Source organism: Gallinula chloropus (assembly GCF_964237585.1).
Source record: "Gallinula chloropus genome assembly, chromosome: 3".
Taxonomy (NCBI): Eukaryota; Metazoa; Chordata; class Aves; order Gruiformes; family Rallidae; genus Gallinula; species Gallinula chloropus.
In genome coordinates, this window is record NC_140087.1 from 54,714,899 (window position 1) to 54,786,987 (window position 72,089).

At 45.1% G+C, this 72,089-nt stretch overlaps 2 protein-coding genes across 2 annotated transcripts; one reads left to right on the forward strand and one right to left on the reverse strand.

Moving 5' to 3' along the window:
- Window positions 1–19,617: 19,617 nt before the first annotated feature.
- On the reverse strand, window positions 19,618–33,567 carry SUPT7L (SPT7 like, STAGA complex subunit gamma; the record flags this gene model as incomplete). The annotated part of the gene is made up of 4 exons (XM_084261294.1): window positions 19,618–20,380; window positions 23,865–24,102; window positions 25,995–26,319; window positions 33,155–33,567. The coding sequence occupies 4 exons, from the start codon at window positions 33,565–33,567 to the stop codon at window positions 20,118–20,120; spliced, it is 1,239 nt and encodes a 412-aa protein (XP_084117420.1). The 3' UTR covers window positions 19,618–20,117.
- An 802-nt stretch (window positions 33,568–34,369) lies between these two features.
- Window positions 34,370–51,605, forward strand: SLC4A1AP (solute carrier family 4 member 1 adaptor protein; the record flags this gene model as incomplete). The annotated part of the gene is made up of 14 exons (XM_084262002.1): window positions 34,370–34,903; window positions 35,714–35,900; window positions 36,404–36,526; window positions 37,345–37,405; window positions 38,275–38,414; window positions 38,543–38,703; window positions 39,895–39,964; window positions 43,366–43,555; window positions 44,370–44,481; window positions 45,032–45,269; window positions 46,592–46,666; window positions 47,732–47,802; window positions 49,993–50,065; window positions 51,235–51,605. The coding sequence occupies 14 exons, from the start codon at window positions 34,370–34,372 to the stop codon at window positions 51,282–51,284; spliced, it is 2,085 nt and encodes a 694-aa protein (XP_084118128.1). The 3' UTR covers window positions 51,285–51,605.
- Window positions 51,606–72,089: the final 20,484 nt, after the last annotated feature.

Sequence of the window (72,089 nt, forward strand, 5' to 3'; positions counted from 1 at the left end):
CAGAGAAAAAAAAAAGCAGCTTAGCTTGCAGCAAGGTATGATGACAGATGTGAAAGTTCAGGTCAAAGAACGACATTGTAGCTGCACCTTTGAGAAGTGGGATCTCTTTCCAGGGCCTGGAGGCAGGAAAATGCTTCAGAGAGAGACATAGTACCTGTTTCTGCTGGCCTAACAGCCCAGTACAGCACCTTTCACTCCCAAGAGCAGTAGTACACATGAGGCAGGAGAGAGACCTGTGGTTATTTATCGTTTTAAAATGAACTGGGCATATTGATTATTTTTCCCCTTTTCTTTCTGAAAACACGATTAAGTTGGTATAACAAACAGCTCCACTAATGGACTGTGTCAGTAACTGATATCCATCCTGAGCTGCAATGAACTGCATCCTTCTCTGCTTGTTTCACCCTGGTGTTCCCTGTGTCAGCAGTGATCCACATACTGACTTGTGAAATCCTTCCAGAGACTTACTGCACAGGGCTCTCCTCTCAAAGTGGGTGTCACCACATACTTCCCACTCCCTCCCTTACCCCCCAGCTCCCCCCCAAAAGGGCTGCAGTGCATGCAATGAGATGCAGTTCCTCAATCTGGCACTGACTCCTCATCCCATTCAAACAGTGCAGGGCCGCCAATCATCCACCCAGAGAGCCAAGAGAGTGTTTCACGTCCATTTGGAACCTTTTTGCTGGGTAGGTGATGGGTCTCTCCTGCTACCTCTCTTATTCAAACACAGAAAACATGTTGGGAATGGAAGATGCCTCTCACAAAGGTAAATCAGGAAGAGGAAAACCAAGGACGCCCAGCTACTCACCAGTGCCCCAGCCACTGGCTGTCTGGGACCCATCCCAGAAAACACCCTGCTTTCTGAATGCAGAGTGAGCTTGAATTGAGTGGGAATGTCCTTGAAAAACTCCCACAGGCAAGGAGGATCACTCTCCTTCCTGCTGTCAAATTCAGGCACCACCTGGAGTATTGTGTCCAGTTCTGGGCTCCTTGGTATAAAAAGGACAGGGATCTCCTGGAGAGAGTCCAGAGAAGGGCCACGAAGATGATTAAGAGCCTGGAGCATCTTCCCTATGAGGAAAGGCTGAGTAAGTTGGGACTGTTCAGCCTTGAGAAGAGAAAACTAAGGGGGGACCTAATTAAAGTCTATAATTATCTTAAGCAGGGGATGCAGGGGGAATCAGCCAGCCCCTTTTCAGTGGTCTGTGGGGATAGGACAAGGGGCAATGGCTGCAAGTTGGAGCACAGGAAGTTCTGCACCAACATGCGGAAAAACTTTTTCACAGTGAGGGTGACAGAGCCCTGGGACAGGCTGCCCAGGGAGGTGGTGGAGTCTCCTTCACTGGAGATATTCAAGACCCGTCTGGACACCTATCTGAGTGATATGTCCTAGGGAGCTGCTTTGGCAGGGGGGTTGGACCCGATGATCTCTTGAGGTCCCTTCCAACCCCTACAATTCTATGATTCTATGATTCCCAGGTTTCCATCAAACATCATGGTGCTGTGACTTCAAGCCTGCTTTGCAGGGTAGCACCTGTTGGGCTCCTGACAGACCACAGGATTCCATCTGTGTTTACAACCAGCAGGTCTGAGCAGTGGTCAAGCAACAACAGCACCAGTGTGGGCTGGCTTTGCACAGGGGGACACACCGTGCAGCTGCCAGAAAGTCTTCTGCTGGTCTGAAACATGAGTTCAGTGGAACTGGCCACGTCCATAAACTGAGCCACAAACTAGATGTGCCTAAAATTCAGCACATGATTTGAAGCACCATTGAATCAAGGGGCCTGTAAGACATGGCGGGGACCCCAGATGAAAACATCTGTGCTGTTTTCAGGGACGGAAGCACCTTGTGCAGGGAAATGAGCACCAGGCTGAGCTGGTGAGGCTGAGGACATCAGCCATCTCCCTGAAAGGATCACAGAGAGTGCCCTTGCACATAAATAACAGAAGCACACAACCCAGGACTTCCTGCCTCTGTCAGACAGCCCTCTGTAAAACTCGTGAGAAATACAGCAGCCACATGGTAATAAACAACAGGCTTACATTTGTCACTTCATTGAATCCAAAGCAACAAGTATAAAACACAGTACACCTTTCTCCAGCACACAGTGTCTCCCACGTCGCCTGCGGGCCAGGCTCAGTCCCACCATGGCCCCTGAAGGAAGGAAGGTATAGCACACACAGAGGTATATACCCACCAGCCCTTACACAAGGACCAGGCACAGTGAATTCACCACCTGCCCACAGAGGAAACTACTGAGCAAAGGATTAAACAGCCCAGCCCAACCCACCTCGGCCTATTTCTGTCTCCCACCTTCAGCGAGGACCACGAATGTGTGCTCAAAGGCAGAGGCTGGCCTATAAGCCTCCTCCTTACCTGTCTAATGAAGCAAAGCTGTGTCAGCTGTGGTGCAACACCGCCTTCTCATCACACCAACAGCTTGGATACTAGCAGAGCTACCAGTGTGAATAAAGCTATACTGGTACATAATGACTTTGCCAGAAAAGCTATTCGGTGTTTCTACATGGACAAAGCACTGTCAGGAAAGATGCACCTGTTGGTAACATTATGCTTTTCCAGGTATTTACCTAACAAATTATGTCAGGAAAAGCCAGTTATTCCAGAACTACAGCAAGGCTGCAGAACTCAACACCCCCATGTTACCGACCACTGTAGCTCTGCAAGCAAAACCCTACAAACGTAAATATTTGGCAAGGAAGGCACAGTTCTGGCTCCAGATTTACAACTGAAGTGATGCTCAAGACTTAGAAAGCATGGATACTTTTCCCAGCTTGCCAAAAGAACATTTCACCTACATGTCCCAGGCACTGGAAAAAGGTGAAAGGGTGTAATCATGCTTACTGGATTGAGTTACATGGCTAGTTTATCTTCTTTACATCAGGGCAGTATATCTCTCATGGAGACTGATCACCTCTGGATTATACTTGAGAACCTCCCACCTGTGTCTAATGTTGTTTTCATACACGTAATGTTTCGTGCTGTTATCTCTTTGATGCTACAGTTCCCCTCAGTGAAGTAGAATGGAGACAAAAAGTGTTTCGCAGGGAACTGGCTACCCACCTTGTAGGTGGGCAACAGGGTTCCAAAATCATGAGCTGCACTCTTTGAATCCAGCCAAAACAACTGTTACAGGATGCAGCTGGGTTTTTCCTCTTTCAATATCTTTGCTCCAAGGGCAAAAATAAGATGGGCTGAGAATCAGCCCACTTCCACTCACAGGCAGGGAGAAGTCCTCCATGAACTCCTAGCTTGAACAAAATCAAACCTGTTTTTCTTTCATCACATTTTTCAGAGAAAAGAGTTTGAATTCAATGACCATCTGGTTTAACCATGTAGTTGCAAATGCAACAAAATCAGATGAAGCAGAGAAATAGGACTTACAGTTATCTTTGAAAAATAAAATAATCCCAGGCTGTCCAAGAGTACCTTGAGACCAACAGCTGATTTCCTCTGCACTCAACACCTATTCCCCACACAACCATGACCCTGAAGGTCCCCGGTGCTGTCATACCCTATGAGGGGACCTGCGAGTCCCTCACCTGAGCCAGCTGTCCTCCAAAGGTCCTGCTGGGGAAGGAGAGAAGAGCAGTACTCTGGGGAAGAGGGGCATCAGCATGGACCAAGGCCAGGAAGGCAGGTATTCCTAGAAATGGGTCTGAAAAGTTCAGCTTTCAGTTTGAGCAAATATTTGTGCTGGTACCTAATCACAGATGCCTTTCTCAAGTGCTCTGTGATAATGCCTTCATTCATATTCCTCTGTACTGGCCTGTGTTTGTGGTTAAGAGCCTCCACAGACTCCTCTGCACATACCGCCAAAATGGGGTTACTTCATGCTCTGGCAGATAGATGGGATTGTACTGTGTATATTTACATTTTTAAAAAAGATATCGCTAATGCATTTCTGTAATGATAATAAAAAAAGTCTTTCTAGCCATTACAGTAATGGCTTTGAGCTAATTGCTTGCATTTGCACTCAAATATAGTTCTCCCCTCTCTGACTCATTTCCATTTTTATGGAAATCAGCTTGCTTGCTAGACTTTTAACTCACAGTTCTTGAGGACCAGCTGTTGACTGACTTCCTCACTCAGGTAGAAACTTACTCCACTGATTGCAGTAGGACCACTTATGGGGGAAGATGTTACTTGGTACAGGTAAAACTGCCAGAACCCAGCTTATAGTCCATAGGCTGTGCTGGGAGATGTGTGCTTTCAGAGCCTGAGGAGGTATGTCCTGAGGGATGCAGGCAGCCAGAGCAGCCTGCCCTAGAAATTAGCTTTCCTCCAGCACTGTTACCCCATGGCAATATTAGAAATTAGAAAATAAATAAGGGAACTCTTAGCAGCTCTCTCACATCACGAGCTGCTACAGAAAGACTTCACAATGTGGAAGTCCCTGTCCCCTCAGCCTCCTGGCTGATCCCTGGCACAAGGTGCCTGATAGCTAACTAATTTACACATTAACAGTCCATCCTTCTCCACATGGGTCTATGCTATGCTTGGCACAAGTCAAAAATTGGGACCAAGGTTGCTTTAAATTCCTTTGAATATCTTGTTGTTGGAAGCACAAGGAAAAACAAAGGACTATGAAACTGGAAACCTGCTTTGGCCAACATACAGATAACAGAGGCTATTCCACAAAAGGGAAGCCACAGTTCAACAGGATCCACAGCAACTGGCTGTCCTGCTTCAGTAACTACAGGATGACTTCTTTTCTCCTGGGCAAGAAAAATGTGACTAGGACATGCATTTGCAGTTACCTTCAAATGTTTACTGATGAACACAGTGATTGACTCTGGTAAAGGATTGTTGTGCTTTTCACAGGGAAGCACAAAGCTGTTCAGAAAGTGGCTGCTGCCTAAATGCTGCAGAGCTGCCTCTGTTTGGAGCACACTTGAACCAGCTCAGAAAAACAGAACCACAAGCAACAGACCCTGAACACATGGGAGGAGAACTCCAAGTCTGAAATGTGTTAGACACCAACCTGCAAAGGAGGGGAATGATATCACGCTGCCTCCCTGATGTTCCCATGCTCTTTTTCCTTGTGCAATCCGGCCATGCAGAATGAAAAGGTAGGAAGAGAAAGCTGCCTGAGAGAGGTCAGCATACTGTGATGGCGTCTTTTCTTCTCCAGGGTGATGCAGAGAATCATTAACACCTGCTGAGGAGCTGTGTTGCAGCTCTGCTGGGCCATTGTGAAGTTCTAGTAAACTAGCTGAGGAGGGGAGCTGCTCTGGAAATACACATTTGTGTTGCTGTCGGACTCAAGTTTGGGGTAGAGTTCCCTGAGATGAATGTCTATACTCAGGTGCGACTCTAGCCTGACTTTGGCCATGTCAGGAGAATTCCCCTAGGCACCTCTGCCAGGAGAACAGGGTCTGTTCTGGTCACCTTTCCGCTGAGCCGCTCAGCTGCTTAGGGTATCACCTGTATATTCCCTACACCCCACTTTGCACAGATCCATGTACTCGACATTGTCCCCCTTTCTTCCCATATGTTATGTACCAGTTTTTTTCTCCTTTTCAGTCATTCAAGACTTAGAAAAAGCTTTCCAGTCATTCTTCAGGCAAAGCATCTTTCTCCAGGAACTTTGTCCGAAGGATGCTCTGTCTGTTTCAATGCTGGATATAAATTATGCGACTGCACCCCTGAAAACTGAATCAAGTTACTTTATTACTGTGTCATACTGCCCTTCTTCCTCACTTGTGAACCAGCTAAGGGAAAAATTAAATGAGTACCGTATAGATCTGCATTTCCAACACAGAGCTTGTTGCTGTATGTCCCTAAATCTATCTGTCAGCTTCTATCACACATCAGGGCCCTGGCTGGAACAATGGCTACACCATTCTTAAATTAGCTTTCCTTGTTGGTGTTTAAATGAAAAGAGACATCTAATTTGTGAGTGAAAACGTTTGTCATTTCTTAGGGGGATCCAGACACACAAAATACAATTAACATCTCTGAAGATCGTTGCGCAGAGGTTCAGCAGCAGCTGACAGGGAAAATGAAATGAAAACAAATAAAATCAGTTGTTCTAATACCATAACTCGAGTGGCAAGTGTAATCTTCTCCTTTTATCTGAGGTTGGAATTGCTTTCCTGCAACAGCTTTCATTATGAAAATGCAGCACTTCTCCGCACCAGAATATTAAGACAACACATGCCCACAGGGGCCCAGATCATTTTAACGAGGAACAAACAATCCAGAATGCAGCTTTTATGTTTTTTCTGAGCTAACACCTGCTTTGCAGCAAATGAACAATGGTAATGATAAGCAAGACAACTCAGACATATCTGGGCTGTGATGTGCGTCGCCGGCATCTTTTTCTTCCTGCCAGCTAAAGAAGGGTCCACTGGCTGGTGTTGTTTTTAGGACTGCCAAAATCCTTGGCCACAGCCTGAGGACAAGGTCTGTGATCTTGTGGGATTGTCCTGAACTCCTCTGGAGATTATAAGAGCAGACAGGTTACTAAAGGCCCCCCAGTCTCTCAAGCATTTTATTGAGGGCTGGATGAATCTTTACCCCTATTTCACTACCGTGGCTCAGGACTCAGAGTCGCAGAGTGAATTAATGACCCAGGCAGAGGAGAAACCAGAAGGTTTGATCACTGTTTTGTGCAGCTCCTCCATGAGTCCCCAGCTGCATATTTCCTGCCTCACTCAAGTTGGGAGTAGGAAGAGATAGACAAAGGAGGAAGCTGCATACCTACCCATAGTTTTCTACAAGTATTTAATTTAGATACCTTTCCTAAGGCCTGGCTGAATGAAATCAGCACCCAGAAAAAAAGAAAAAAAACCCAAACAAACCCACAAACAAAACAAAACAAACAAAACCAACCAAAAAAACCTCCCAAACTCCTTGTGAATTTACTAATTCTTAAACCCTTTTTTTTTTTTATTCTCTGAATGAGCGATGGTATCAGCAATGAGGTATCTGCAATGGCTGTGAAAGTTATGTGCCAGAGCTCCTGAAAGTGAAATCTCCCATCCAGACCAGATTTGATATCTTGAGGCTGGACCCTGCCAAGATTCATACTGTGGCATTTCCCACCTTCCTGGGAAGACCCTGTATTTCTTGGAGAGCAGCTGCCATGTGCTGTCCCAGCTCCAGCTGGTGAAGGCACCACGAGGCCTGACTAGCACGGCCAACCTGGATCCTGTGCAATGCCTCCTGCAGAGATACATGGCACCCTTGGGGGAGAGGAAAGCCACCTGGGTGGAAGTGACCCCAGGGCTAGTCCAGACTGTGAGCTGAGCCATGCTGTTCTGTGCAGCAGCTTAAGAATAGTGAAGTATAACCTAGTGATTGTGAATCAAGTGACATGACTGCTAGTGAAAATGTTGTATATAATAAATATCTTTAATTCAAACAGGGATTTGCCAGATAATGACATCCTGGCCCTTGCTGGAAAAACCACAAGTACTACCTTTGAGAAGCATATCATCTGCCTTCAGTTACGTGTCATCATCTTTTCTTCCAAACTGTTCTGCATGTCTTGTCCTTGGTTTGCTTCTGTCCATTTTTTTTCACTACAGATGGAATGATGGAAGAGAGAATATGCTTATTAAATTTGCTAGGAATAAGCTTCAAAAGACTGCACGTACCATGGAGGACAAGGTCGGGATTCAGACTGACCTTGGACAGGCTGTAGAAATGGTCTGAGGAAGGAACAGGTTAGAGAAGACCTACGCACAAGATTTTACACTGTTGAATAGCAAGCAGCACAAAACCAGGATGGAAAGGTATGGGTCAGGTAGGAGTCTTACAGAAAATGAGCTACAGACCCTATGATACCTTAATGTGCAGCAAGAAACATACAGGGTGCTCATTAGATAAAATACTTTTTTTAAACTAAGGAAAGCAGCTTGGCCACAGAGATTGCCTCTGAGAGTCTCCCATCTGTGGAGTCTCCCATCACTTGAGCTTCAAGGAGGTATTTGGAGAAAAGTCAGTCAGGAATGATGTGTGTACCAGTGGTCCTGGATGAAACAAGTTATTTGACTACAGAACCTTCTACACTTCTTCCAGCTCTGTATTTCTATGGAGCTATGAGCTAGATCTGGTGCAGCGGCTCTGTTGTTGCACAGGGTATTCCAACTTGGCCACAGGAGAGAGAGGATGACCCAGTTCATCCAAGACCTAGAGATGGCCAGCTGCTTGAGATTTGGGATGGCCAGGGGAACAGTTAACCTTGTAATCATGACAGAATAATTACTGTAGCACAAGCCTGGTGAATTTGCCAGTAGCATCTGCAGAGAATCTAAGACAAACTTGACCTAAGGATTGTTTTTCCTCTAGTTCAGGATTGAATCACAGTTTCTGGAATGGCCAGTGAGATGACTGTCATCACTTAGGTAGTGACTTGCACAGGATTCGCAATGCTGCAAAGACCAGACACTTGGAAAGAGTTCAATATTCAGAGGAAACTCATGTAACAGAGCAGCCAGTCTGTGATCTAACTCTCCACATGTTCAGTCCCTAGAGGGACTTACAGACTTCCTACCTTCAGCTCAGGTTACAAAGGGGGTCATGCTTTTAAGCTCTGAAGTTCCCCAGTTCAGTCCCTGGTGTTAGCCAGCAGAGCAGTCATCCCAATCACATCGCTGCTATGTTATTTTTGCTCTGTGGACGCAAAGAGGATTAAAGTCTTGGGAGCTGCCAATCCAGACTCTTTTGGTAGCAGTCCGCTCATCTATGCAAACAAAACCTGCAAAGCTGGAAGGAGACTGACACATAAGATTTAGAGCCCAGTGTGAAATAGTGATGCTGGGTTTTTCTGGATAGTAAATCTATGTGCATGTCACCAGCAAACCAAGTGGAGACCTTAGAGAAAGAAGATGGAGGAGAGCAGAAAGGATGCTACCGTTGACCCACAGGCATTGAAAGGCAAAGGACAGGAAGACCCTCAGAGCCTAGAAACAACAAGATAAAGAGAGAACATAAACAGCTTCGGCTGAGAACAGGTTTTGAAAACACGTGAAATTATTTCTGTGCCATCTGGTTACTTGTTTCCCTTAGGGGCTCCACTATAGCTGGTGAGACAGCATTGAAATTGTCAGAGGACAAAGAGCACTGGTTTTCTGTTGGCAGGACTCTGGTTTTCCTCTTTCATTTGCCTTGGAAAGAAATCACCACACTTCCGTTCTCCACAGCCTCATCCATTTCTCCTTTCTCAGAAGATTTCGAGATGTTCCGGTTATATAAAATCAACAATGGAACCCAATTCAGATGTACGAACCACAGGTGTCAGCTCTGCCTCTCCCCTTCTCCCTCTCTCTTGTCCTTAGGAAGGTGAGAAGCTCATCGCTCCTTTTGGAAAAGGATAGAAACATTTATTTGCAAGACAAAAGATGTATTTTTACCTAGTCCTCAAAGCACTATTGCTCAAAAATGAAGATCTGTGTCAGGATGACACACTGAACATCTACATGTAAAACAGAATTTCTAGTACAATTAGGGATTTCTCAGAAGTGTCTTGAAAGAGAAATTTCTGTGAGAAGACTTACTCTTCCATGAGCTTTTGTTCAGCCTGCCAAAATCTTATCCGCCACAAGATATGGTACATCTGGAAGCATGATGCAGCTTAAACAAAGGGTGGTATTTTGCAAAAATGACTGACCTCACACCAACACTTACCTGCATTCCTGCTCTGCTCACATCCCGGTTTTGTCTCTCTTGTTTACCAGGGGCTGGAGCCCGCCCAGAGCACCAGCCTGCACACACAGGCATCCTGCAGCAGAAAAACAGGATTGAAAGCAAACAGAGACTCATTGCTAGTATGCTTTAACTTCTGTGTGGGCACACTCAGTCCTGACAGAAAATGGTGAGAGCAGCAGCCCTGGCTTTTGAAGGTCTGTCTGTAGCGAGACCAGGGAGCATAATGGGAAAGCAGAAGTTGTTATACATTCACAGGTTGTCCCAGTGCTGCTCTGTGGGGAAATGGGCCTTCAGCTTCCATTCAGACTTTTCATGCTCCTCTGAGGGTACTGCAAGGGAGCCAATTAGCACTAACGATGGCAGAGGTGATTTAGTGATATGGACACTTGTGTATAAGAAAATGACGGGTGCTGTCAGATCAGTGGAATAAAAAATCATTCCTGGAGCAGCCCGGTCATGCCAGTTAGCTAGAGGCATCAGGTGTCCAGAGAGATGAACTGCAGTTCCTGACCTAAATTTACACTGATGAGCACTTTTTTTTGAAAAAATTTTGCTCATTGCTCTGCTGTACTGCTCTTACCCAGCTAAACACCGAGGCACATACATAACTGAAGGCACAACCACACCCTGTTGTTCATATACTTAAAATTACAGACTTGAATTATCTGAACTGCTAAATGAAAGACCAGGAGCATTACATGGTTCTCTCAGGCACCCAACACTCTTCTGGTCACACAGACAAGATGCTGCCAGAATCATAGAATCAATCATAGAATCATAGGGGTTGGAAGGGACCTCGAGAGATCATCGGGTCCAACACCCCTGCCAAAGCAGCTCCCTAGGACATATTGCACAGATAGGCATCCAGATGGGTCTTGAATATCTCCAGAGATGGATACTCCACCATCTCCCTGGGCAGCCTATTCCAGTGCTCTTCCACCTTCACTGTGAAAAAGTAGCAGGGGAACCGCTCACAGTCCTTTGGGAACCATAAATGAGGTGACGGTAGCTGCACAGCCGCATACCGCTCTGTACATCTCTGCCTAGATAAGCACAAACACTAGCTACATCCATATTCCCAAATACAGACCCACACAGATTACCCCTCTCCATCTCTTCGGCCCTTCCTAGGTCACCTTGGGTCACTGCAATCTCGCAGATGCAGCAGGATTCAGGGCAGGGGAAGAGGGAGGAGTCAAGACTTGTCAGGTTTAACTTTTGCGGTTCCTAGAAGAATTTGTCTGACCTTCCTCTCTCCCCCACCATTCCTTTCACTTTTAGATCCTTCACTCCTCTATGAATTTTCAGTCAAGGCTTCAAGAGCTCACGCTTTCCCTCTGGGTGAGGCTGCTCACAGATTTCATGCGCAGACTGTCCCTATCTCTTCCATCTGCCTTCCCAAAAAGAAACTTCAGTTCTTTCACAGTACCAGGCGAGCACTCAGGGGCACAGCACACATCTACTTGCAGCATGACTCTGCAAAATTACCTCCGTGCCTTATTAAAGCACCCTAGAAACTCCCACAAACCCCAGAGGAGTCTACATCTGAGTTCTGAACCTACTTGAGAATCTGGAAGAACCCAGAGTCATGAAGAAACTTATAAAATAACCAGAATTTCTAAAATAAACAGAGTCTACATGGGAAGGGTCTGTGCCAGGCCAACAAGCAGTCTCTTCTCTGGCCTGCAACTGCAAGACCAGGCATCTTTAACTCCCACTTGCTTCAGGAGCACTCAGGAGGACCAGGTCAGTAGTCAGTACCTTTTCAAGGGGTGACCCTGCCTAATTTAGATGCCTCGTAAGACAGGCATCTTATAGAGTATCTTATTAGATGCCCTATCAAGAGAAAGAAGTGCAGTCATTCGCTGTGGGAGCACATTTTGCACCCAGCCCAGGCAGAGCACAGCTGCTCCAAACCCAGCGTGCAAACAGAATTGCAAGGCACGGAGAGACGAGGGAAAAGAACGAACGCCGAGAGCTGTAGGTCGCCCACCCATCTGTCGTGCAAAGCTGATTTTTTAAAGACTGGAAACAAGTGCAGGAAGGTCTCTGGGCTTTAGGCTAGAGGATTTGAATGCATGAAGGAGAGCGTCCTTTTATTCATTTAATTTCTCTGGTTTCTTTGAAGTCGTTGTGGAAGATTTGGGTACACTGTGAGGTAACTGCTTTGCTCACTCCTTTCCACAGAAAAACTCATTTAGTAGACAATCATTTCTATTTTATCCTACCTGCCTGTTTAAAAATTACTGTATTACAGGGCACCTGTAGTTAACAGGGCTGTGACATCTCAGCCTTACCAGATAAATGTAATTCAGACACCAAAATATAAATGCAAGCTTTGCTTTCAAGGTGACCATCAAAGAAGTTAGGAAGTGGTGTCCCTTTATTTAGAAAGCATGAGGAAGTCTCAGAAGATAGTTTTAGATACTGGATCTTTTTAGATTAAAATTGTTTCGTGTCATTTCCTTTGGGCATTAAGAGTTACCATCAATTGGCTTCCTTGCTTCTTTTCTTTACTAGAAAAATCCAGGACTGCTGTACAATAGAAGAGTTTATATCGACTCAAATAATGGCAAAATTATGGTATTACAAGAGTCAAGAGAATGACAGTGTGGGAAGACAGAAAGTGTTAAACTGGGCTGGTTACATTCATTTAAAGTCCATTCACTGGTGGGCATTGCAGATGAAAAAGAATGCTTTTGCTAAATGCTCCCTATCTGTGTCTTCAAAGGAGCTGCAGCAGCAGCAGCTGCGTCACGTTTACCAAGCACATTACATTTCCTCCAGCAAGATCAAGAATACCAAACCCAACACTGGCTGCTCCACGCTTGGAAAATGTAGCAGGGGGAAAAGGAAAAAGAAAAAACCCTGCTTTTTCTGTATGTTTGTTTGTTTGTTTATGTCAGCATTGACAAACACTGTCATTTTTCCAGCCTTTCTCAAAACACTCTGGAATAGAAACCCAGAAATGGTAAGCTGCTGTAATTCACAAACTCTTCCACAGTTACTTTTTGACAAATGCCAGAGCAGACAAAGCAGGGCATCTGCAGCACTGACACCACACCACCAGCTGCCTGATCTCCTACTGTGTGAGTCCTGCTTTTCCCCATCTTTCAGCCTGAAGACACTGGCAATGGAGGAGCTTTGTGCCAAAACTGGAATCCAGCTCACCTTCCACACTGGGCCATCAGTTTGTCCTGAAGCAGTGAGATAGAGCAGCTGAGGAGAGCCATCAGCATTTACACCAGAGACAAGAGGTTAATTTCTCACCAACTTCTACAACTTCTCAGAGGAATATGAAGTCATTAGCACTCTACACCACTAACAGCCCAGGTTATCTCAGCACATGACTTGATAATCCAGTTTCTCTACAATCCAGTGTCCCACCTCTCCCTTGCCTCCCAGTCAGATGGGCTCTGTGGGCAAGGGGACAGAGTAGCCCAGGGGACTGTGTAGAGCTCTTAACAGAAGTATAGAGGGTCACATCCCAAAGTCTCAACATTTAGGGAGCATCCTTCCTCCAAAGTATGTCCAAGTTCTGACTTCCTTTCTTCCACAAAAAAAAGGCTTTGGTTAAAACTAAGATAAATACCCTTACTAGTTTGGGGTTTTTTTTTCATTTGGAGAAAGAAAGTGTTTCCTAAATCTGCTTTGCAATCCAGGACATGCAATGACAGTGTGGTGTGAGCAACTCGGCAGTGGGGGCACAGAAGTGTCAGCAGGAGCTCAAGAGGAAAATGAGTGATGTGGGTCATGGAATGGATGGGGACAAACCTAGGTGAAGAGCCAAGGGTGGCACAGGGCAAGCAGAAGCAGCAGGATGCTTGCATAGGGCACAGAGCTGAGAGCAAGGCACAGCTACAGGGACGGTCTGGGCTCACAGGCAGCAGCCCAGATTTGAAGGAAAAGCACTCAGAGTGGATGCCAGGACCCTGACAGAAACCAGAAGCAAAAAACTCCCCACACAACACCCAGGTCTTTCATTCAGCATAGTGGGAGCCCGTTGCCTATTGCGGTGAGACTCTCCCACCCCGGAGCAGAAGCATGCAGCAGCCACAACTCCTGAGCCAATTCCAGAGGGGAAGGTCTGGTCCAGGAACAGAGGCTGTTGGTCGCCCACTGAGCCCCGAGGGAATGACCCACAAACTCTGCAAACCCCTGAGCGTCAGCACAAAAGGGGCGATCACACGACCACCCCCCCATATACAGGCCCCAGCCCTGCTGGGCACCGTGCCCACCCCAAAGGAGATTTCATCATAACTCATAATGAGGTCGTTGTCTTTCACGCGAGTGTTTCCATAGCAACAAAGAGGCAATTCTAATCTCCAATATAAAAGAGACAGCGAAAATGACATGGTTTGGGGTTTGGGGTTCTTTTGAGGAGAGGAGAGGTTGTTTTTGCAGCTGCAAGCAACCCTCCCTGGGCTGCAGCATCCCCCCGGCTGGAAGCCCCCCCAGCAACAGTGTGTGGCCAGCACCACCACGCGGCCAGATATAGCCCCCAGCCCCAACCAGGGGGCTCGAGTTAGGGGCAGAGACGAGTCCAGTGCAGGGAAACAGGGCCCCTCACTGAAGTCCTGTGAGGCACCGAGGCTCAGTGGAGCGGCACAGGCCCTGCAGGTTGCTGGAGCCGAGGGAAGTAAAGCTGGGATGCAAGCAGGCTCCTGCTTTAGTCTGGTGAGGAGTGGGGTGATGGCAGCTGTCTTCTTCCTCCAGGCCATGCCAGGGAAGTGGAAAGCAAAGCCCAGACACGCCTGCAGACTGGGAAATTAATTCAGTAGCATATGCTTGGGAGGACAGCAGTCGTGTGGACGGAGTGCTCTCAGGGATGGGGGTGATAGGAAGCACCATGATTATTATTCCCTCTCTCCTGGCAAGCAGCACAGGCCTATATCTTAACTCATGATACACCATTTTCAATTGCTTAGCAGCGATATGGAGCATCAAACACCCTCCCCTTGGCTCTAGAGGCACAGCTCAGAGCAGAGGGGAGAGTACGCTCTGCTTCATTCACTGCGGTCTAAAGCAGTCCCTGAGAGAAGGAGGGGGAAAAAAAAGACCATCAGTATGTAGAACAAGTAGACCAGCACATAAAAGAGCAACGCAGAAGGCTCAGAGCAGGGCTCCAGGTAGTCTGATAATATAAGTAGTAGAAGTATATATAAGTAGTCACTTCAGAAATAGCAATCTGTATGCTCGATGAATACCAATACTGACACTGGGGCACTAATACTGCTTCTGGGGCTCACTAGCACCTGTGAAAGATAAGATTTCCATTTTCTCTGACCACATCCTGGCATAGCATCTCTTGTCTCTCTAGTTATGGCATCAACACTGATATAATCTCAGTCCCTTATTCAGGCCCACAAAAGGTCTGCTCCAGATCTCACATAAAGGTAGACAGAAGCCCAAGACCAGGCTAGAAATTCACAGCACCATTCTTCAAAACAAACACAAAAATACACATACCACCTTTAAGATTTTTATTTCTGAGTATTTTTTTTAATCTCATTTTATTAGAAATTACAAAGAAGCTCTCTCCTGGAGAGCAAGAGGGAAAAAAAACCCCAACCCTGAAATATTTCCAAGCAATTCTGTTCTGTACAAACACAGGGGAAGTTACCTATTTCGTTCACACGCATGTACAAAACCATTTTAAGTAAAACATTCTTCACACATAACATGTGCATTAGTCTCAGAATTGAGCACATAATCAGATTGGCCTCACCTACCCTACCTAATCTTATTTTCCTGTTTTCTTTTTAAACCATAAATTTCTATGCAGGAAACATCCCTTTTTCTGCACAGCATTATGCATATTCAAATTAGCATGGATGGTCTTGGAATTAAATCACTAGGTAGCACAGTCTGACATACAGCTGTACACTGAAGTTGTTACGCTGCCGTTTATACAGCGAACTTTGTTGGATATCAGGCAAAACTCTTCAAAAGGAATAAAAAGATATTGCTGGAGGGGAAAAGGAATATGATACACAGCACTCTCAACTACAATCCTGCATGATTCCCATGCAAAACACTTCAAAAGCCAAGTAATTCACAGATCTTGTTCTCCAAATTGCTATCAAAAGTTCCCACCAATTTCAGTCGTGGCAAAATAAATCACTGAAGACATCAATGCTACTGGATATGGACTTGGTCAATACTCAGTGGTGCAGTTTGCCATCCACCCTCCTTCGGGAAAAGAGAAGTGTGAAAGATAAAGAACCAACAAATCTGAAACAGGTGGGTTGGCAAAGCACTTTACCAGCAAAAGAACCAACAACTGTGAGAACCAAGCTTCCGTCCAACCCACTGCATAACTTAACTGCAGCTTGAAATTTGGGGGTTACATGGTCAGCCAACTCCTCTCTAGTTGCCCAAGGCTGCATTAACACCTAGCAAAATCTTATTTGATTCATCAAGAAAGCATATTGTCTGTATCTGTCTTTGTGAGTCGGATTTGAAATGCCACTGTTTCGTGCATGATGAACACCGCTGTAAATCTAAGGATAGTAAACATTCAGAGGGGAAGGGTCCACCCAGAAGGTAAAGCTTCCACATGCATCACTGGAAACACTGAGCACACAAATGTCAGAAGCAACAATTAGCATGGGGAGCAGGGGGGGTGGCAGGGAAGGGAGGCACAGATTTTACTCTGCCATCGTTTTTAACTGTACCAGCAACGTTGAGGCATTTCTCATGCCTGCATAAACATGCACCCTAAAGAGAATCGATAACACCTCTCTCAAACTGCAATGACACAGCTCAATCAATGGAGGGTGAATTTCCACTGTATTTAAATGTAATTGAAGCACTCAGGCTTGGCTTGTTGCAGAGTGTGTGTTACAGGGTGAAATGGGCGTGGAAAAGGGATGTGAAATACAAAAGCCCAACTAAAAGTAAGACAGAACATCTGTACATGAGCAATACAAAGAAAGCACTGAAGATCAGTGCTTAGGAGGTTTACCCAAAGCCCTGGAGAACAGCAATTTTCATTTTTAGCCTGTTAGAAATCTTGCAGATGAGCAAGTGAAGCTGGTGGCAGTTCCTCTGTCCTCTGGCTCCTGAAAATAGCGCAAGGGACTTTACTTAAGAGTGCCCTGGTCTCCTGAGTACTTTGCAAGGCACCTACGAAGAGAGGCCCAATGTCAGGTGTCCTCACACAGCAGCAAGCACAGAAGGGCCAAGTGAAGGTGAGCCCTGAGGCCCTAGCCTTGCACCTTGTGTGTGCTGTGGAGAACGCTGGATCTGCTGGTCCGGGTAAGGTGGGCAGTCTGCTTTTAGCCCAGTGCCACCATTTTAACAGCAAGCTCTACAAAATGCCTAGAAAAGAAAAAGTGTCAGCCCAGCAGGAGGAATTTTCTCCCTCTGATTCCCAGACAGGAAGGGCTAAAGTTAGGGCACCTGCCTCAGACACTGCTGGCATGGATGCCTTCAGCTAAGGCAGTCAAGTTGAACTCGCTTTGTGGGCGCATGAAGGAAAAACAGACATTTGTAAAAATGCCATTCATCTGACCTGCTTGATCCTGCCACTTCAAGGCCAGATGAACAGGGACCTGAGAATGACTATTTCTCTTCAGCTGCAAGTGGGGCCCAGAGGAACAAATACAGCTGCAGACATGTAAAGCTGAGTGAAAAGATACCACCCCAAATGCCTTTCTTGTACCTGGGAAGTTGAACAGCACAACTGCTTTATTTCTTCATGATAAGCAGTTTTGCTTAAACCCAGTCTCATACAGGTCAGTGACCTTTCAGTGTCCACCTAAGCTTTCTCCAGCCAGCAACAGTCCTACCCAAATGGAAGAAAAGCTCACAACTCTCACAAAACTCTCCAAAGGACCACAGTGCCTTTTTTGAATGGTAACCAAATCTCAAACAGACATCTGAGAAGCCAATACTACTATCTTCTTTTTTACAGCTGAGAAAACAGGGACACTGCAGCATGCCTAATGGTGACTCAGAGGGAATCAAAACAACGATTTCCTGATGCACTGGTCCACTGTTCTGCTACTGACTAGTCTCCAAATAGCTAGAATTTACCCCCTGGGAGAAACCTTTAAAAATGTGATGGACAATTTTAACTCCAATGTCCATAAAAGCCTATGGTCACACATTCCTATTAGACATTGAGGAATTTTATGTTTGGCTTCCACTTCTATAAAGTGGAAGAGAAACACAGTTAGGAAAAAAGAATTAAGGCTAGGCATGTTATACAGGAACAAAAATACTATGCCTGGAGCTCATTCTTTCAAAAAGATAAACTTGCAATTGTAAGGACAAATAGGAGGATTGGTAAATCTCCCTCAAACATCCCAATGGGTTACAGGCATGAAGCCAGTTTAAGTGGCTGTTCATTCTTGATTCATGTTCGTTCTATCTTTTTTGAGAGAAATACTGACTGAATCAAGTTAAAAGACTGAGTTGATCAACTGAGGATTGTGCAGAACCAAAAATAAAAAAGAAAACTGCCATCAGTCAGTTGAGCCATAAAAGCAAGCAGCAAAATAGATCCTGCTTCAGACCAAGTTGTCAAGATAACAACTTTGAATAGGAACCCTCAGCTAGTCTGAAGCTGCTGCACTCAATCCAATGAGAGCAAAGGAAAAGTTCCCATTGCCAGTACTGGCTCACCCCAGTAAAAGCTGCTTCATTCGCTTCAGAAAACCACATCGACTTCCCTGGCTGGATGATCAAGAAATGATCTATAGAAGAAGCTCTGCTGGACTTGCTACTGACACAGAAGAATTGGTGGAGAACATCAAGGTCCTGGCTGCAGCAGACACGGACATGCAGCACGTTAAGCCCTGAAAAACGTGTACGAGACAGAGTTCTGGACCTTTAGGGCAACGTATTTCAGTTTATTCAAGGAACACCTTGGCATGATCTCACAAAGAACTGCCCTGACCTACCAAAAAGGGCCAAGAGTGCTGCCTTATCTTCAAAGACAACTTTCTCAAAGAAAAACAACAGCCCTTTCTGACAAGCAGAAAGTAAAGCAGGCATTACAGAAGGCCAGCACAGATGGATCAAAGAACTCCTGACTCCCACTCAAACACACAGGAAAAAGTACACAGAGGTGAAAGCAAGGATGGGCTGGCCAGCAGGGATACAGACACAGCCCAAGCACACAGGTAGTTTGGAAAGCCAAGGCTCCAATGGAGTTGAAACTGGTAAGAAGTGTTAAGTGCTTTTTTAAGTACACTGCAAGCAAAAGAAAGGTTAAAGAAAACAGGGGTTTACTGTTCCAACCTGATGACAAAAGATGCACTTTGTACTTTGAGCCTGATGTACTCAGCACTTGTTTTCTGTTTCCACTGGTAAGGTCTTCCTTCAGGACTTCCAAGTCCTGAGGTTTATTAGCAGAGCGTTACCTACAGCAGAGGAAGACTGAGTGAGCAAGAACTTAGGCCAAATGGACACACCTAAGTCCATGGAACCAGACAGGGTGCATCTGAAGGCACTGAAGGAGCTGGCTGTTGGCACCGTGAGGCCACTTAACAGCATCTTTGTGAGGTCATTAGCAGCAGCAGCAACCAGTAGAATACCCTGACTTAAGACTGCCTTGATGCCCAAAAAAGTTAGCATGAATGTAGCCAGTACATTGAAGGAAATTATTGTTTCTTTCTCTTCAGCACTTGTGAGACCACATCTGGAGGCCTGCAAGCACTTTTGTGGTCTCCCTTACAGGGGGGCACTGCAGAAATTTCAGTGGGAGGCTGCAAGTCTCATTAGTGGGCTGGAGCACATGACCTACAAGGAGAGGCTCAGGGAGCTTGGTTTCTTCAGACTTAGAAAAGGCTAAAAAGAGATCTGATTGTACACAACCATCTAATGGGAGGGTTAGAGAAGACAGTGTCAGGCTCCTCTCAGATATGCACAATGACAGAATAGAAGCAAGAAGCAATGAACACGAGTTAGAACACAGGAAACTCCAACTGGATACAAAAATTTATTTTTCTTATTATGAAGGTAGTCAAATATGGACAAATGCCCAAAGAGGTCTGGCATCACCATCACTGGAGATATTCAAAAGTCAACTAGACAAGCACCAGAGCAACTTGATCTAATCAGCTGTGCTTCAAGCAAGGGGCTGGAGTAGAGACTAGAAACTTCAAGACATCCCTTCAACCCCAATTATTCAATGACTCTATGCTTAGCAAATGTCCCACAACTACTTTCCATTGGTCACTTCATCAATCTGCCAATGCAAGCCAGGGGACCATCAAATGTATATGGTGACCTTCAATCTCATGAGTCAGGATGGAGTCCAGAACCCAGCAGAGAGGGGAGCTGAAGTGCACTACACACCAAATGTCTCACAGCAATTTTATGCAAGGTCCCTCATACACCAGGGCCAGCCCTGTTTATGAACTGCAGCCACCACAGTGCTCTCTTAAGTCCACTACATACCATCAGGATTAAATAAAAAGAGTGTATCTTTTCACATCTTCTTCATCTTTTTCTTGCAACGCTGGTTGAAGACGGGCGAGGATCCCATCAGACTGTCAGCAGAATGAGAACCGTAGCTGCTCTCAGAGCCATTGGGGCTCTGTGGCATCCCAGCTTCGCTCATGCCTGACATTGGTTCCTCAAAGACATCACTGCCTAGGACCCCATGGCCATGTACATTGGCCTCCTCGTTTTCCTGGGGCTCCATTTTCACCTGTGCCAAGTTCCAGAGCGGGGAAGCATTCACCTCAGCCCCTAGAGAAAAAGAAAAGCACAGAGTAGTAACTGAGGAAAAAGACAACTACAAATGCTATGCAGATGCAAGGGACAGCAGCACTGGTAAAGAAGGAGCAAAAGCAAATCAACAGGTGAACTGGGGAGTGGACAGGGGGGGAAACAACAGAGCAACCTGTGAAACAATAAAAAGAATCTGTTGCTTTTGGGTTTTTTTAATAGCCCATTAATTGTCACTCCAAAACATATGATGCTGTCTTTTCACAGCAATCCTCCACGTGGTTTTCTCCATAAGAAACAGCAACTGAAATGTCTGTATCGCTCTCCAGAAGGAACCTCTCAGCAGCAATGGGTACACCAACAGCACATGGATTAGACCCTACATAAGCAGGGGCAGTCCAGAAGTCATTCATGATGCTGAGGTCCTTTCCCCATCAGCAACCTCCTCTGAGCTGTGAACAATCTCAAATATGACTTCCAGCACTGAAAGGCAGTGACATCAGAGCCGTGGTCAGCTACCCAACTGCCTGCCACCTTGCCTCCTCGTACTCAACACCTGCAGGTCTCATCCAGCAGAATGGAAGGAAACCCTCTTGGCTCAACTTCACAGACACCCTGTTGGAAATAGCTCCCTTTTTTTCTTTATAAACTTTTGGACTCATGTGCAATCTGAGCAGATTGAGGATTTTCTGTACAAGATTACAAACCCGTATTTCTTGATAACAGCAAATGTTTTTCTCCCCAAGAGCCGTAATTATAGATTGCATTATTTTTGCTTATTTACAGTTTTAAGAGAGACAAAAATCCTATTAAAAATACACTAATTGGACCCCTTGCTGAGATAGACGTTAACAGCCAAGAACTGAAGAAAGCCTTAAATCTTCTCACTTTTAAATCTGGTCCCTCTTGGAGGGGGCGGGGGAGGGTATGTTAAATTCACATGGAAAATAATTTAGAAAAAGAAAACCAGGAAACCAGTTTTTATAGGTTTTCCAAACTTTGTGTCTTGAGGAGCTTGGCTGCAGTTTGAAAGCACAATCAATCCTTTTGTACTGAGCCAAACCTACTACTATTGCCCATTATAAATATACTGCTAACAATAGTCCCTTATTACTAGCAATTACACAGAGAATAAATCTCCACTGCATGTTTGTACTGTGAATTCTCCCTTATGAAGGAGTCGGGAATCTTTTCCAGAGCAGCTTAGCTCAAACCAGGGTTTAGGAGACCTTTGTGGTAACACAGCCTACATTAGCTCAGCAGTTAGACAGCAAACCAAAACCAGAATGAAAGTGCTTGCTGGTGTCCAGTCCCTTTAATGAAAAGTCCTTTTTATGTTAATTATAAGTAAATGTGTTCCTCTCAACAACAATGGGCACATCATTAAAACCCTGTGAGTTCCACAGAGTTGCAGCCCCAGCCTACACAATAATCAAAGATGCTCCCTAAACTTACTGTGTCTTTTTTCCCATCAATTGCTCTTCATTGCTCAGCCTTTCAGCTCTATCACCCGTCATCTCATGGAGAGTGTCACTAATGACTAAAAGTACTTAAGCAGCAACACAGGATGTTTCATCTTCAAAGCACTTTAACTTCAAAGTACTTTACAAATGAGCTAATCCTACTGGGTGGAGGAACAAGGTCCCCAATTTTGCCTCCATTTCCCCACCTGCGATGAAACTAAGCAGCTAGCCCACAACCCTAACGTCAGCGCGATGCTGGGCAGAAGCAGAAACACAAACCGTGCACGGAAGGCTGTAATGAGAGTTCTGCCCTCGGGCACAGAGGCTTTGCTGCCCTCTCGACGGGCCTCACACTTGTGTTTTCAAGATGGTGGTGTCCTAATTGCCGCAGCTTTCTCTGGCTCCTTACGGTACTACGCTCTCCAGCCCGCCCAGCTCTAGACTGGGCCTTCTCACAGTGATGAGATTTCCAGAGGCCCTTGTGAAGTGAAGAGGGATTTTCAGGGAGGAACAGAGCACTTGTATTCTTAATTAGAAAACATCAACTCGGTATCAGAGAGGCAAGAGGCATTTAAAATCCGGCTACTGTGCTAACCTCTGGGTCTCAAGTGGTAGATGCTAATACAAAGCTTTCCAGATGAATCACTTGCAGCCCCAGATGGGCCAGAGGAGTCTGCTGTTCCCTCTCCCACGAAAACGCGAGCACTTCACATTTCAGAGGTACTATGGAAAACACGATGAGCTTCCAGAAAAACATCAGATGGATTTGTGCTTTTTTAAAGCTCAGCAGAATGTGCTATTTAAAAAAAAGCAAGAAAACTCTCCCAAAAACGCAGAGGTGTACTCTAACCTCTGTATAAAGGCTACTTAGTTCAGGGTTAATAGGAGGACAGACTATTTTTTTTAAACTGTTTTTGAAGTGAAAGTTATTATTGCAGGGATTTCCAGAGTTCATAAAGTTCTATACAGAAAGTCAAAACTGGCTTTCTTTGGGACAAGAATGGTTTCTTTATTCTCCAGAAAATTTAGCACTACTGAAGAGTGTACAGAATAAAACTTGCATATAGATATAGAGAAGGGACAGCATTAGCAGGTTCTCCCATGTTGGCCAGCACTGTGCTTCAATGCCAACATCAAGGGATGACACGTTGAGAAGGGTACAATCTCATAACCCACTACTTCACTCACCATTTCACTTTACATGGTCTCAACAGTATCAGCAGGCTTTGGGGTAAAGGTGCTAGAATAGGAGACTCCCACGAGCCCATTTAACATTAGTCACTGAAAAGCTTTCATAAAACCAGGACTGTTAGTACCAGGGTGACTTCTGAACATGGAGGGCTGCACCAATTATCATTAGTATTTCCATAACTCACTCAATGCTTAAACTATATAGGGTCTCAAATTTACTCCAGTCACAAGGAACGTGGCATTCAACTTGTCAGTAACATGAATCTCTGGACAAGAATCCAAAACTACATGGGGAAAAAAAATAAAGTAAGAAATAAAATTTTTAAAAATCCTGTACTCTCCTTACTAGAAATAAGGATAAACCCCTAGTCTCTTTTAAACTAAACGGTATACACACATACAAACACAAGTTATTTTTGTCTTTGTTATGGAACACAGGAAAAAACAACAAAAAACATTACTCACATCTGCAGCAAATACCCTAGTTCACAAAACAACAAAGCCCTTGGCCCATCCCTGTAGAAAAAAAATCTAACCTGCTGCAATAACAAGACCAAGAACTTCAACAATCCCCTAAAAATAAAGGCCACACCACAAAGCATTTTGTGCTCTGCTCCACAAGTGGAGTAAATACTTAACAAACCATTGTAACAATCAAATACCTTTGATTCCTTGGGTTTGTATTCAGAAAGTAAGTAAGGGTTTCTCTCCCATCCAGATCTTTGTATTAAAGCTTAAAACTTTTTTTTCCTCCCTCTCCTTTCTCACATTGGGATCTGCTATTACAAATGGAAACAAGATCACCTGGAACAGATAATAGACTGTTCCCAGAGGTAGCAAGAAACCCCTACCTGAAGTCTGTGGGGAAGCTTCTACTTCCAAGTTGGCAGAGAAGCGCTCACTTTGAGCTCCAAGGACTCCAACTGGCAAAGACTGGTCACCAGAAGCCAGGTCTCCTTCCAGCTCCTCACTTATGGGGAAAGTAATATCACTAACAGGTTCCTCCTTAATCTTCACAGGCTTTGTGTCTTCTGCTGCCTTTTCAGGGTTGACTATCTTCTCATACTCTTCGGTGAGCTGCTTGCTAACCTGTCAAAGATCAGTGGGAGTAAAAAAGAGGCCAGAAAGGTCAGAGTGACTTTGGAGACTCTGATGGCAATTACACTGCAGTGCACTCTGTTCCCAGAATATTATTAACATCTGACCTGACAGAACGAGTAAACAGGTTATCAGCTACGCAGTGAAGACTTTTTTTCCCCGCTTTAACAACACCTTCCGACCTGTAACAAGGGACTTTAGTAAGAGGTTTAATCCATTAACACAGCTGCTTGATAAATATGAGTACCTTCATTTCACAGACCATGATGATGAGGCCCAAAAATTTAAAGAGAGCATGAAACAAAAGCAAAGTGTCTCAGTCTCACTTTTTGGTTTTACATGTAAGACCATCTATCGCCTGTTCCCCAGGAACAAATTTACTCCATCATAAACACCAAGCAGCTCAGACACTCATCAGCTCTGTCGTCACCACCAGGCAAAGCCTGGGTATCTTCTGTCAGACTCACAGCAAAAAACACTGAAGTTTTCTCTGGTCAGAGAAGTAAAACAAATAGAGGGGATAAGATTCAGAACTACCTTGTATTTCTAGAAACTTAACTGTAAGCAATTAAACTAAAAAAACCTGAGATTTCATCTGCTTCTAACAAGTGCTTGTTTATACCACTGAATCCAAACAGTCAGTGAACTGTGCTCAGGAAAAGCCCAAGGCTTTTTAACAGCAGAAGCAAAAAGGGAAAAAAACCACCAAATCTTACTTCCCCTTTCTAGATATACTTCCAGGTACGGAGGCTACTGTGGACCTAAGCCCTGGATGAAGAACAGAACCATTAAGACAGTGACCTGCTGCAGGAGGAGAGTGAACTGCATCAGCATTATTATGCAGAAAGCCCAAATTCTGAAAGGGAATTCTAAGCAAAAACATTAAAACAAAAATTAACTGGGTTTTTTGAACAAAAACACTTTTTCATTAAGACAGATCTTGATGGTGTTATTCACAAACCTCAGAGTTCATCACAATTTATGTACTACATGCACATGCAGGTGTTTCTGATTTATACTGCCTTTGTAAGCCTCAAGGTGCCAACCCTGAGAAAAGCAGGAGCACGAGGCAGCTGCTCCAAGATGAGTCAACCGGCACTCAGATAACGTGACAAGGAGGAAGGGATGGCAGGTTTTGCTTTGGTCACAGACTCCCTGCTTGATTCAAGTCTTGTTTTTTAATGAGTAGGAGTAAAATTCCCACGTCAAATCCTTGCATTTATTTAAGTCCTCAACAGGGAGACAGTCTTAGATCATTCAAATAAAATGCATTTACATAATTTCACAGAATACTGGGAGCAAGAGAAACCATTCCCTTCTTCTTACAACCTACACTGATACGGCACTTCTTATTCCAAGGAATTTAACTATTCCTCTTCTTTCTCCACAGAAGCACAGTCCCCTCTAGAGTAGAAGGTAGCACCTGTGTGACAACTCAGATAGGCACAATACTACCCTATACTCTTAAAGTTTAAGCAAGTCACCCCCTGCTCAAGTGAACACAGCCAAGTGATTTTTGTTCACCTGCTTACTTGTTTTCAGAATGATAAGCAGCCAAGCATCTCATGAAAGCAGAACACTCAGTTAATCAGTCAGTACTGATTTTTACCCTTCTTGACGTTTTTGGCTGGGTCATTCAAAAACTTAAACCCTGACAAACCAGCAACAGAGCATTCTTAGCCTCAGTAGCAACACAAACAAGGAGCTCTGCCTTCTAGCCAAAATAAAATCCTGTTTCTCTTTTCCTTCATGACTGCCCTCCACACCCAAGAGGTTTGCTAATCTGATTTTACTTTGGTAAGACCCAGGACTTACTACAGGCATATGCAGTTGTATCAGGGGTGCATTTATTGATGCCACCAGGTCCCCACCGCCCTTCTCACCTGAAGCATGTAGCTGTGGTAATCCTTAATGCGGTGCTGCCAGAACTTCTGCAGGGAGAGCACGCTGCCAATGCCCACTTCATGGAAGACCTGCTCCATGACATCAGGGAAGGGGGTGTGCCCAAGGCGAGCTTCTCGATCCACAGCGAAGCGCAGCAGCTTGGTGAACTTCAGGCAGTACTCGTGGGCAATGTCTGTCAGTGTTTCCAGGACGCTCTCGTTGGCACACTCAAAGCCCGTGTGAGCCAGAATGGTGGCCATTGACTGGTAGAGAAGCTGTCGGCAGGAGGACCAACTCAGCTCAGTCACTGGCTCCCCTTTGCCTCTAAAACCCAGAAAAGATAAAAACAACACATGTCTAAAATCAGAAAGGAATCTACCAGTAGCAGAGATACTGTCAATAAGGTGATGGACAAAGGGAAAGCAGATTGTTTGGGGTGGTTCTCCACAGCTTCTCCATTACACACAAATACTACCGAGTAAGGGGCTTTATCTGCTTTCCCTTCTTCCCCTTCCTCCATATCAGCACTGCCAATTCTCATTTTCCCTTCCAATGCCAGAAGATTCCTTGGGTGATGCAAATCTTCTGAACCCTTAAACAATTCCCATCCCACCCAAGAGCTTTTCTCCTGGAGATGTGAATTAAATGGGTCCTTGACACAAACAAAAAAAGGCATTTTAAATAACATGAATGCAAATCATTTCCCCTCTCAGTTAATTACATTTCTCTTCCTTATTATCTCTGATGTCACAGGCCTAATAGTCAGATACAAAGGCTTTTGGGATAGACAAGATCTGAATTTATAATGCAAAAGACACACATAAAAAGCAACAAACAGGATACACATACATTTCATAAAGGCACACTGCAGCCAAAAAGACCATTTCCCTGCCCCCAATTCCAGCAGTCCCTACGCATGGCACTGAAAGAAGTATCCCTGTGTGCAATGGTAGAAGCAAGCAGCAGGCCCTGGGAGGTGGCCTGGAGAGGCTCTGCCACAGAGCAGCACTCCCCAGCCTCAGGTGCGAGACCCCTCTTCCTGGTGCTGCCACCAAGCGAGGACCACTGGAGGAGAGGAGACAGAGAAGAACCGAATCGGAGCGAGCACTTCCAAGTCATTCATTTGCAGTCAGGCAACCGATTTTTCATGGCAGTGAGTTGGCAAATAGAAATTCCACACAGAAAGAAGAGAAGGTGAGATAAGGCAAGGCCTCTGGAAGGGAAACAGATTTCTCCACACGCAGTTAACTTCCTGTGGTGCATTTGCCCATATCAGTAACAACATCTTCAAATGCTGATGTGAAAACATCAAATTTCCTTTCTGCTAAGCATAGTATTTATGTACATTTTTACACTTCATTCAGCACCAATGGCAGAATTAAACTAACAATTTCACCCTTCGTTTGTTTCTGATCAATTTCTCCCAACATCTTCTACAACCCACTGGGAGATTCTCCTTGCTCTTGCCCCACCTTACTTGTGTATCACACATGCCCTTTCCAGTAACAAGACCTAGTTAAGCAGGACACAGACAGCGCTGATGCCTCAAGAAAATCCTCATCACTCTTGTTTTCCCAATGAGTGCATTAGGTACCCTCCAGTCTCGCTGAGACACTGGGTAAGAGTCTCAGCTCCGCATGATCCTCAGCACTGATCCCTCAGAAAAACCCACTGAAACAGCAGTAAAAAGGAGGGAACATTTCAGAGGATGGAAAATGAGAAGTTAAACTTGGAGCTATCAGGACCAGTATCATTCGTTTTCAAGAACACCAGCTCAGCACTTTTGGATTATTCAAATACAGGGAGGGAATGACACTATGTTAAGAGCTACAGATGATGGTATTTCTAAGTGGATATCAAGAACAGCATGTGGATCTCAGGTCATGGATACATCCCAGTTATTAATTTCTAGAAAATGACTCACATCCCAATTCCTGCTCAGTTATGTAACTACTTTGTAAGGAAGACAGCAGGCACTCTGACAAGATGAATTAAAAGATCATCAGTTCCCTTATAAACCAAGTGTCACCCATACTGTTTTTACATTTCACTCAATCCCCCCTCCACCTTCCAGCAACAGATTTCTGAAGTTCGCAAACAGCCATACGTCTCACACAACCCTGGGACCAGGAGGTTACAAAATAAAAAAAATTAAAAAAACCCACAAAAAACAAACCCAAAAAGCCAAACAAAACCAACAAGAAAACAACCAGCCATCAAAATTTATGAATATAAAAAAGAACCTTCTTTTTTAGCACATATGAAGGACATACCTATCTCTTCACCAGCATCAGATGAGAATATCTTATGCTACCAAAACCACCAAACACCAGATTACTATTAATACAGAGACAGATAGAGTCATTATTGATGCTGTGTCAATCAAAATGCTATGGACAAACATAAACTAGATACAGAATTTGGCAAGCCCAAGTAGGATACTCAGCCATCTGTAGAGCACAACCACCATTTATCAATGTATACCACTGCTCAGCAGCAGCAGAGAACGTTACATCTCTTTTAAACTCCTCCAAGAAAATAAACAAATTGCCAGCACTAAAATGCAGCTAGGTCACTATGCTGAAAGGGGTATAATCAACTTGAAATCTAAATTAAAAAATCAATTAAAGACAGAGAGAAAAGAAATTTCAGGTACTGTACTCAAATCCAAATCCCCACCTCTTGTTCTTGGTAAGGTTAGTCAAGTATGTTTTGTTTATCTTATGTTTTCTTCTTTTGTTTTCCTGTTTCCCACGATAAACAACAGAGGAAGATGATTAAAAGCCCAATTAGACAGCAAACATTGGAATATTGTTGTAGATGTTAATGGAAAACAAAAAATGAGAAAATATCTTTTTTTCTTCATCTCCTTTAACCTTCAAGTACTCTATGATAAGAATGCACACAAACAAAAGCAGCCACATAGACAAATTTAAGTGGAGAGCAGCTATCTGACGCCCAGCCTTCCCAAAAAGGAGCAGCAAACTTCTTTTCCCTGATGATCACAGGTAAATAGCCTGGGACTTCCATCTCATCCAGATACCTAGCACCCACAAAAGGCCCCCTCCAGATATTATCATTTTGCAGAATTCTGCTCTCTGTAGCACTTAGATGCTTCCCTGGAAGGCTCCCCACCCAGCTACAGCCCAAAGCCAAACCTATTTAGCGTATTACTAGGGTCATACAGCTGCAACTAAACAAGAGCACTTTAATCACTAAAATTCCATCACCAGAGATTAACAAAACTGGCAACTAGACCTCTGATTTGGAGGTGATCATCTCTACAGAATATCTAGTATGAAATTTATCATAAATACTGGCCAACTTGTAGCCCTTAGATTTTGTATTTCCAATAGGATCTATGTTTTATGTATGGGTCACCACCACCAGATGATGTTCCAGACAGAAATCTGCCTGCCAAGCCACAAACTCACCAGACCAAAAGCCCAACCTTCTCCCACTGCTGCCAGCAAATCTGCAACACGCAGAACTTCATAACAGAAAAAAGTAGCATCTGTTTATACCAACCAGGCTTAATTTCAGGATTAATAAGGCTTCAGAACTCACAAAAGGCCCATCTTCTTTGTCAACAAGACGTTCCCCAGAGGCACCACAACCCATTTACCCACGTCCCTCTCCTGTGATGCTGTTTTTCTTAGAGGGAAGGAGATCTCGTGGTTCATTTCCCACGCAACTATATTCCAGGGAAATCGTTTGGGCTAAGTCAGCAGCGAGACTGAGAGCCGAGGTTGCCTCAACTGCAGTAATGGATTGAAGTGCTCTGCTCCCTCCTAGGTGAGCATAAGCTAGCAGCAGATGGAGGGAGGGATTGTTTTTGCTGTGAACACATCAATTTTATGAAACATTACATTGTGGAGTTAAATTTCTACCAAATGAGGTGCGACAAGGTCGCTTCATAGCCATTTACCCCAAACCAGTAAAATAAAGGAGAACATTGATGTACTGAGTAGTATAATCTTGTTTTTCCAAAGAACAAAGCACGGGAACTCAAAACAGAAAGTTGTTCCATTTTGGAAAAGGGACTCTTTCCACTTCACCCCAAGTAAGCCTCTTTTTAAATCTCTCTGCTATGCCTACAGAAGGCTACACAGCTATAAAAAGAAGCTGCTCAACAGATAATGGCAAGAGGTAATAGGTAACAAGTGGAAAATAAGCTGTGTGGGTCTCAGTGGCCCAACCCAAAAGATCAGATACTTTAGGGGCGAAGCCGAAGTGCTTAGTCCAGCAGGGAAAGTACATTCTGCCTGCTCCAGTTTCCACTGCTCTAAACCCTTCCCAACACTTAACCTGCTATCCCACCGGCACATGCTTCCCTACTTCTCTACAGGCATTTCTTGCCTACCAGCCTTTCTGCCGTGAACTCTCTTCCCACTGCAAGTTCCCAGCTTTGTTCACAGACTGTCCTTCAACGGAAGGTGTACGTCCAAGGTGGTCAGGAATGCATGTGAGAGAACAGCACAGAAATCTGTTAAGAAACCAACCATGCACACACAAGGAAAAGCATCTGAAGAGGCACCTGAGCAGGTTAGGTTTCTTTTGAAGATGGATGGATCCATGCTTATCAGAGGAAGCTGAACAAAGAAGGAAAAGCCAGCAGCAGTTTCAAATCTGCAGTTCTTTATTCATTCTTTATCGATGATGCTTTAAGCTTACCTTCTGTTTCTATACCAACCAAAACCAAATGTTAATCCCTTATTGTCTGTCCCAAGAACTGTAACATCAACAGTTGCAAATCACCAGGACCAGATGGCAATTCATCCAGGAATACTAAAGGAATTCAAGGATGAAATAGTTGAATAGCTGTGGTGAGTCAACTCTTGCTTTAAACTGCCTTGGCCCACGAGGACCAGAAGACAGAAAACATGAAAACATTTTCTTCTAACAGCTTCAGAAAAGACAAGAAGAACTGCAGGCCAGGAAGCCACATATATTCTGGTGCATCAGGGAAATTCAAAGAAATTATGGGTAAATGTAATACACTCAGAAGGAATCCAGACAGCTGGATGGAAAGGACTAGAGTCCTCAAAATGCATCAACAAGCAAGTACCTAAGAAGTCTCGACTGTGGAGCCCAGGTCTTCCCCTCAAGGATCTGTGCCAGAATCATTTGTTTCAAATTATCTATAAACAGTCTGGAAAAATGGAGGCGAGGAATAGTGTTGTGATAATAACTCCTCACTGTACAGATTTTGGGGGGGTTGAAAAGACCAAAACAACTGAAAAATATCAGTAAATTAGATTCTGTCTCTTCCTCATCTCAAAAGGAATGAGGAGGTAGGGTTACAGGTATAAGGTGAGGCAGAGAGGAGAAAACCAAAATCAATCTATGGAATAACAAAAATAAAAGACAAGGGTGTGGAGTCAAAGGATGAAAATTAATAACAAGGAAACAGGAGAGGACATGACTATGTAATAGAGAAACTCGTGGTCTGAATCAGGCTGGCCACCCTTATCTTCCTTTCTTCCTATGTCTAAATATAAACTGCTTCTCTGACCCAGGATACTGCCAAAGTAAAATGAATTTAAATACCCATTTAATAGAATACTCTAACTCTTGACAGTGGCGCTTCAGAAGGCAATGTAAAATTAAGCATTACCACGTTTTATCAAGGGTAAGAATGGTTTCCCTTAAATTGTTTTTCACACTAAGAACACATGCCAGCAAGTCACACAACTCCAGTTTTGCTACCGAAACAGCAGCCTAATTCATGTGTCTTGAAACAGTTAAGGACAGACATGCAACAACAAGCTTTCTTCCTGCAAAAGCATAAATGCCTTTGCTTTAGCGAGCACAGAGTGGAATTACAGTCTACGCAGTTCATTACGAATCCGCTCCCGCACAGCCACGGAACAGCTCATCTCGGAACTGGGTACCCAGATTTTACAGCCTGGACCTCACGCTCCCCCACGCGGCGGCTGCGGGACACTTCTCTACTCCCACCCCAGAGCATCACAAGGGACACCACTGAGACAGAGCAGCTCCCGGAGCAAGGGCTGAGTCACACCAAACTGAGCTTGCAGCTGGAGCCACGGGGGAGGCCCAAGCAGCGTTCTGCAGGGCCAGAAAGGGCAGGAGTGGCGGGGCTCTGGCGTTATCCTCACCGTACAGGATCTCCCTTCACATCACTAGGCTACTTACTTTACTTCTTCCCAGGAGCACGATGCTGCTCTACCACAAACAGCACTAAAGAATCACTCACGTGTCAGAGAGACTATACTCCCCAAAAGCAACGTTTGTCAACAGAACTCATTCCATACGACCTCAGGCTACTAAAGATCTCAGTGGCATTTAACACTCAACAACTAACATGTATTATCATCTCCCACATCAGCTCACCACTGTGCAGCCTTTACTCTAAGGACAGAAAGTTACAGTATTGAGGATTAACCCCTGACTTTAAATGCATTCAACCCACAAGTTATCAAGAGATCCTGCAAGAAACTTCCTTGTGAATTTAGTGCTTGTCAGAGGGGTAGACTGGGAGGAGGAGGCAACAGTGTTTAAACAAAGACTGACTGCAGAGGCAGAAGCAATGCAGCCTTCTGTTTACGTTTCCTCCAGCCCATGGCTGGTGAAGCCTAGCATCAAAGACAAGAATTCCCTTCACCCATACTCTGATCTGAGGTGGGGATGAGTAACATCCACAAACAGGGTGAAATATGATATTTACTGTGTCACAGGTCCTTGGCCACTTAAGTTGTACAAATGTGTTATCAAATAATCTTTTAAAAACCTGCAACTAAACAGCCAAAAGTTAATCTTCTGGATTTTCAGTTACAGTAAGGCAAGTTTAGTTGTAAGGGACATAAACAGAAGAGACTTTACATCCTATAACTAAACTTGTCAAAATACCACTGAAGATAGCAAAACCTTCACAAACTTTTAGCATAGCACTAGCAAGACAGAAATTAGCATTGCACATCCACATTGTATTGACAGAAAACAAAGCCACATTTATTTTAAAAACCGTGCATTTTATCCACATGGGAGAAACCCAAATCTTTCCTTTCTGAGGTCTGGTTTATACTTGACATAGACCGATTTGACCCTCCAGCCTAAGGGTATCAACATAACTACATATATATCCAGAAACATTCAGATTTCACCCAAGAAGTAACCTAAAGAAATATCAACACACCTGTAGAAATCACTCTCTGGGTCACTGTGCCTCAGCTGGAATGGCATTTTGGGGGTTTTGCTATCCAGAGGAAGTAGGTCATCAGGGAGAGGTGGAGAGGCCGGACAAGATGGCAGAGGTTCGTTGTCTTCAGTTTTTATGCCCTCTGCCTGCTGCTGGTTTTGAGCCTGAGCCATGGCAATCAGGCTGCGCAGCCGCCTGTTGTGCTGGATGAGCTGGATGGTGTGAATGGTGAGGCTGCAGGGCTCCGAGGGGATGTCCAACATGGTGGTTGGCCGGGGTTTGTTTGCAGACGGCTGATGCAGCGGAGGATCTTGGACTTCCACAGTACGGAACTCTCGCTGAAGGAGGTCAAAGGAGCTGCGGTTGGCCTGGTTAGATGAAACTGGTATCTCACCCCAATACCGCAGCATTTTTACACAGGTCGTGCGTTGTCCTCAGGGCCCAGAAGACGGCAGCCAAGTCCTGCAGTAGAAAGGAGTTGTGTTGCAGAGGAAAGCACTAGGCCGCGGGCAGCAACAGGAGCACTTCAGCTGGGGTGACGCTCTGAGCAAGGCCAGTCACGACTGCCAAGGGGGTCTCGCTCAGCACCTCACTGGGCAGCACAGTTCCCTCAGCGGCGCTGGCATGTAACAGATTACATTGCTGCTCCTCCTGCGGGGGGAAGAAGTAAGAAACACGCCCGTCAGGCGGGAGCTGTTTCGAACAGGGACTAACCCGGGACAGGCCGGCACCTCGGCCAGCGGGGCTCGCAGCGCGCCCTGGCTTGCGCGGAGCGACGCCGGGGGCCGCGCTTCGCTCGCTCGCCCGCCCTCCCTCCTTCCTCGGGTCCAGCTCACCCCAACCCGCGACTCGCCACGGCGGCACTAAGGCCAGAAACCCGCCCGAAGTGCCCCCGCGCCGTACCCCTTAGCACCCCCGCCGCTCCGCGACCGGCTGCCGAGCCGGAAGTCGGCCCTGGTCCGCCACCAGAAGCGGCTCCCCCGCCACCAGAGCTCCTTGGCGCCAGGAGGGGTGAAACGGCCACCGTTCCCGTCTCCCTCGCCGCCGCCACCTCCCTCCCTGCTTCAGCTCTTACGCTGCTCGAGCGGCGGTTGAAGCAGCGACGCTTTTCCCCGGAGCGGCGCGGCCCCGCGGAGCTGTGGCTTACCCCGGTACCGCAGCCGCGACAGCGCTTGTCCCCGGAGGACTCTATTCAGAACCGTACCGGGGAAGATGGCGGAGGTTATGGAGACGGAGGTAGCTGCCGAGCCTGCCGGCTTCAAGCGCCCGAGCCGTCCGCTGCCTGCCGCGTCCCGCTCCGCGGAGGGCGACGCGCCGGGACCCAGCCCGCCAGCCCCCGTCCGCTCAGCTGCTGCGCCGGCGGTACCGCGCTACGAGGAGCCGCCGTGGGGCAGCCACCCGCCCGCCGGTGCCGGCTACGGGCTGGAGGTCCTGAAGGGCGGCGTGGCGCTGGGCAAGGTGCGGCTGGAGGGCGGCAGCTGGTTCCTGGTGGGGCGGCTGCCCGGCTGTGCCCTGTCCCTGGAGCACCCCTCGGTGTCGCGGCACCACGCCGTGCTGCAATACCGCGGCGCAGACTGCTCCCCTGACGGCCCCGGAGCCGACGCTGCCGGCTTCTACGTATACGACCTGGGCAGCACCCACGGCACCTTCCTTAACAAGGCGCGGGTGCCGCCCCGCACCTACTGCCGGGTGCGGGTGGGCCACGGGCTCCGCTTCGGCGGCAGCTCCCGCCTCTTCCTCCTGCAGGTGGGTCGGGGTCTGGGCCCTCCCTGGAGCATGGGTCGGGTGGGTCGTGTGGTCGCAAATCAGTCGTGAATCAAGGTGACCCCCGCGTTGAGCTCAGGAATGTACCCTGCTCCCTCGTTGGCCCCTGAGGAAGGTGAAAGCTTTTGGGTTGTGAGGCGGTTTGGATGCTTTGGAAGCAGCTTGGGGCTGTTGTGGTGGTGTTGTCTGGAGGAAAGCAGCCATCTGTGGGTATCCACTCCTGGCTCGCTGTGAAGTTGGGGGATGTGGGGTGCTCCTGCCCTGTTGTGCTGGGCGCATGGCTGCTCTGCTGAGGGCTCAGCTTGAGAACAGGCTTGGAAGCTTCTGCGCTGTGCAGAAGGCATTTCTCCTTGTCAGTATGACGTATCAGGAAAGTCTCCAGCAGTAGGATGCATCAGGAAAGTAAAGCACAAATATGTCTTTGTGCTCATGGGAACTTAGTGCTTGGAGTGCCCCATGTGAACCTCAGAGGTTTTAGTTGCCTGTTTCTGAAATTCCTCTTTGTGGCACTGTTAAAAAGAAATTGCATTGTACCTTTAAGATACAGTTACATTTGAGATACATCTCCCTGCACAGTAACCCTCATTTCTTCCCTCCCACTGCCCCCCCAAATGATACTCAAACTGATATATTTAGGGATGCAACCCGTAACAAATGGTCTAATAATTCTACCTTTTGAAAAGCACTATCATGATCTATGTTCTTGTGAATAACCTGCAAGTGTGTTGGAAATACTTTTTTTTTTTCCCCCTTTTAAAATACACTTTTGTAAAGTTACTGTTTGTGGCATAGGGACCTGAAGAGGACCAGGAGTCTGAGTCAGAACTAACTGTGACACAGCTGAAGGCTCTGCGAAAGCAGCAGCAAGAAAAACTGGAAAAGACAATGTTGGGAGAGGACTCTGATGAGGAGGAAGAAAAAGAGGAGGGAAGAAGTGAGAGGAGTCAGAACAGTGATATGAGTTGCTCATGGGGAATGGGTAAGTGATGACACATAAATCATCTGATACACCTTGGAAGGTCTTTAAGCAAGTTTTCAGTGAATACCAGGGTTGAAATTCCAGCTGGATACCAAGTGGGAGTTGTTGAGTTCAAATTAATCCTTTTCCTTTTAAAACAATAAGTGCTGTGACAGTTATAGCTAGTGAGAAGTAGACCAGAGCTCCTCTTGAAAGCAGGGGGAAGGTTATTTGCCTACACTTATAAAAGGCCATGAAAACAGGGAGTTTAGGTTAACGTTATGTGTTTCATTCCTGTGGTGCAGTGACGTCCATCTGCAAAACTGCACATTGTAATGGCATCAGTAATAGCAACAAAGAAGCAGGGTGGTTTTTTGATTGAATGCAGAAATAATATTCCAATTAAGGGAAATAGTTTTAGGATGATGTAGCTGATACGTCTTTCAAACTAACGAAAGTTGACATAAACTGGTGTTCTCTTCCTGATATTTCACTCATTTTTTTTCACTTTGTACGTCTTCTAGGGGAGGATGCTGTGGAGGATGAGGTTGAAGAAAACCCTATTGCAGTTGATTTCCAGGATATACAGGATGCCTTCTATATGAAAGATCCTAGGAAGGCCTTACAGGGCTTTTTTGACAGAGAAGGTACTTTTTTTGTTTTTATTGAAATAATTTTTTTCTGTTTAGCAAAGCAAGAGATTTGTGCTCATGTTTTTCTTTGGGAATTAAGGTGTGTGAGCTAAACTTTTCTGTACATTGTCAGTAAGATTTTCTGTTTGGTCAGGTTTGAGGGAGGTGTTTAGTTTTTCTTTTATTAAAATTTAGCTCACTGTTGCAGATCTGAGACTTAATTAGGGATTTCTGAAGTGGGAGTTGCAGAGAGTGCCTTGTATTTCTCTGGGGTGACACTCAAACCACGGTCACATTTTGGAGCTATGCTGAAAAATCCACACCCATCAAATACCAGGCCGTTGTGTTTGGAGGTGTGCATGATTGTGTGATAGAATTCAGAAGTATAAAAGGACAAAAAACAAAAATGAACTAACCTAAACGTTCAATGGTTGCTAGTGAAACTTGAGATGACTCACTCATTTGATAAAGTGAAAAATTAATCTTTGATGTAAATAATTGTCATCACTTGATTACTGTAACTGTCATTACTTCAGTGTATTCAGTTCAATACATGTAGATGCAAGATCTTTTTTTTCCTTTGACCTGCATACTCCTGAACAGGCCATTTACAGATTTTTGATCTGAAAAAGCCTTGATAGTGAAAAATAATCAAATGAGCATATCAACAGAAGATCCTATGCCTTAAAAAGGAAAAATAAAAAAGGGCAAATTCAGGCCATTGATATGTAACAAATGTATTTCATCTGTTTTATTTAACCATGACATACGTCTGTGCTGTAAAGGTCATTCCTGGTAATGTCAATGTTGGTGACCTTTCTTTTCCTCTCTAGGAGAAGAGCTGGAATATGAATATGATGATCGTGGGCAGAATTGCTGGCTATGCAGGATCAAGTATGTATATCTCCATTCAGCTTTGTACATAGAAGCTGGCTTTATTGACTTCACAAAGTGAAGTTGAAGGAATTGTCTTGGCCTAATTGCCAAGGAGGCCAGCTGGAATTAGACCTCAGCCTTGGTACTGAGACAGAAGTTCAAGGATCAGTGCCTATCTCAGTGTCTGCACTCCTTTCTGCTCTGGAGGCATTTGGTCTTCCTTAGAGATGAAAATCAGGAAAGCAAGAGTCTAGATTCTTTCAGTTCCCTTTGTTTTGAGAAATACATGAAATCTGAAATACAAGAGAAGAAACTGGGAGGCCATATCTTATAAATACTAATTAGAGAGAAGATAATTCTGCCATATACCTAACTTCAGTTCTTTTACAGTACAAGGCAGATGGGATACTGCAAGAGGTAACAACTAACATTATTTTATTAGACAAGAGAACATGGGGTGGAGATGAAGTTGACAGAGTAGATCTCAAGTGAGTAGGTACAACACTTCAATGATTGTACTACTTCTGAAACCTTTACTTCAGTATGATGCAGAGTATTTGTTGGTGGTGTCACACAGATGCAAGATATTGGTGCTTAAAATTATTTGGGTATTGCTGTTTAACCCTTTAAATTCTTGTATTCCCCATTGAGTGAATACAGGAGGAATTACTGTTTGGGCTAATGAAAATAAAGTTGCATGTATTGTGAAATCCATGCTTGCATTTCAATTAGTCCTGGATGAAATAAGAAGTGAAAATACTTAGCCCACAGAAAAGACTAGAGTGAAATGGAAAGGACACTGCCAATGTGCCAAATACAGGATCTGAGTAACATCCCTGAACAGCTGTTTGTATTGGAGCTCTCCTCTGATCCTTCCAATTGAACAGGTTGCCTGTGGATGATGCATCAGGGAAGCAGCTGGTGGCGGAAGTTCTCCATTCAGGAAAGAAGAAGGAAGCAATGATACAGTGCGCGCTGGAGGCTTGCAGGCTGCTCGACGCTCGGGGAGTACTGAGGCAAGAAGCAGGTGAATAACCAGTCAAAGGCCGTGACCATCCTAACAGCCCTAAGCTAGGGATCCAAGATGGCTGTTTTGAATTTATTTTATTCCTCAGTGCCATGCAAATCGTGTTGTTTCTCCCTTACCTTTCCCAGTATCCCGAAAAAGGAAATCAAAGAACTGGGAGGACGAGGATTTTTATGACAGTGATGATGACACCTTCCTTGATCGAACTGGTGCCGTGGAAAAGAAACGACTGAACAGAATGAAAAAAGCTGGTAAAATAGAAGAGAAACCAGAGACTTATGACTCCTTGGTAAGAAGAATTATTATTGCATAGTAGGCTTATTCTCTCATGTATGTATTGTTACTGAGAAGGAAAATAAAAATTATATTCCTGATATTCTTGTTGGCCTGAACCCTGTGTTGTTTCAGACCTTTAGTCTGAAACAGACCTTCGGTCTGAAACTTAATCGGCCAAGTTAGAATAAAATCAGACTAGATTTGATGATTGTAGAAAGAAAGGCTTTCTAAAGTTTGGGGAGGGTGGGGGGATGAGATACAGGAGAAACCTTTGGTTTTTTGTAGCAATAGCAACAATAAAGTGATTTGTTATTCTGGTTTAGTGCTTTGTATCCACATTGCAGAAACCATTGTTGTCACTGTTGCCAACTGGCACACGTTTGTTAGCTTAAAGAGGATAACTGGTCAAGCACAGTGATCTACCCTGTTACCAGGAAGTGTCATGGCTTAAGACCAAGTCAGTCTGCCAGAAAAGTACCTTGTAGATGCTTGTGTTCTCCCTCCTCTGGAGAACAGGGTTCAGTCCTCCACGTCTGTTAATGTGTGCAAGACTTTATTTGTCATATAAACCGGGAGAGCCAAGCCAACTTTGCAGCTCTATATTGCAGCTCTATATTTTTTTTTCGCTTTGTGGACAATATCAATAAATACCTGAAAAAAACTGCTTGAGTAAAGTGGAAACATACTGCCTTGGTTTTGCCTGTGCAGCATTTCCTGCTGTTTAATGGATCATGACAGTGGATGGATGAAGCACTGTCACATGATAGTTTTAAAATACTTTTAAACCATCAGAAAATAATTGCAAGCTTTCAAGTGCACATCCTAAAGAAAGATCTCATTCTGCTTCAAAGAATAAGCAGCCTGGTCTGACAGGGGTATGGCAACTAAAAGCCCTGTAGAGGTAATAAGGGTGTAGTAGGGGAGCAGGGATTGGGAGCATTGGAAGATCAAAGTGGTGCTATAACATTGCTGTGAAAGCGTTATACTCGTTTTTCTGTTTCAGAAAGAAAATTATTATAACAGTATGTGACAGGACTGAGAAGTTGTTTAGGAGCAATCTAGGCTGTATTTTTTTCAGGCCAGGAACTCCTGGTCAAAGATCAGAAGTAGAAAAATTGAGGTAATTTGGTAGGATATTTGAGTAACTCTTAAAAGCGGATTTAGGAAGATAAAAAGGTCTTCTAAGCGTCTTGTTCTTTCATAGGTCAGGAAGCTAAATGAAGCTGAAAATGAGCTTTCTGAGATAACGGAGAAGCTGAAGGCTTCAGGGAAAGGTAAGGCATGAAGCTTATCTGGTCATAATGCTTTCCATAAAGAACAGTAAAGAGATGAAAATGTATCTTATGAGTATCTGTAAGATCTAAGTTAAGGTAAGGAAGTGAGCGTACAAGCTCCTGGAGCATAAGAAGGGTGAGCATTGTTACTGTTTATCTGCTCATATTAGTAAAGCTGACCCAATTTGAGGAACACTTTTTTTCCTACTCCCTCCAGAACCATTTATAAGGGAAGAATAAAAAAAACCCCGGTATCTTTTATTTTAATTCTCTCATTGCAAACACATTTGATAAAGGAAAGATGGGAAAAGATAGATGTGGAGTCAAAGCAGTTGACCCTTAGCCCGTACATTCAATGAACTTGGTAGCTTATCAGGGTGCCAGTCTGGTTCTAAGATTATGCCATTGTGTACAAAGGCAGAGCCTTTCCAAAGTGGTGACTGTATCCGGTAGTGATTTAGATTTAAAAGCTTACCGTACAAATAGCTGCGTTTTGCTTTCTGTTGCTGCTGATGTCTTAGGGAATCAAAGGAAGGCATGAAGGAAATGTGGGCTGGTTCTTCACACAAAAAGCTTTTTAACAGAGTTGGCATTAATAAAGGTTGCAGTGTCAATTTTTCAGAAGAATTTCTCTCCAGGAAGCCCAGTAGCAATCTGACAGCTGGGCTGTCTTCTGTGCGTTGTACAGGTGTGTTTCTCTCTAGTAACGCAGCCCCACACTGCAACTCGTTTGTGTGGTGCCAGATCACAGTCCCACTGAGCATTCACACTGGTGTGTCAGTTCAGCGTGTTTGAAGGAATGGTTTTCAGCATGACTGTACTGATAAGTAGTTATCAATCAACTAGGGGGAGAAGCTAATGCTTTATCTTGTCCGAGGCATGTAATTCCAGGCTTCTGTATGTTCTGATGCCTTTGTTTCTGCTGATACTGTTTCTCAACAAGATCGCTAAATCCTATTGTAGTAGAAGATGGGGGAAGGAAGAATCAGTTGGTTTCTAGACTTCTACAAACAGCTTGTAAGTCAGACATATGTTGTCGTGGTTTGATAAACTGTAACTGGTTACACGGCTAGTTTAGAGCCCTGGAAAACACTGCAGTTGCAGCACTTATCGCAATACAGGATAGGAATCTTCTAGAACTAGGCCAGGATAAAACATAGTGAGTATTGCATCATCAGGTATGCACAGTGTGTGTGTGTTCTGGATACTTGTGTTTTCTCTGATTCCTTTGGAGGCCTCAGGTTAGTAACAAGATGTTGAGTACAAGAGTAAGCCAGGAGCATGCGTATTCATTGTGGATGATTTTTACCACTGTCATGAGCTGTCTGGCAAAGCTGCTGCATTGCATATGGCTCTGAAACCTTAGCATACTTTTGCTTGCTCTAAAGGATTATTTATAGCCTAAGGGCAAGAGCATAGGGACACCAATGAGTGAATGACAGGCTAAATTGCAACACCTCTTACCAAGCACTTGGGAGGAATTAAGTGTAGAAGTTCACAGATTGTTCTCTGGAATCCTTCAGGACTAGCTACTGATAGACTGACTTGGTATCTCTCATGCACTGATGTGGCTGAATGAAAATAAATAGAGCGAGCTCTTCAGTCTCATCTTTGGTGGCCTGTTCAGAGGAAAATTATCAATAAGTTGATGGTGCAGTAAATAGCCCTATAGCTTTTTTTCCCTGGAGTATAAAGTACAATAGCCATGACTGATTCACTTCCTAGCAATGTCAAATTTTCCTTCAGTAGTGTATAAAACTGCTGCAAGAGACACAGAATGCTAACAGTAACCCTGAAAGCTGAACTGCCTGATCTCAGGCACTGTTGGTGGAGTCAAGCGGAGAATCCTATTTGCAAGAAGGGTAATGTGACCCGCTGAAGGTCACTCTCTGACTGCAGCATCGTTCTGCAGCTAAAGCAGCGAGCGTGGAACTGAACCCTTCATTGTTCTGAACTACCTGTCTAGACACTAAACACTATCTTTGAAATTTGCTGTTTAAATCAAGTGATCGTTCTGCTCCGCTCCTGCCTGCTAGGAGTTTCAAACTGTTGTTATCAATACCTTTTCACTGATGGCTTTTTGTCTCAGCTCATAAAAATTGTTAAGAGGAAAAACAATGAGTATTTCTATTTGAATCTCTTCAGGTTTGTCATCATTTTATATTTGTGTGGAGGTGGAAGCTACAACTGTCTGTTATCTTTTGGAGCCTTTTAATTCTTCATATCTTTGAATAGTTATTGTTGTGGCTTTGATATATTTGCAGATTGTGTATTCTTTTGATCTAGATAAGTTAATATCCTTTTCAATTGAGTTCATTTGTAAACATGAGTCTTATTAGACCTTTCTTTAAATGATTAAATTCTGTAAAACTGCTTGCATAGGTACTCTTAACATTAGCTTATACTATTTTATTTGAACATGTAGAATTTAAAGTGCTACTTAATTAGTTCAAGCTGAGCTGAAAATAACTCATAGGTCACATAATTATTCTTGTACAGTTACACATAAAAGCTTACAATGCAGCAAATAAATGTTGGATTTCCCAATTTTCATATAATATTAAAAGGCAGAAGACTGCCTGCCAAAAGGCTTGTCAAAATTCTAGCAAAAGTGTTTTTCTTTGTTTGCCTCCCAGTTATTTTTGAACACAATATAATAATTTCTGAAGCATTGTTCAAGCCTAAGAAATGAGTTTTTCTGAGTTTGTTTTGAAATCCACATGTTAGATTTCTGCATTTATTTTTCTTAGGCATTAGAGCTTTAGTTTTTCCTCATGAGTTTATTTTAATTAGTCAAATATGCGTAGAATTAATAATATTTTAAATCAGGTGGAGTAGAAAGGCTTGTTGCTCTTTTTCGAGAGCAGTGTTTTCTTGTTAGAAAATCTAGTCAAAGCAAAGGTAAATTTTGTTTGATTCGATGAAACTATTCTTGCATGAGCTCAGTCATCCAGGGGTAGGAGGCAGCATCATGTGCTGATTCATTTTGAGCTTTGCAAATGTTACTAGATAAACATTCCAGGAAAGCCAAAATGGGATTCCCCATGCAGCAGTGTGGGATTCTTTGTAGCTGTGCTGATTTTAGTTTGTGACTACAAAACAAACTCGTAAGTCACTTCTTTTATAGGGACAGCAGATATTGAAGTGAGATGATCAACACAGAATAGAGGGTTACTCATAAAGAAACATTCCATTTTAGGAGAGGTTTTGTTATGTAAGTGGATTAAGGTTTACTGTACAGCTTTCACCTTGTGAGGGTTAACAACCTTCATTATTTCACCAGAAGCTTGCAGGAAGGATAGTTGTTCATACATGCATTATTCTCCAAAGTTAGGGCCTAATGAGTACTACTTGCATCTCCCCACCTGGAACAGTATGTATCTTCCCTTTATCTTGCCTAGTCCAGTCCCAGCCAGCAGCTCAAGATTCCTTGGATGAATTCATGACTGGAATAAAATCAGGATGCACCTTAGACAGCGTGGCACGAAAGAAGCTTCACTTGCGGTCCTTTGAATTGAAGAAAGAGCAACAGAGACTGAAAGGGTTAATAAAAATTGTCAAGCCTGCAGAACTGCCTGAGCTGAAGCCCCAGTAAGTCTTAGCTTAAGTGTAAAACGATTGCTTTAACATCCTTGCTGTTGCAAGCCCAGTAAATAGACAACTTTCCAAACACAAAAGCCGGGGCCTTCCAAACTACGTGGCTCATCTCTTTAAAGAGCCGCTGTACCTTTTGGCTATTGCAGCATCTGTGGTTGAGGCAGATGCACTATAGCCTGGAGTAGGATAAGCCCACACTGGGAGGATGAGAGAGGGAAGGGATTGGAAGTATGGTCTCAGCTTTTTAAATATTTTTTTCCTGACCTGCATCCAAAAGGAACTGAAGAATTTTACAGGTGTTATGTACAACATGAAAACCAAATTGACTCCATGAAATGTACCTGGAAGTCAAGTGTAATGGCTGTTCAACCACTGCAATTCAAGCGGGAGTGTGCTGGGTTCATCATTTGCTAGTGACAGCTTGATTAGATCTTTAAATTATTTAACTAACTTACTTAAATTGAGGTCTGGCTTCCAAGTGTGGTTTTTATTCATACACATCTATTATATACATATGTAATTGTGTGTGTGCAATTCAATTTGAGGGAGTCTGTGTTATACAGATTGGATTTTTTTCTTATTTTTTGCTCCTTCCTACAGCAAATGTCTGACTCCTACCACATGTATGTAGGACAGAGGGGTCACCTCCAGCAGCTTCTTCCTTGGATGCTGCTGGGGAGAGAAATAAAAGGAGTTTTGTATATCTTTTTTTCAAAAAAGGGGGATTTGCAAAATTTTTTGCATTTGTAGATATAAGACTTGTTTGATGCTTTGTATGTGTTTTTCATTTGTATCTAACTTTTATTAGGAGTGGGAGCTACAGTCTGGAAACAGAGAGCAAGCCTAAAAAGATTACCCTGCCTCTCTTTGGTGCAATGAAAGGGGGGAGCAAATTCAAGCTGAAAACCGGAAGCCTGGGGGTAAGTTGGACTTGTAAGTGCTGTGAGTCAGAGGCTGCAGACTATGGACACTGTAGATGGCAGCCATGTCTCCTCACATGCATGGAAACAGCACAGAGGCTCATGCTGGCAACAGTGAAGTTGTATGGGGCAGCAAGCAGTGGCTGTTGGATGTGGTTTGCTGCCAGCAGTTCATGTTCTGTGCCCTCATACAGCCGGTCTCCAGAGGCAGCCTGGGGACATCAGGCTGAAGCACTGCTATACCTCAGCACCTGGTCCTTTACTTTCCTTTGTTTTCCTTGATCTTACAGCTAAGATCGTATCCAACATTGATTCACGTTTCCAGCATCCCTCTTACAAGAAGACTGCACTTCTTGTCTACAGGCTGGGCATCTTTTCATCTTCCATCTCAACTAATACCTTCTCCTTCAGACCTAGCTATCATTCATCGCAGGAGTGCTTCCTTCCTAGCTGTCTCTGACAGCAATACTTGTGCTTTCTTCCGTGATGAGTATCTGTGACATCTACCTCTGTTTATCTTAGCAGTGATGCACAAGTCTTTCTTTTGCAGAAGCTGCCTGTTAAGCGTCCAGACATCCCTGAAAGCTTGTTAAAAATGAAGGATGATGGGCCAGAGGAAGAGGAGGAAGAAGAGGAAGAAATGGAGGAGGAGCAAGAAGTAGATGCAACAAACAGCAGAGCATCAAACATGGAAATGAAAATTACTACAGAGGAAGAGACAGGAAAAGAAGCTAATGCTCCCAGCGATTCTCCTTGCGATAACAAGAATCTGGAATCCCTTCAGGATGGTAAACCATTGGTTTTGATTTTTCCAGTAATGAACCTGAGTCTGTCACTGATGAATTTTTCAGAGATGTGAAAAATCTCCTAAGGTCTGAGTTGCAGGTTATCCAGCAGATTCCTTTTTCTGTAGATTTTTGCCAAGAGTCCAGAGTATGTGTGCCAACAGCTGAGTTCCACGTGGTTCCAGTTGAAAGTCTGCTTGGCAGTCAGTTTTTCATACTTTTGGTGAAATAGAAGAAATTTCCTGGGCTTGAGAGAGGCCCTGTTTTGATAAGCCCTGCTTTTATGCGATTGAGTGTCCATATGAAAACAACTCCAGTGTGTTGTTGGCAGGGAGAGCGACTTAATAAGAAAACAAATGCTTGTATAAGGCTTCAGATGTGTTTGTAAGGAGGAAAACCAATTAAGAGTGGTGATGGAGATGTGTCTTCCTTACATCTGTGTGGTTTATCTAATCCTTCCTTTTCCAGATCAGCTTGGTGCATTCAAAAACTCAGTAAGGATGTTTGTCAGTAAATAATGTTTGATGACAGAAATCTAATTCTGACTTTTTGTCTGAATGCTGGACAGGTTGCTCTTGGAAAGTGTGTTTTAACTGATCACAGATTTTTCTTCAATATTGTATAGCCCAGCTTGTAACAGCTGCTCTCTCACCCTTCCCTCCTCAATGGGAGGGGGAGGATGGATAATGGGGAAAAACCTAAAAACTCGTGAATTGAGATGAAGACAGTTTAATAGGATAACACAGGAAGAGAATAATAGTAAGTTCTATGCAAAACAAGTAATGCACAAATGCAATTGCTTGCCATGTGTGGAAGGGCAAAAAGATTCCTGACGCCCACTCTGTTTCAGAACAGCAATCCCGCGTCCCAGCTAGCTTCCCCCATTATATACAGAGCATGACATCACATGGCAGGGGATATCCCTTTGGCCAGCCTGGGCCAGCTGTCTTGTCTGTGCTCTCCCACTTTGTGCAACTGGCAGGGTGTGAGAGGCTGAGAAGTCCTTGATTTAGCATAGACAGTACACTACCTTGCAACAGCTAAAACTGTCAGCATGTTATCAACATTATTCTCATATTAAATCCAAGCACATCTCATACTAAAACCCAGCACTGTACCAGTTTCTATAAAGAAAATTATCTAATTATCCCTGTAGAAACCAGGACAGGTGGACCAAATGCTTTGGAGGATGTTTGAGAAAAGAGTTGTTCCTGAGACAAATGCAGCTGAGGTCCCTTTTATACTGTGTCTCAGGGATGCTAGTGCCCTACTCATCAGTTATTGCAGAATGCTCACCTAGCTTGTTTTTTTTTCTTCTTTTACAGGGGTTAATTTTCTGCCTGAGCCAAAGATCCTAAGGAATAAATCTCAGATGGAACCCTCACAAGATAAATCTGACGGTGAGTAGTACAGTTTGGATTCTGTTGTATAGTAACATGTGGGTTTAGAAACTGTCTAAAGGATGTATTGTCTTCTGTCAGTAGAAGGAACTAAGCCTAATCTAGAGCCTAAAGAATCTAGAATTTAAATGAAGGATTGTGTTTTGCTTGGGAAGTGACAAGTGTATGGTTAGGACAGGTCACTTCAACCATGTTTTGTTTCTCCTTGCTTTTCATAGTCATTCGACACTTTGAGAGCCTTTGTTTTTAAAAAATAGCACAAGAAAGAAAGAAAAATTATTTTAACTTAGGAGCATAAATGTAATGCTTTTTGCCTCCCTTACTCTCTTGAAGTAGCTCTTAAAACAAAACAGAAGGATAGAACTTTCTTTTATAAAGTGACAAATACTACATAATGTTAGCTAATAATCTGTTAGTGACTCAGGTGACCCTTTTATATGGAGACACCAAAAAAATCTGATTCTCAAAATGAAGACTGCTTGGTGTACTAAACATAGAGAGATCCGTATGAATTTCCTGTTTTTTTCATAACTCAGACTCTTTAAGAATGTCACCCTGTCCTTATCTCCTCCATAGGCTTAAGCTACAGGAGTGAGTATTTCACAGATTAAGTGGCAGGAAACAAGCATATGTCCATCTCTCCTGTATGTGTCTCACCTGTGTTTACAGGTCCTGGCTATTTTTATTTTTTTTAAAAAAAAAAGGCTTGCTGGTCCTGCACATTTCCTAGTGCCCTTCTAACTGAGTCACTGCAGTGATCACAGACAGAGGATATCTTGTAGAAAATAAATATCTGCTATTAACTAAAGCGTGTTACAGAATCCCAAATAGAGGAGCTTTGCAAACTGCATTAAGGTGGGTGACTGACAGTCTATTAAATGTAAATTAATTAGTCTATGAAAAGCAAAAGGACATTCAGCGGTTTTAAGTATGAGTCTTTTCGCAGTGAGCTGCCTTGGATTTCCTTTTGGATGTATCCATTTTTATGTGAGTTTCCTGTCAGCTTCTTTCTGATAGAATTGACCATTTGTGATGTGTCATAAAACAAATCTTCTTCCTCCCCAGCATCTGAGGCAGCACGTCAGGAGCCTGGAGACACCCCCGAGAAAGGGAAGAAAACCAGTAACGCGCGCAAGGTCAGTTGTGAGAACGTGGCTCCTGCAGCTGAGAGCTTTGGGAAATCATTTAAGTAGGCTCATTTTTAGTGAAATACTAACAATTTGAGTGTGACTTGGTGATAGTAGTGCTTTTCTGCTGACTAAGCCCCAGATGTAGAACCACACACTGCCATTGGACATGGATTTTGGAGTTGCCTCTGAAAAGGTAAAGCGCAGCATTTCAAGCACGATGGAGGCTCCCAACTCGATCCCAAATTTATTCTTTTTCACCTTTTAGCATGGCAGTTAGCCTCTGCTAATTGCTGCTTCTCTTGTATCACAGGGGTTCTAAATCATAGGTGTTCTCTGGGTTTTGGAGAGGCATTGCCAAACTTTCCTTGGAGAGCAGCTTTGGGAGCACGTGTTGGCCAGCACAGAACACGCTGTACTAAAGTTGTAGCTAGTCATTATTGCTGTTACCAAACCTCACCCTTCTCTGTAAGATGTGGGAAGAGATGAGTCAGAGATTATTGTCTTTTGCAACCAAATTATTACTAAATTTGAGTTGGTGTACCAGATAACATTCCTCCTGCGGGTGAGAGATGTATTATATGTGAGCCTTGCACATTTTGGGATGCAGGCAATTGTTACATTGCTGGAGCTGGGAAGGAGCTTCTCTGACAACACACTCTTAGCCTAATGATTATTGTGAGGCTCCTCCCTTCAGAGTGCATCCCACCCCTCTGCTGACTGCCATCAAAGACTGCTGTGCTTGGTGGGCTGTGAGTTCTGACTGTTAGGATGATTTCTTTGTGGTCACCATCTGATTTTAGCCCTCCACCACTTGCTTCAAGAAACTTAACTCCCTGCAGCCTGTGGGTGCTAACTACCGCCTTGTTAGTCCTGGCAAAGGACCCAGGGGTTGGGTGGGCACAGCCTTTAGAATTGTCCTGTGTTGCTGGCCTGTAAAGCACGCTGATAAAGAAAGCAAGAATAAACTTACACTGTTAAAGCCAAGTTTATAGCAATTCTATGAATATGGGAGAACAAGGCAGCTTCTCATGCTGAGCCAGCACCTCTCATCAGCACAGGGCTCGCTCTAACACTGAGCATTCTCCAAATGCCAGATGGCTTAGCTGTATTCTCTCTCCCATCACAAATCACTTTTTCCACATGCTGTCTCTGCCTTTGGGCTCAGATCTTGCATGGAAAATATCAACTCTTTTTTTTTTTTTCCTCTTTTAATATTTGAGGAATAACTTTGACTCATGTAAAACTGGAAAACAATTTTAAAGTGACTGTTCACAAGCCATATTAAAAAAACAGTTCAACTCTAGTCTAATGTTTTGGAAAAATTAGTCTTCCAAAAGAACTGCTTTAGAGGTTAATTTGGGGAAGGAAAGTTTTTGAGAGAATGAAAAATTGCTTCAAATGCATAACTTAAGACTGTGTCACGATGCTACAGAGTAATGCAAATCAGGGTTGAGAAACTTGGCTACATTTTGAGCTCTTAGGTCGTGCACTCTACAGTTACATATTTTAATAGCTACTTGCAGTTGCTGAAAACAAGAGTTGTTGAGAAAATGATGCTGATGTGGCAAAAATTTAATAATCTAGGAACCAAAAGACATTGTTGTGTCCACATTTGAATTGCAAGTGTCCTATTTTGATTTGCTTTAAACATTTCAGGGGTGCCAGTGAGATGTGCAAAATTGGGGGATTTTCTTTTCTTTTGAAAAACTGATTTACCTTATGTGACTGCTGAGCTTCTGTATGCTGCAGGTTGAAAGTCACCTCAAACCCACACCTTCGGTGGGATTGCACATTGAAATCAGGAAAGCACTTCCTGAAAATCCTACTCTAAATGTTTTCCCTGTGTGACGAAAATTGGTGTCAAGCAACACTACCAGACCTTAGGATGACAGGATTAAACTGTCCAGAAGTGGACAGTTGGCAGTGGTCCCATTCTGGTGGGGAGATTGGAGTGGATTGCCTCCAGAGGTCCCATCAAACGAGTGTTTCTATTATTCTGTGACTCTGCTGGGAATACACTGGATCTGTTGAGGGTTTGACATTTCTTCTTTCCTCTGTAGTACTGTTTTCATCCCTGAGTCTTCTAGAAATAACCCTCACCTTCCAGGCTATGTCTTTGAATTAATGAGAGGTTTAGTGACTGTGACACATTGGTGGAGGGGTGCAGCACCTTAAAAATCTTTTCTTCATTTGCAGGTCCAACAATCTTTCTTCTCCAAACAATACGCAGATGATGACCCAGACTACTGCACGTGGATTCCTCCTGAAGGTACCATCTCCTTACCTTTTCAGTCTTAGAACACAAGAATCTGCCTAATAAGTATTCAGGGTGTCCTAGTAACTTCTTGAGGAAAAAGCCATGCTTTATCCCAGAACCTGATGTTTTCTGGAAGGTTGTGCCCCATGTTTGCAGTGTCGCCGTGCAAGTCTTGCGGTGACACACAGACTGTAGCTGGAGGAGCTTCATCTCTGTGGACGGATACACACGGACCTGGTTTTCCAGCACCTGAGAGCACTAACTCCATTCACACATAGTGATGCGGTGACGTAGTTGACAGACAAGCTCAAGCCTTCACTAGGATAAACGTTCCAGCAGTCTTGGTATTCTCACTTCTCTCACAAGTCTGGGAAATCTGAAAATCCTCTTTGCAGGTTTTTCCAAAAGTCACTGGGTGGAATATAAACTTCAGGGCCCGTGTTTTGGAGAGGAGTCTGGGTAGTGCTTTGGCGAAGGCACCGAATAACTGATGCACACATCCAACATATGTTACAGTTCAGCTCCAGAGTGGTTTTAGCTGAGTGAGGTTATTATTAAACAGTGTAATGAATTGCTCTAAAAGGGAAAATTCATTTTCATGCATTGAGGCTTTCATAGTAAGGTCAAAGGTTACCCTTCATTCGGTAAATTCATCACTATAATTTTCAAGGTTGTTTCAGGCTCATGATGTAGACAGGCTCCAAAGGGAGTAAGAAAAACAAGAATAAATTTCACTGAAGAATCTGGTGAATCATCCTTTAATGAAAAGACTGTACTTCGCTTGTGTATGAATCTATTGGAACAAAATACCTGATTCCGTAACTCAGAGGTCTGATCTGGGATAGCCAGGCAAGCTGTGTCTGTAAGAGGGAGCTCCTTTTTCTGTCTTTGCCTGCCAATAATCAGACTTATCCTCTGCCTAACATGTCATAATGAGGGCACCAGAAATAAGACCAAAACCTTACCAAATCCAGGAATATATGATGTAATCTTGACGCTATTAGTAAGGTTAAGAGGAATTAGAAGTATAAATCAGACTGATTGAATTGTAATATCCGGTGTGACTTAACCCCTTCGTGCTTGTCTGACTGGTGCTGCCTCGAGACTGTTTCATGCTTGGATACAAATTTGTCTTGGATGAAGGAGGAAAACAAATTATGCAGCTCTTCTTTCTCCACTAGGTCAAAGCGGTGATGGCAAGACTCATTTGAATGAAAAATATGGCTACTAAGCTTCAGGTGCTCCAGAGCACATCCGAGGTGTGAAGTGCTGCTCTGTTTTGGACTCTTTCACTACATGTGAAGTGAGAAATAAAAGAGTTGGTTTTTCAGATGCTGTTCCAAATCCAAGGGCAGCAGCAGCTGCTCTGGCTGCTAGCTCTCCCTGTGTGTCCTCTGTTTGTCTTCTAGATGCTTTTTTTTTAAAAAAAAGACCCACATATTCTTCTGTCTCTTCTGCTTTTAGCCTTGTCCTTTTTATTTGGCTTAAAACTGTAGGCTAATTTTCCCTTTTGTAAATAAAAATATACAAAGATTATTAAAGAAAATACACTTCTGCATACTTACAGGCTCAATAGAATTTATTTGTGTTGCTTTTAGGCAATTAAACCAAGAAATGCCATTGTTTTCCTTCTGAGGCTGCTGTTTGAGAACGCTGTTGTGGTAAACACAGTCCCAAACTTGTGCTGGTGATTTTTCTTTTTCCTATGGGAAAAAGCAAACAAACAAACAAGCTTCTCTTTGGAAAAGAAAACTCCTTTCACTACTCCCTGGTGCAGTTGCTGGAATACTGACTATGGAGTGGACTGGAAAAGGTGGGCACATGCTGTTGTGTAGAAATGCCAAAGAACTGAAGAAGCTGGCCCTGCTTATCCTGAATGAGAGGGCAGCAGAAGCAGCTTATACTGAAGCCTGTTCTTCTGTCAACAGAATGCAAGCAAAGCACCATCATGATGCAATTTGCAAGGTGCCAGCTCTTGAGCTTATCAAAAAGATAGTTCTGAACATCAGTATAACCAGACTATGCAAATCTTCACTGTCAAAAGTTGTTAGAGCTGTGGATGAAGTAAGGTTCAAAGAACGACAATGCATCTACGAAGAGGTGACAGCGTTTATTGGCAGGACCTAATCCTTTCCCCTGCACCCCAAGGTGGGTCACTGCAGGAAGCCCCCTCCTGCACAACACTGGCTGTCTCCTTGCACAAGGCCAGGCCCCACCTCTTTACATACCACTCCTCTGCTTCTTGGCAATGGTAGCATTGGGGCAATGGAGCTCACTCCCAATTTGTTAAGTGTAAAAGAGTCTGGCATCTTCTAGGGTTCTACTTCATATGCTTAAGTTGCAGAACTGCATCTTCTTTCTGCCCCTAATCCTCAACGTGTTTAAAGGGGTTTTCTGCCACCACCTGTGTACCAGGCTGGGCAGCCTGAAGCTTCCTCCTGCTGGCAGAGGCCTGGCTTTATATCATGCAAGGAGAGGCTGTTGCCCTTAGTCTAAAATGCCAGACTCGTAGATTTCACAGACGCAAGAGCCCAGAGCCTTGCTTGTCCCAGGGTGGGCCAGCCCAGGGGCTTCTGTTTGTTGCTGTGGAGGCTGAGGCCTGGCAGGTTTCAGACAAAACACTGCACTAGGGAAACAAGAGTTCGCCATTTTTGCTTGTGGGAAGCACAAGGAAAAAGAGCCCATGAGGTGCACACACCTTTACTTTGGCAATCCCAAAGTAGGTGGTCAGCATATCGGAATTCCCAAGAAGAAAAGAGAGATTGATGGGTTCCGGAGAGAGTATCTTTCAGTTTTGCTGCTGACAGGATAGCGACTGGCGAAATCCTAACGATGTATCTTTTCATCGGGGGCTGCTTTGTAGTTCAGACAAATGGTATTTGTCCTGCTGCCAAAAAGCACATCTCTGGGGGTCAGGGACTGGGCAGTTTGGTCCTGGCTAAGCCCATGAGCTCCCCATCTGTTTCTTTTCATAGCAACTCACTTGTGTTCCCACACACTTCTGATATTAAAATCTGCTCTCTTTAGGTGGTCCATCTTTTGTTATGTTGTATAATACCAACAGCCAAAGTGGTCCCTACTGGATGGTTACAGTTGGTTTCATGGTAGCATTCAATACAACCATGGAAAAAGCACCTATTACATTTGAAAGCTGCTGGCATCTATAATCACTTAGTCGTCCCAGAAGTAGGTTTCCGTTTGATATTCACAGCTGTGTAACACATGACAGATTCAAATATATCCCTTTGTGGTCAGGTAGATACGTCATGGGTCAAATACCTCTTTTTTCCTCCAATGAGAAACATAAACCAGAATATGAACATGCAAGCAGAGGCCACCATACTGTACAGAAAGGGATCTACACAGTGATAAGCCTTCACCTTTTCATCACTCTCCCATGCACTGTGTGACAGGCCATCACCACGATCTTATTTCTGGATGATCTGCAGGCGTACCGCCAAATTTTTACATCTTCCTGCTAAGAATAACTCAGTTCTTACTGCAAATCAAAGATTTCCTCATGGTTTGTCTATATGTCAAGAACTGGGGTGGGTTTTTTTTCCCTCAAGCACCGTGCTGTCCACCCTATCATAATCCTGCTGGGGAGGCGAGCCTACAAAACTTGGATTTTCCAGCAATGTGGAAAAGAATTGAGGAAATAATAACTTTTGCAGCTACCCAACACTTAAGGAAGACTGCCGAGTTCCATGGGTAAAAAACTTAACATGTATGAAAACAGATACTCTGGTTGCACATCAGTTTAGCACCCTGGGTGATTAATTACACACTCCGTTTTTTTTGGAAGCTGGCTGACAGCCAAGGGGCCTTTGGTGTTGGAGAAGTGTAGCCCTGAAACTTTGAATCATTAAGCAGCTGAGTAAAGTCTGCCTGTGCCCTTTAAACTCCCATTCTCCTTTCCACTCCTCCTTCATCTCGTGGGGCACCTGGCATTAACTCCATGACACAAATGCAGTTTGGGCCGTGCACCCAGTTCTCTGCACATGTCTCGCCTTGTAGCGAAGAGACCCTGGCCCTGCATCAGGGGGCTTGATCACAGACATGCAGTGCCGCTGCTGGCTTAAGGCACAGTCCATGCCTCCAGCCTCTCCATTTGAGATGCTTTTCCACATAGATCTTGGGCTTTTTTCATGGGAAATCAGACCCAAACAATCTGGGTTCCCCAGTCGGCGTCTGGGGCACCTTCTTCTCATGGCCACATTAAGTGCAGAGACACGCAGCAAGCAGAGCCAGCAGCAATACTTATATCTGTGGGTGTGATTATAGTGTCTGTTGCAGAGCTCACAAAGGTTTCTTATCCCAAATATTTTTCCCGGCTTCCCAACACAACCCAACACTGCATCAGAGGAGGAAAGGGTCTCAGGATATCTAGGGCTGCTGCTTAGCTTAAGAACCTCCCAGGCTTTTTCTTCTGCTCAGATAGGAGGACAGTAAGTACACTAACACGCAGTAGGTCCTTGAACAATGGGATCCCACTCAGTGCCACCTTTCTACCCACACACCACTCTGGCTTTTTGGAGCTCCCCCACTCTGCTCAGCAGCCTTCCATCAATCAGAGCCTTTGCTCCTCTAAGTGCTGTGAGACTTCCAGCAAAGCAGAGAAAACCACCACCTTTTGTCTGCGATGTTAGAATGGGGAGAGGCTGCAGGGTCTGGCACACCCCACTCCCAACAGCTTTCACCCTGAGCATAGCTGGGCAGGAAGCCTGATGACATCTCAGCTCTCCTTGGCTTTGTATCAGACCTACCTTGAAACCTTTCTCTGCATATCTTGTCCTCAGCAGTGGAAGGCTCTAGCTGAAGTTGTGGATGCAGAAAGCTTTGAGACAGAGCTGAGAAGAATCACGAGGATCGAACATCCAGCGTAAGTCATCAGAAACTTGCTCTATGCCCCCCACACAAGTACCTGGTGAGCTTCATGCAGCAATACCTCCTCCAAATTAACAAACCTGTGCTTTTCCACGTCCTGCCTAGCCCTAAACCTCTGGGTGGGCCATTCTCACTGCTGTGTGTGCTCAGTAGAAGCCATGGGCTGGGCCCATGTCCCCTCCACTACCCCACTTACACTTGAGGGTGGAGGTGAAGGTGGGCTTTTTGAACACCCACCCCGGAGACTTGGGAGGGCATCTGCTTCTCCCACAAGTGGTCTAACAGGACAATCTTGACCACATGCTGGGGTTTCTACCTCTTCTTTGCTGCACTGACCAATGAAGAAGAAAACATACAGCAAAGGCTGCATCTCGGGCATAGCTGTAAGGTCATCCCACCACCATAGGCAAATGGAGCTCATTCCACCACCCGCTGTTCTCTGCATGGTACCTCCGCATCAGGGAGCTCTTTTGCTTTGCTTTGCTTTTTTTCCCAGATGCCCCTGGGTCTTGGTGCTTTTGACCCAGCAGAGTTGGATTTTCTCTCGCTTCTTTCAAAACCACAGATTAGAGCAAACAACCTCCAGATGGAGCTCATGATGCACAGACCTCGCCCGACTTTAAGTCTCTTATGACCACAAAGAAGGAGTCCGGGCTGTCTCTTTGGGTATGGTCCCTTGAAGTTTGGCCTTGCTTCTCTAGGGAAAACTGAAGCTACATGTAACACCCCTCTTTCTGGAATGAAAAGGAGCATTCACAAGGTCCTCCAAAGGACCATAAAGCCTGTTTGCTAACCTACTCATCCAACTGGGCTTACAGCACTGTAAAAAGCTCCAGGGTGGAGAGAGATGCCGTTAACAAGTAGGCCAGCCTGTAGCCAGCTCACAGGCCTTGCTCCAGCACTCAAGAAGTGATTGCTTAAAGCTGCTATTTCCTGCACTATCAGTTGGTATTTTCTTTGCAACATGTGCTTACTTCATTATCGTATTTACTTTCCACTGCTACAAAACTTGCAGTTCTGTATTCACTTAATACTCTGAAATTTATGGGGTATCTATGCCCTAAGGGACACGAGCACCTAATATTTGAGCAGCTTGCTGCAAGATATTTAGGGTTGTAGGTCTGTGTGTAAAGTAATACTTAGTCTGATGCTGATATATAGCAAGACATTTTGCTGTTCTGGGGCACGGAATTGTGCATACATACTCGGCAGAGCCAGAGATATGATATGGGGATTTAATTTTCTGTAGGTTTATTTTTTACAGCCTGAACATGAAGCACTGTTTTAGGAGCTCTCAGCTTCGTTTTCAAAGTGAATGTGAGGTAAGATGTGGAAAATGCTCTTTAAGTTGAAGGGAAGGTCTGTGCATCAGCCTGATTTGCTTAATTGTGCTTTTAAACTGTGGAAGTGTTGTGTTGATTGTGCAGCTGTGTGGATGTATGTGCAGGTGTATGCACACTTTCAACCATGAATATATCGCTTTGTTGCTCTGCTTTGAGCTGCGAAACCACTTGAAGCTCAAGTTTATGCTTTTGCTGGATGCGGCCTGCTGAAGCGGCAGTCTGAGGGCGTTTCAAGCGACCCGTCTGTTTATGCTGAGTACCTGTTTCCAATCCAGTTCTGTGTGACACCTAGAAAGGAGATACGTGGGCTAAGAATAGCGCAGGGTATGAAGTCACCTGCCCATGATTGCTCAAGGGAAGTCTAATTGAGATCAGGCTGGCAGAACAGCAGATCGAAACTCACCTGTGCTGGCTCAAGTGATATGAGAGCACTTGGATACACTGTAGAAGGCTCCCCCAGACTCGAGGGAAAGGCACCTATCCTCCCTGTTTGTAGGGATCATGTTTATAGTCCTGTATGTAAAGATTCGCTTGCTGAAGTCTGGGCCATATGGTCAGTATGCAACGTGCGCAGTACATGGGTTTAAATGCCACACATGGTTTCTGACAAGAATTGAACCACATTGTGCTAAGCCTCTTCCTTTCTTCCTCTTCATCCTCAAGCCCACCTCCACCTTACCTGTATCCCAAAACATCCCCTTCATAATTTTGTCTTGCTCCTGAGTTGCACAAGTGGTTTTGCTGGGAGTTGAACTTCACCAGAATCTACCCTGCACCACGATTTTCTCCCTCCCCCAGGTAGAAACTGAATCTGCGTCTGCACTTCAAAGTTTGAGCGATGCCTCCAGTCCCCGTGGAATCTGAACCAAATATTTTTCTGATGGACACCTGCCTCCCAGCTGCCCCTTTTCTTTGGAAGCCTTTTCTTTTGGGGGGTAGCAGTGTCCATCCAGTGCAGAACAAAGTGAGTCTGCAGGCTGTGTGCTTGCCTCTGCCAGGAGTAGGCCGAAAGGGTTGACTCCCAGACTGGCAGCTGTCCTGGGCAGGAGGTAGGTTTTCTATTCCAGCAGAGCTGAGCAGGCTGCTGGGTTATGAGCTGTCAGTATGAAGTCAGGTAAGCAATCTCTCCTTTCTCACCCTCCCTAATCAGAGTGGAGCTGGGGAAGGCCTGAGATTTGTTCCTATAAAGTACTTTGGAGGGGGAAACGGCACAGCTGTCAGCTCGTGATAGGGTGGGATGACGTTGCTTTGCAAAAAAGCCAGAGGAATACTGATGTGAAGTCTCATAACTTATTCATCTCCTTATTCCCCAACCATAAATAACCACCCCATTCCCATTACACCTCTTTAAGACACAGCAGCCCAGGCTGTTCCGTAACAGCAAGACAGGAACATCCTAATTGCTCTTACACACTAGGGTAATTATAATGGGGACTGTGGTGGGAAGGTGATTTATTTTCCAGTGTTGAAAGCACAGCTGTAAGTACACAGACCTTCTCTGTGCTTCCTCTTGAAACAGCTCTCTTGGCTTCTCAGGTGTCACCCTGCAAAACGGATAAAACCATTTTCTCTCTCCAGATTAGCAGATTTTCCCAAGAACTGTCATCTGCTCTTGTGGCGCAGTCAGACAAGGAGACATGCCATGAAGCACTGATGCTCTACAGATTCCCTTCTGCTGCTCAAAACACATAGACAAGTATTAAGAGGTTTGGGCTCAAGGCCCAAGCAGAATCGAGTACTGTGGTTGCATCCTGACTCAATTCCAACCTTGGACTTTCCTGTTAAACAGCACTTACCTGTTGCTGCCCAATCACCCAGCAGTAAAATGTGGCTGACTTTGCAGCAATGCAGCTGTACACAATGAGCGATCTCTTCTAATGACACTGGGACTTCTGTCAAGAGCTTTGCTAGTCAGGGTTGGAAGGTGCCACCAAGTGCCTCGTCTCCCTGAAGATGGGGTTGGTGTTTGGGACGGGGAGGAGGGGGCAGGGGGAGGATGACAGGATCACTCTTGTCTAGGAAAAGGTAGAATTCAAGCTGTGCTTGAAATGACTACAGGAAAACTTTCTAGATGCTTGGAGAGGCCACCAAGAGATAGCAAATTTCAAGAGATACAATTTTATTAGGAAAAAATAAATTGCCCTGGTTAGCTGTTGTGGCACCCAGGTAATCAAACTGCTGCCTCAGGTTAGGCCCTGGTTGTTGCCCAAAGACAAATGTGCTCTTTTGAGAGCACAGAGTAATGGCCAGACGTTACTGCGCTGGCTGTGTGATTGCTCTCATCTTACCAAATGAGAAAAGCATGAATGAAAAAATATCTCTAACATCCATTAGGGAGAGAATTGTCTGGGTGGCCCACAGGTAAGGTAGTTTAATCTCTTTTATGCTCTACCAGAAATAGATTCCATGCCTGTGGACACTGGCCATATATTTCTCTTTAATCACCCTTTCACAGGCTAGATTATACCAGCTATGGTCTGCTCAGGGACAGAACGCCTATGAAATCTGAAGCAGCTTCCCCAGCAAAACGATTGCCTCATGATCAAGCAGCTTCCTCAATTTTGCCTCTATGCTGGGAGATAATTGGGCTTCGTTCTTCTTACAGCTGCAAGCCCAAGATACATGCAGCAGTGCCCAAGAAAGTCCTGTATCCAGCAGCATTTTATGATAGCTCTTCTGCAGTCCTGTAGAGCTGATCTACATACAGAGAGAGATGCAGCTTATCTACAGGCAACATGCTAATCTTGCTTAAAAATGATACAAAATCTCAAGCACATCAGATTTGATTGTTGTATCCTGCCTCCCCTCTGTCTGGAACTTCCTGAAATGTGGCGTGGCTGAAGGTTAACCCAAACCAATTAAACTCTTTCAATAACAACTTGTCTTTGTCTCTACTAGCTGACTCTGACTTCATCAGAAGAGGGTTGGGGTTTTTTTTAAGCTACATGTCTTGCCCCAGTCTGTATTCTGTAATAATCACATTTAAAAAGGAAAGAAATGTCATGTCCCAAGCCTTGAGGGGCGCATGTGTCTAAATAATACTAAGGGACTGGAGCTGTGCAGCAGCAGGAGAGGGAAGAAAACACCAGATCCTCTCTGCAGCCACTTGGAGTGACAAGAAATAGGAAGAGCTGTGCTGGGACAGACCAAGGTTCTGCTTAGCTTGTTATCTCTTAGGTGGACAGAGGAAGAAGCATAAGAAAACATGTGTGTGTATGCTTACATACATATATGTGTGTGTGCGTGTACATATACACACACACAGGTGTATGTCAGACTGTCCTCAGAGGTGCTCAGCGATGGGACAGAGGCACAGGCTGCAGGAGGGAAGATTCCAATTAGATATTAGGAAAAAAATCTTCACAGCTGGAGGGGGTCAGCACTCAGCTGGGCAAGAGCCTGAGCAAGCTGACCCAGGCTGGGCTGGCCTTCTAGGGATTAAACATGATCACCTCCAAAGGTGCTGTCCAGCCTCTTCTAATTCTTATATGTGTATCTACATACACATGGATACACACAAACACATTTTTTAAATATATGAAGATACATATATGGGCACACATGGTACACTCCCTCTTCATATTCTCTATGACTTATATATCTATGAGTGACTTAGCCGGTTGCACTGCTGGCTACTCTTTTCAGCGAAAAGAAAGAAGACCTAATGGACATGACCCCAATTCTGTGCAGCAGAATTGCTTGTGCAAATTTCAATGAAGAAATGATTCCTCCTGACTTAAGTAGGCCTCCTAGCATGGGCTGTTCCAATGAAAGAGTTTCCAAACTCTGTCTAGAACAGTAGTTTAAAGTCAAACTAGAGAAAACATTCTACAAAACAGATTTCCATGACCAGCAAAGCTGCTGGACCTTTCTTTTGTGAGTCTGGGTAAGTGTTTGGCCAACAAATGAAGATGGTTGTTGTGGAACTGGAAGGTCAGATATTGGGGAAAATTATGACTTTTCTCCTGCAATGAATGGTAGTGTGAAATGAGCGCTGTGCGTGAGGGAGTGAACGGGCTGTTGTCTCTTAAACTCTGGTTTCAGTTCTTGCATTGGATCCTATTACCTTTTGCACAGAGACTTAGTTTATTTCTACATTCCCTTCAGCCTAAAGCAATTTATTGCTCTTGTTCTTCCCCTTGTGAGTGGGTGGGAAGCTCTTATTTCAGAATCCTTTAAATAACCAGACTCAATTTCACCCTCATAAATTTGATCTCCAACACACATCCCCTTACTAAATAAGCAAATATTTTTCCTAAAACTAGTTTGGCTTATTCCTAGATTGACCTTTTGTCAACAAAACATGAAGATATTATCGTGATTGGAAACACTTCTCTCAGGCCCATAAACCAGCCAAACAAAAAGGGGAGAGGGGAGGGAAGAAAGGCTGGGGCTTAAAAACCTCATTTTGGAAATGTCAACTGGGCAACCAAACAGCCTGAATCATAAAAAGCAGTGAAAGAGGCAGAGAAACAATGTGTGAATAGTTATTGCAGCGAAAGAGCTGTTAATTCATTGTATACATAACAAATCTGTCCCCTGAGCTGGGAAACAGTATTTCACTTAGTCCCATGGCACAGCCAGGGGTTTTCCACGCGGCAGGCTGGGTTCAGATGTTGTGGCCTCCTCGGGTGCGCTAGGCCTGGGAGAAGCCACCAGGCTGCCTTGCAGAGGCCCTCAGGTCATGCACCACCGCAAATGGCTCCTGCTGTTTCCAGGAGGGATGACAGGGGTGCACAGGGTCCTTCCTCCAACCCAGTTGTAGCTGCCAGCCTGGTAGGCAATTTTCATGTGCCACAGGTGAGGGAGCGGCTTCTCCAAGGTGCCCAACACCTTCCCTTGCCAGTGAAATTAAGGGTAAGGGGTGTTTGCTTTTCATTCACACAGTAGGAATTATCCTGGACCAGGGATGCCAGTCCTGCTGCCTCCTCCAGATCTCTTCCACTTCCAACTGGTCCCCAGAGGTCCAAGCACACGAGTTTTGACCCATGCAGTGGCAGGATGTTCCAAAGCAGCCAAGCATAGCTGGTGGGCACAAACTCATCTCTGTCTGTTTACTCTCCTAGTCCATGCCCAGGCAGGTAAGTGAGCTGAGTGGCTAGGCACAGTCTGTTCAGCCAAGCTGCTTCATAAACTCAAGATCTTTCCAGAAGCTAAGAAATGCTGTTCCCTTGCCTTTTGTGGTTTTAGTGTCATTTCAAGGAAAGGCCTGGGTTAAGCACAGGAGAAATGATTCATTAAACTCCAGAGTGGCATCATTCCTGCTAGGGACAGGTTGCTAATCATCATACAGGTCTTCAGTAGTAGCAGGATGGGGTGACCTATCTCAATGACCTCTTTTGGCCATGCCCTTTGCCAGCCCGTTCAATCCCCTAATCACAGCAGCACTTCTGTCCATCACCAGAAGTTGCTGGCTTGTTGCAGAGCATTGGAAGGAAGGGGCTGGCTGGGCAGCCGCAGGGACATGCAGACCACTGGCTGTTTGAGCTGACTGCTCACATACCCACTCTGTCCTGTTCCCATCTTTTTTTCCTTGCCTTAGACAAGCTGCGTCCTGGGCTGGCCCCTGTACATCACCACCAGTGCTGCCATCAACTCTGAAATGACCTGGGAGAGTTGGTGGAAGAACCGAATGGCAAGTGTCTGATGCTGCACTAGGGGGTCAAAATATCACAAAAAATATCCCCAGGATCAGGCACAGGGTAGATAATGCCCATTGTCTGCCATGGTCACAGGAGTGACAGGGGTCTGTCTCTGGTTTTGTGTCCACATTACAGCTTGCTATGCTTTTACTGGGTGTCTCCCTGCCATTACAGAGGGTAGAGAGGAAGATGAGAACATAGTTCTTAACAGATTTAGGGAAAGGCTGAAGCCATAAATCAAGATCTTCAATGCATTTCATCTCCTTCCCTTTCAGCATTTAACAAGAAAACAAATGCATATACAGGAAATAAGGAACAGATGCGCAGGCACATCTTGGGACAAATAAATTAACATGTAAGCAAGGAGGCAGGCAAGAGTAGCAATAAAGGGTAATTAGACCACACAGGCACCATCACCATGGGGCTGGGTCTCCAAATATTGCTAACACCTGAGAAGAACACAGCAAAGTAAACTCTTCCATTTTTGGCTGTGGCAGTCCCAGGCCAGGACTTTGGCTATCAGTACCTGATACTTTGATGACTGGATGGGCATTGATTCTCCCCAAAAATAAGCAGTCACCAAAGGATACCAGAGAAACAAAGAAAATCCTCCACTTCACTCTTTTTTCACAGAATCACAGAACAATAGGGGTTGGAAAGGACCTCTGGACCCCTACCCCTCCAACAGAGCAAGGTTGCAAAGGACAGTGTCCATATGGTTTTTAATATTTCCAGAGACTCCACCATCTCTCTGGGCAGCCTGTGTCAGTGCTCTGCCACCCTCACAGTAAAGAAGTTCTTCCTCATCTTTAGATGGAACTTCCTATATTCAAGTTTGTGCCCACTGCCTCTTGTCCTGTCACTGGCCACCACTGAAAAGAGGCTGGCCCCATCCTCCTGACCCCCACCCCTCAAGTATTTATAAGTATTGATGAGATCCTGCCTCAGTTTTCTCTTCTCTAGGCTAAAAACTCCCAAGTCCCTCAGCCTCTCTTTGTAAGAGAGATCTTCTGTCCCCTCATCATTGTTACAGCTCTTTTTTGTACACTCTCCAGTAGCTCCCTGTCCTTCTTGAACCAGGGATCCCAGAACTGCACAGATTCCCTCTTTCCAGAGCAACTAAGCAAACCAGACAGAACTCAGGACAGGGACTGGAAAGCTATCATATCCCATAGCTGCTCGTGGGTTTGAGCATGGCCAGCACCTTTCATGTCCCACCCTCTATAAAGAAAGCGGGGGGAGGGGGGGGAGAGAGGGGTGTGTCCCTACGGATCTGTGGAGGTTGAGACACTGTTCCCTTGTTGCCAGTGCTCCATTAATCCTCACCCAGCAGTGTGCCAAGGCAGCAGCCTGCATTGCTGTGCAGAACGTGATCCTGCAGTGCCCACAGAAACGTGGTGGCACCTTAATGAACTCCTCAAAGGCCTAGAGCAGCCCTTAGGCACTGTGAAGTCTCAGACTGCAGGGCAGGGTTTGGCTGGGAGCGCCAGGATCACTTCAGGTCCTTACCCTTACCATGCTCCCATCTTGCTCACCTCGTTTCTGCCTTGTGTGTCCTTAGACCAGAATCTCTGTATGTGTTTGATTCAAAGGTCTGCCCAGCCTTTGCTGAACAAGCTGAAGGGCTCACATGGTGCGATCACCACAGCAAGTTGTACTTAGGCCCAAGTGAAAATTAAGCGCAGCTTTTGCGTGTCCGTTTATTTCTTTGCCTTCACCCCAGATTTGGCTGCACGCATGGGACTGCTGCGTCTGCAGGAAGGTTATGGTTTGTACTGGATTTTGCACCATTTGCTGAGTACCTCCTTGAGAGCCAGACAGATTGCAGGTTGGCAAATACTGTGCTGCACAAGATGGGGGATGACTCTGCTTCCGTAAGGGCACCTGAGGTGTCACAGCTGGGAGAAAGAGGTAAAAATAGCAGCAGGAACACGACAGTACCTGTGTGGCACTTCTGCACCTGGCTGTTGGGAGGGTTATCAATCGCTGCGGGAGCACTGACCCTCTTGGGTCAGCACAGCCCACCACAGGTGCCAAAATGTCCTCACTGCTTCACCATCAGACCATGCCCACCCCTCCACACACAGCCCTCCAGCCAGCTCCTTTACAGCCATGCTTGAGTACTGAAATGGCATTTCTTTACCCAGGTCCATTTGCAAAGTTTCCCCAAAATGGTATTTGACCAAGGATTTTGCCCAAGGCCTGGAAAGCCCCTGCTGCTGCTCCCCACTGCCCTCTGCAGTGTCTCTGGGGATTCAGGGAGGCCCGACAGTTATGTTCCCCCAGCCCGGTGAATTAGAGAACTGGCAAAAAGTACTAAAGCCATCCCTGTGACCAGCTCATCTCCCACTGCAGAAGGGGAGCATGTGTACGTGTGTCTGATCCTTCCATCTCGCTCCAAATAATTGCACTCTGCTTTCCAGCTAGACCAAAGCATTTGGTTAATATCAGAATTAATTCCTACGTTCCACAGATAGGCCAGAGGACAGGCACTTGGAATGAAATATCTGTGCAAGGCCTCCCTCACAAGGTACAAACAACTCTCTTTCTTTCTTTTACTCCTTCCCTCCAACCACAACACACGTTGCTCCTCCTCTGCCTCTTTTATCTGTCATCTGCCTCCCCTGGACCTTGCTTTTCAAGTCCTGGCAGCACTGCCTTTCCTCCCCATCCTCCCTCCCCTCCTCGCTCATGGTATATTGTGCAGATCACTCAGCCATGCACTTGGTGGGAGCTGGGCCTCATCAGGTCTCTTCAGTTACCATGCTCTCACATTGCACAAGTTATCCTTGCACCTTGCAGGCTGTCCTTCAGTGGTCAAGCGCTTTGGTGGGATGTTGGCATGAAGATCTTGATAAGTCAAGAGTAGATGTCTGAAGAACGAGTAGCCCCAAATGCTGGCCATATTAAACACAGCTCAAAGACCTATCCTTAGCTCCACAGAACCATTCCAGTGAATGTTTGGTTAGAAAGAGTAGTATTTATTTCAGGTTTGCATTTCATGCTCTGTCTTACATGAGTGTGTGTCTCCAACCAGGCTATCTGGGTATTCTGCAGTGTAGAAATAACAAGCTTGGATTTAGGTGAAAGACCCTGCCCAGGACTCCCGTGTATCGCCCACTGAGTGGGTCCAAAGTGCATGACAGACCATGGAAAGGTTTCTAGAAACCACTTGGGGTCCTGCAGAGAAACAGCCACCTCCGAACACATTGCAGCCCTCACTGGGGGCTTCCAACAATGTGAGAGCTTCAGTTCTGAGGCTCCTAAGGAAATTGCATCCAGTTGTCATTGCAAAAGAGGGAATTTATGGCATGCACAATGTAATTATTCCCACCAGGAACTGCCAAAACCAACAAGGGTGGCACCCCATTGCTGTGAAGAAGAAAGGAAAAAAAGCTGTAGAATATCCACTGCTGTGTGTGGCCAGGTCTTTCACGCCCAATCTCCTCTGAGCGATCTCCTCTGGGCGCAACCCCTCCCTGCAGCTCACCTTCCACCAGCTTCCCAGGCCCTCCCAGTGCCACAGGAGAGCACCAATCAGGCTGGAGGCAGAGGTGGGCCCTGCCAAGCAGCTATAAGCTATTTGGCTGCCGGAGGCAGAAGCACAAAACTGCACTTTGGCAGAAAAAGATGCCTTGGGGCTAGGCCACCAGTTGAAGGTTTGGAAGATCAAAATCTCATTTACAAGAAATAAATCCCTTAGATCCAGGTAGGCATTTAGGTACTATGTTCTTTTGGATTTAACTGCAAGTTTTATACCTAAATACTTTTGGGGATCATTCTATAAGATGAGGGTAACAGCACCTCAAATTTCCATGGAGGTTTTGTGAGGAGGCAGAAAATCCACCCAGTGAGGTGGGCTGCACTAGCAGACACAGAAAGGTATGTCTGTGGGGCATCGCCCTCCTTCACCAGGAGCTCCTGAGCCAGGAGCAGAGTAGGTAGGAGGCTCAGTGCCACTCTCATCCAGAGAACTTCCCATCAACATCCACAAGCTGCAAGGCTTCCTACTCAGGTAGTTCCCTGATTTTGCAGAAGCCCTGCCACAATTAGACAAAGACAGCCATCACTGGGCTGTCAGGCTAGAAAGGCCAGGGAAATCATTCATCTATAAGTTGTCCCAGGCTCCCCCAACCACCCTCTGGGCTCTGCAAAATGTATTCCGGTGTCACCAGAGTTTGAAGAGCCTTGGGAAGCAACACCTGGATCAGATCTAGGCTTCATTAATCTGTAAAATGTCCTCTTTCCTCTAATCAGGCTCTTCTCCCAGCATACAAAGCAAAAAATAGCAAAGAGCTCTGGGGGAGGCTTTGCCTGGAAGAGGCTCAAACGAACTTAATCTCATTCTTCTGTGTGTGTTTTTGCTTTGTATAGTCTTTTGTATATGCTTTTGCTCCAGATGTCATCAGCAGCACTGAGCAGCCAAGCTGTGGATGACAGAGCAGAGGGAGAGGTTGTAGGGCTGTCGCAAGCATGGTGACCAGGCGGGGTGGGCATCCCATGCAATGGTGGCATCACCCTCACTTCCCACCATGGCAGCACCTGGGTTTTCACTGGTGTTTGAAAGGCTGTTCCCAGCAGTGACTCTGTTGGTATGAAAGACAGACCGGTGCCCAGTTGTTAAGAGGAGCTTTGTCTCATCTTCTCTCCCATGAGGAAGACACCTCAAGTGAAACCACTGGATGGGCATGACCAACATCTGGAGCTGGACATCATGGGCACGGCACAGTCCCGCCTGCTGCCAAAATGCAGGCAGCATCCCACCGATAGTCAGTTGTACAGTGAAGTGGCCAAGGGCACGTTGATTAATCTCCAGCATCAGCTCTAGGTTTCAGCCCATATGTTAAATACCACCAGTGCCATACTGAAAGTACATTTGCAGAGGTTTAACAGCAATTAAACTCATATGTATCCCTCGCATGGGAGCGCGGCGGCGCTGAATATGGTTTCAATAATCAAGTGGTATTTTGTTTACATGCCATAATTATGATATTAAAATCTATACACAAACCTCACTGGAGACAACGATCTTTTGGAGTGTGGAGGTCTTTGCAGCAGACTGCGGGATGCAGAGTTAAAGGGTGACAAGATGGATGTAGCATGAGCGTCCATAAGATTAACCAGTGCCACAACACAGCAAGACGCACACGGCTTCCAGCTCTTCAGCTGAAAGCTACTAGATGGTTAGCTGACATCCCTGAAAGACCAGCACCAGCAGGAGACAGGTTTGGGATGCTCTGTCACCCATCAGGGTCACAGCATGGATGGAGTATTTTATCCTCGAAGCTGTGGCTGTGAGCTTCACACAGCTAGGGCTCGCATTTAGGATGAAAATGATGCTCCTCCCAAGCAACAGGATGTAGGATCCCTTTAAAATTGCCTAGGGCTGCACGAAAGGGCTCGGAGTAGCACAGGGGAATTTACTTTGTGGAGTAAAGGTTTTTGGAGAACCAGAGAGAATTTCAGAGGACTGACAAAGACAGTGGGATTCAGCACCAACTGCGATAAACCAAGCACATGTGGCTCAGTACCAGTTCAAAGCCTTTGTCACCCCACTCTCCCTCTCTGGATTTGTACCTCCTACCTTGTGGCTGTCTTCTCCACCCACAGTGGGAGCTTTTGGAGACAGAACCTCTGTTGATACTGAATGCTTGACCCAGAGATTCTGCCAGTCCCCACAGTGAGGTCACAGCCAGCACATTTAGCCTAGGAGATTATCAGTGAGTGGTAGTGAGGAGAAGTATCTTGAGATCTTGTGTTTTCCTTCAGTTCTGAACATGGACAACCCTGCCCCATTCCAGGGCAAAGTCAGATCACTATGGCCTGAACAAATCCGTCTTTCTACTGGAGCTGGGGTAGGGAAGAGCTCAATGGTGGCAAACACAGGTGAAATATTTCCATGCTTTTCATCTCTCCACATTACAGCCCATGCATTTTCCTGCCGCTTCCACCACAATGCCAGCCATGCTGCAGAGAGATCAGAGATTGCCCAGCTCAGGTGTGTCCCCTCCAGCCTCAGCCCAGGGGTTTGGTGAGGAATTCAGTGTGCAAGGTTCTAAGCGAGGGCTGAAGCTCTGGCCACACACCCTGCCTCCAAGGGTCTCCTCATCAGTGTGGGTGCATGCTGTGCTTGTCCACGGGCACCGTCACAGCCAGTGCCTGGGCACATCCTGCCAGGGACACATCAACCTTGCCATCAGCTGGACACCACTGCTCAGGCTCTCAGGGCTGCATTGCATGACTTGCTGAGCAGGGTGCAAATGGTTGCCCATCTCTTTAAAATCTGTGGCCACAAAGGAGCTAATTTGTGTTGAGTCCATGACTTTGCTCCCGGGAGAGGAGTTTTGGGGAGAGAAACATCCAGGGGCTGAGATTAAATGGCACCTCCAGTAATAAAAGTGAAGCAGCTTTGCCTGTAGTGAGTTTTCCTCTGTGAGAGCCATGCCTGGGTAATCTCAGTTTCTACCTAAGAGATAGCAGAGCTGTCAGGATGTACTCCATGTGGCCACACAAGAAAACACAGGCATGACCCCTTGGCTCTTAGGAACGAATGTAAGGGGGAAGGGGAAAAAGCACTAGCGAGCGAAAAGAAAGCAACAGAACCCAAATTCATGCAGCAAGCGAGTGCAAGAGTTCCTATTTTTACTCAGCAATTTACATGCCTGGCCCCCTTCCTATTTCTTCCATTTTTAATCGACAACAAATACCTCTGAGCTGTGCTGAGACAATAAAGCCAGGCCCCTTTGAAGACCTCGGGCAGCAGTGCAACAACAACACACTTTATAAACTAAACATTTTTGAGATTCAGCTCCCCTTTGATCTGCAGCACAGTACCCCACACACACACACACATATGTATGTGTGCACCGACACACACATGCACCCTGCTGAACCCAGCAGGCTGCAGCCTGCTATTCCCCTGCCACTAGTGATGGAGCTCAGAGGGGTCATAGCTGGACGTCATACACAATATACACCCTCCCAGGGATGCACACGTGAGCAAAACCTTCCTGGTAAAAAAGCATCGTAAAAGATGCGGCCGCTCCGAAACTGGTACGCAGGAGGCAGATGTAAGGTCACAGTGGCAGGATGAATGGTAGGGGCAGGAAGTGGTAGGAAGCAATTTCAGAGTTTGTTTATTTTTAAAGCGCAGTGAGAGAAGAGGAAAGAAACTTCACTGCATGATGCCTTTCTCGTACCCCCGGGGACCGTTAGCAGGGGCACATCCATGAGATCAACCGCACAGACTTCAGCCCCTGAACTAGCAGGGTGAGTGAGGGCAGCAGCTATCTGTCAGCCTTTGTGTCAGCCTGCTCCAGACACTCTGTCGTTGAGGTTGTAAGACACCTGTTAGCAGCGAAAAAAGGACGAGGCAGAGACCCCTTCGCCACTCTCGGGGCTGCACATCAGAGTCCACGTGCCTCCCTTGGCCGTCGAGCTGAAGGGATGCAAAGCACTTATCAACCACATGTTACTCACCAGTGCATCACCCACGTACTTCCCAAATACAGGTCCCCTGCGCCAGTGATACAGCTGTAGATTAGCAGGCAAGTACAATTTCCAAGTACAGCCATTGGGGCAAGAAATAAATAAAATAGATAAGAAAGTAAGTAAGTAAGTAAATAAATAAATAGATAGATAGATAGAATCCACAGCTCAAAGAAAGAGAGTGAAATTTGGTGTGGGAGGAATGCATGGCCCGTGCTCATATTTCCTGGTCATGGTGATGCAAAGTCCTGGTTTCATCAGATCAGTCTCCAGGAATCGATATTCAGAGCCCTGTAGCAATAGGCTAGGGTGATTGATCCTGCTGAGCCCGAACAGAGGTTGTCACATCTGGTGACATCCTAGCCTCTCCTCCGAGGACTCTCAGCCAAGAGTGGGCCTGGTTCCAGTCTCTTTGACTTACATGAACTGACAGGATCACAGTAGGAGCGAGGAGGTCCATGAGCATGTCGCCTAAGCTGCAAATAGATCAGCTACAGCACTTGCTGTGCGATGTGTATGTTGGAGATCAAAGCACGGCGTTAAATCCTGGGGAACAGACAGAAGGTCGCTGCCTCTTGTACTTACTCATTTTCTTGATTACCCAGCCTCTCGCTGAGCCGCCATTCTGCCAGCAGCAACTCAGGCTGCAGAACACCAACCTCTACTGGGGGTGAAGAGTTCAGCTCTCGTGCCCATAGGAAAGCACGCTCAAGTGTGAAAAGAGGTTTAATTAAAGCAATGTTGTCTTCCTGAGTTTGAGGACAGCCTGAAACAGCTCTGAGAGGTGGAAAAACCTTTATTCCACATTAAGTTCCTAATTCTAAGGCAATTGATAAGTGCCACAGTTGGACTTACTAGCATTTTAGCAGGAATATCCATCATAGACAGCCATGCTAGGTCTTAAATAATAATCTACACTTTCCCTGCTGATACAGCACCACTTGTTCAATTGCCTGCTCAGTTGCCTTTTGCTCAGGGACAAGATCTTCAGTTTCTTCCCTGGGATATTTAATTTCTATAAGCTTTTCTAATGGAGTGCATCAGTCTGGTAGTGTGGCAAAACATGGACGCAGCCGAAGGAGTGAAGGGGGCCAGGGAGAAGAGGGTGGGAAGGATGCCCATACATCAGTCCAGAACGAAGATGCTTTTTTGGCTCATTCCTGACATCTATGCCTAAAACAGTCAAGTTGTCACCAGGAGCAGCAGAGATGGATGGATGCAAGCCGTGTTGCCCTCTTGTTGGTTCAAGTCAGCAAGCAGAGGGAAGCACCAGTGTTTGGGCAGATGCAGCTCTGTGCCACTGGCTGAATGAATTGCTGCATCCACCACTGCCCATTATGGGTCTTTCCATAATAATCTTCCAGGCTCCTTTTAACTGTCTCAAAGGGGCTTGCTCTCTGGCTTCTTCTCAGGTCACCTTCACACTGGTCCTGCCCTGGTGTAGCACAGCAGATGCCAGCAAAGATGACCCTGGTTTGCCAGGGTACTTGCATAAAATTATTCAGGCATTGGATTGCTCTCTGATCCTTTGAAGAGGAGCTACAGACAAGCAAAGCCTTAAAGAAATACATTTCAGGCTTTTCCATCATGCTTTTTGGGTCTAGAGAACTGACAGTCCTCATGGTTCAAACACAGAATGTTGCAGCCCAGGTGTACCCCAGTAGTGAACTACCCCTCAAAAACTTCAGAGAAGGTCCAGACTGTGATCTAGGGCTTCTGACTGTCAAAGCCAAGCCAAGCCAAACTCTTGCAACAAAAAAATCAGAAGATTCTTCTTGAAATATGAGATTTTTTTTTTAAAGGGTTGAGTTCTTTGGCTTGCTTTCTTGCTTTGAAGGCTACATTCAAGCTCTCCTCTCCCCTCAGGAACCCTGTTTCCACTGCTTTTAGGATATGAGAGGACTAGGATAGTGGGGAAAGTTTGTCTCTAGTGCCTCAGGACACGTACTGGGACTGGATGTACATTGCACAAGAGGTGTTGGGGATGGCCAGTATTATTTTCCTCAAAACAATTAATTCTGCTTTCAGACAGTTCACATGGAGAATACGTACAGGATTAAACACCAACCACATCCTCTGTGCACCACAGAATTTAGGGGGGGTGCAACTTTGGAGCATCCCTGCTCACAGTTTGTCCCCCCAACACCACTCCAGCACACCAAACCATTGTGACTGGAGGTCACACCGCAAGGGCATGATGCCCATGAGCACAAAGCAGACATTGAAGCACGATGGGCTGCTGCCACTGGAAACACCTAGGCACATTCCCAGGTCCTGCTGCCATGGTCTCTGTTCAGAGCAGCTCGGAAATTAGAGCTGGAAAAAACCTCAGGATGTTGTTTAGTCCAACACTGGTCTGAAGACAGTATCAGCTGTCCTTGTATTTTTCTTGGTGTGTTTGTCCAAGCTCTTCTTTAGGACACCTCCACTAATGGATTTCCACCACTCCCTTGCATGACCCTTCAGCAGGGATGACCTAGGACATGCTTAACGCCCTGGGCAGGGAACAGAGACACTAAATGCTGGCGTCACTTACTTTCCAGGGTGAGAGAAGTCAAACAGAAGTAAGGAGAAGGATGTGAAAGCCTAGAGGAGCAGCAAAAATTCTGCAAAGATTTTGATTTGTGACTCCTTCAAACCTCCAGAAGCAACACAAAGCCCAATTCCCTTCTTATC